Below are 72,089 nucleotides of genomic sequence, written 5' to 3'. Positions count from 1 at the left end.
CACCGCAACGGAACCAGCCATAGAGCGGCCTATAGCGCGTGCGGTATGTTTGGTGGCTCTTAAGGCTAAATCCGTAGCCTTACGAAGCTCCTTGACCGCTTCAGGGGTCACGCCTTCGCCCTCGTCCATTTCCTTCAGGACGTCCGCTTGGTAGGCCTGAAGAATGGCCATAGTGTGCAGGGTCATGCCTGCCTGTCCAGCCGCCATGTAGGATTTTCCAATGAGAGAGGAAGTAGTCCTACATGCTTTAGAGGGGAGGAGGGGGCGTGACTTCCAAGACGGCGCAGACGACGGAGCAAGATGGTCGGCTAAAGTCTCCTCAATCGCCGGAATAGCCCTGTTCCACAGAACCTACTAGGTTGGTGAAATCAGCAGCTGCCGCATTAGTGAGGCGCGCAGAGAAAGGCTGCTTCCAGGATCTGGAAATCTCGTGATGCAGATCACTGAAAAATGGCAGCTTTCTCCGTTGAGGCCTAGAACTAGGGCCACTGAGAAGCCTCTCGTCGAGTTTTGACGACTGAGATTCGCGGGGCTCTTCGGGCCAATCAATAGCGAGCTTCTCCATAGCGCGCGAAAGTACGTCAACGAGCTCTGCGTAGGCCGCAGTAGGCCGCGCTTCCTGGCCTCTCGGCGGGATAACCTCATCGGCGAGAGTAGGCCCGAAATCCTCGGAGTCGGAAGCCTCGGTAAAAAGTACATCCTCCGACCCGAAAGAAACCGCGTCGCGTGCTCCCGGGCTGGGGCGCAAATAATCGTGCGAAAATTCGACTGGCATGCCTCATGCATGCCGAGGGGAGGGAGGGAGAGAAAGAGCGGGGCTCGTCTGCTCGAACTCCACATCCTCAAGCTCTACATCCGAACCCCAAGTCGCGGATCCTCGAGAGGCCTCGGGAGCGCGACAGGGGGAGATGAATGATTCCCTCTCAAAAACCGCGAGCCGCGATTTGAGGGTTTTGAGCAACAAAATTTTCGCAGAATTTGCATTTAGACGATCCTATGACTGCCTCGCGCGCATGTGGAAAACCCAAACATTTAACACACTTACTGTGAGGGTCGTCGTTAGCGATGTAACGAGCACATGGCGGAGTACAGCATCGGTATTCCATGGCAACTTCACCGTAAGGAGAAACAGAGTTCTGCTTGAACAGTCGCAGAAGCGCCGAGAATAATCCAGAAGTAGGCCTATTTCGAGCTCAGAAAAATCACGAGCGAGGGGCAAACGTGACCGCTTCGTTCTGAAGGCAGAGAAATCTGAGGAGCAGATGGCACGCGCGAATATGTAATGATGCGACGTAAGAGTGTCGGGGCGGAGCCAGATTGCGCGGACGCCATCAGCCAATGAATTGGCGTGATTCTATAGGGCTTCAGACAATCGGCACATTCAGAGAATATCCCACTGCGCTATCTGCAGCATTGAGTGAACCTATGAAAGAGAACAGGAACTATTGTCATGAAATAAAGAGTGTTTTCAGCAGATCTGTTAATATTGATGAGCCTCAGACTATCAACACTCATTCAACAAGCCATTCAGGATCATCAGCAGATCATCTCACTTTATTCTGAGTGTTTGCTGTTAGAAACACATTATTTGAGTCAGGATACATGATAAAAGCCTGTTAAACTGCTCTATTGAAAGACAATACTGTAATTTCTCAAACTATGACATGGATAAAACATCAATAACACAAAACAATGACACTCATCTTCCTCAACCACTACAGATTACAGCAGCATAATGTCCAAATTAATCTAAATATATAGTTTGATCTTATAATAATTATATTAATCACTACACAGTAAATTTGAAATCCAGAAATCAACACCAATGTACTTACCGTAAAACTTCAAATAATAGCCCGGGCTTTTATTTTCCCAAATCGCCGAACTGCACCGGCTTGTATTTGAGACAGGCGTCTATATGAGACAGGCCTTTAATGTAGTGTTGAGACTTCCCCCTGTGCTGCAATATACATTTAGTTTTACATTCATTTACAGAAATCAGCTGGTTGAATGAAAATTGCTGATGTTCCCCGATTTTCAGTTGATATTCTCAATTAATTCACTTAAAGGAGAACTCCGGTCAATTTTAACATTGAGCTCTTTTTTTTTTTTTTTTGTCAATTTGGAGTGCTGTCAATACAGAGAACAACGACAAAAATCGGTGTTGCCTTCACCGTGTTATCCTCTTTTTAAAATTTGCACCCTGTTGACTTCAATGGGGCAATATTTAAACCAGCTTTAAGCCTCTTAACATCCTTGATGTGTCATTACAAGTGCACAGGTCATGTGAGTGATTCCTTCAGAGTGATCACGGGTGACTCTGACTGCAGTAGATGTGAAAGATATAAAAGTGATGTTAATTCAGCCAGCGCACATACCTGTATTTACTTCCTGTTTTCAGTTGAAGTCCAAAGTAGTCGATTGCCGAGTTCACGCGCGTGATCATAGGTAACTAAAACTATGCGTGTGAACTCGACAATCGACTACTTTGGACTTCAACCGAAAACAGGATGTAAATACAGGTATTTACGCTGGCTTAAATAACATCATTTTTATCCATTTTGCCCCATTGAAATCAACAGGGTGCAAATTTTAAAAAGAGGATAACACAGTGTAGGCACACCGATTTTTGTCATTGTTCTCTGTAACAGCACTCCAAATTGACAAAAAAAATTTGCTCAATGTTAAAATTGACCACAGTTCTCCTTTAACGGACGCTCTGAGGTAAAGCGTTCAGACTGCAGACTAAGAAATGATTGTATTTAATTGTACAGTACAATCATAACATAGTACAGACATGATCTTAATTCCATAATATCCTTAAACATAACAATATTGCTGGCCATTGCTGGCCGATGTGCAATACCTCGAGTTGTCATAGGCGCGGCGCTAACTCTCTCTGCCTGCCTTGCTTGCGCTAACAGCTCCGCCCAGATGCGCAGGGCTCTCTTGCGTGCGCAATCTGCTCCATAGAACCGGCTTAAACAGACGATCTGACGGGTTTTAGAAGATTAAATACAACCCGAAACTAAAAAAACAGACCAGGCCTCTATTTGAGACCGGCCTTTATTTATCCAAACCTGTAGCCACACCAGGCGTGTAAAAGAGACAGGCGTCTATTTGGGACTCGGCTATTATTTGAAGTTTTACAGTAATTTCAACACTTCAAATGTGTAAATATGGGAACAACCCTCAAAGTGTTAGTTCGACACTTTCAAGGGTGTTGCCTCTCGCAACACCAACACAGAGTTACAACATGAACACTAAGAGAGTGAAATATGAACACCTATTCTGCATTATCTACTTTAAAGAACTGTAAAATACACTGACAAATCATGTAATCTGAAAAAAAAAAAAAAATTCACTTTGAAATAAACACATCATTTTATATTACTCTTTAAAAACTGTTGTGTTGAGGAAGTGAATCACAGAGGTCTATGGAATAGGATAGTTAAAAGTGTCACTGTGTTGAGGAGTGAAGATTTTAATGTATTGATCTGAGAGGGAGTACATAGTGTGTGTGTGTGTGGGGGGGGGGGTCCTGTGACTGTGCCTGTGGTTGAAAATAAGTGACCTCTGAGATTTTAATGTATTGTTCAGATCTGACAGGGAGTACAGAATAGTGTGTGTGTGTGTGTGTGTGTGTGTGTGTGTGTGTGTGTGTGTGTGTGTGTGGGTGGGTGTGTGTGTGTGTGTGTGTGTGGGATCCTGTGACTGTGGTTGAAAATAAGTGACCCTGGTTGCTTGAAGGGACCGAGAATGTGTGTATGACCTGTGAATGAAGGGATATGAAATGGTGTGTATTAAAAAAAATAACTAAGGGAAAACAATTGTTTCAAGATATTATCCATATAGAATACTGTAGTATAAAAAAGTTAAAATAATAAGACATATATTTAATCAATAAATGTAATAATATATATATTAATAGATGAATACAAGTAAGATTGCACATGCTTAATATATTATATATTATATCTGAAGACGTCTACAATTTGTATCTCGTTATCCCTGAAGACAGAGTGGATAAATGATTCCATTGCAGATCAATAAGTTTGTGTTAAGAGAAAATAACTGATGCAGTGCGCTGAATTTAGCAAGACTGAGTGACCAAGTTTCATAAATATTTTACATAAATCTTAGAATTGTAGTAAATGGGATTTGTTGATTGAGAATAAATAATAAGAGTAATTCCTTGATGTTTGTTGAGGAACATTTTATTCACCTTTCTAGATGATTTTGAACAGCATGCAAATATAGAAGAAAGATTGAAGTCTGATTTTATGATAGGGAACATTATTTAATTGTATTATTCTCAGATCATCAGTTATATCATTTCTGATATAGAAAAACAGAACTAGTTTGCTTTTTCTTGCAACGAAGAACTTGCTTTACTAACATAGAAGTGGGGAACTTCTGTGGTCAACCAGTGAGATTTTTTTTATATAAAATAACTAGTAAAACGATGGTTAAAAAATGGAATGTAGATAAAGAGCTCATAGTAAAAGTTCAATTTGTTTCATGCAGATCTCTGAGTGTTCAAATTGCAGATGGCTTCTGTGACCCTGACGAATGGAAGCAACAAGAGGGCAAAGAGGCGAATGCAGAAAGAAGAAGAGAGAAGCGGGTGAGGGGTTCTCGGCTCCCCTCCTGAAGTTCAAAAAGACTCAGAAATTCTGATTTAATGCTGGAAAAGGTCTTACCTTTCACTTGAGACTTTTCCTGAGGACAAAGAGGAAATTCTGAGATGCAAAACTGTGGCAGGATCGATCAAAAGCCCAAACTAAGAAGAGGCAGAGAAACAACAGAGCCTATTCTCCACTCTGCAACGACCTTTGAGTGACAACAAGGCTGACAAAACATGCAGAGCGACAGAACACACTGATCTAAAAACAGAAGAACAGGTGTGGCTACTTCAATCATCACTCTAGAGACTGCTTCAAATTTGGTTAATTATTATATTAACTTTATTCTTCTTGATTATTCACTCATAGCAATTACTGATATTCTCTGCTAAACTAACCCTCTCTGCTTTAGGAACAAGTCCAGGCCTATAAGAAAAAGAAAATAGTGGGAGCTCAACTCACCAAATAGTTAAAACTGAGGCTGGATTTGATATAGTGAGGGCTATTATTTTCAACAACTATGGGGCTAAAAGCATGATAGAATTATTCTCTGGCAAAGAAAAAAATAGACACAAAATGTCAAAGAATTATTATTTTTGTTTACAAAACAAAGATACTGGTCACTCCCATCTTGTTTTAATAATTTTCTAGAGATAGATTGGAGAAGGAAAAATAACTCCAAATGGTCCAAAATTAGGAAATGATGTCAAAACTGGGATAATGAGATGGAAACGTTATTGGCCATGGATCCAAGATTAGGTAGAGCTCTCACAAAACAAAAAGATTATGAAAAAGTAGAGCAAACAAATGACAAAATGCATTTGAGAAATTACAACTGGCTGCCTTACTCTCAACTGCACCATATAGGCCTATTATTCTGAAATACTTAATCTAATTGAGTTAGAAAAAAGAAAAAGAAAGAAGGGTTAATAACAACAGTCTTTAACTAAACATTAAGATCACTGACACTTCTGAATAGTGTTTGCGTAGCTGTGTTGTGATGTTGTTTGTCTGGTTTGGTTTTGTTTTATGTCTGTCATCCTGCTGATCCTACGATGTGTTCCCTTGTCTTTTAAGCACCGCCTTTTCTTTTCTAACCAATCCTGATGTGCATTTTGAAACCCAGCGCTCTTCAGGAGCACGCCGAAAACGACTGATACTCTGGATTGATGTTTTCAGGCAATATTACTATAAAATGCAGGATATTAAGACTTGGATTATAACTGCATTATTTGCTAACGGACATCACAGGTATGTTTTCCGTTATTGTTAATGAACAGTTTTCTGAAGTAATATTACAGTGGTCAGAATGCTATAGATTTTGCACGAGATAATTTACATCCATGTTTTAATGTTGTCATATGGAAGCTTGTTTCCACCAGAGAATAAAACATTTTAAAAGAGAATTGCTACTTTTTATCTCACAATTGCGAGTTTACATCTCGCAATTCTGACTTTATTTCTCAGAATTGCGAGATATTAATTTAGAATTCTGACTTTATAAGACGCAATTGCAACTTTATTTTACGCAATTCTGACTTTATAACACACAATTGTGACTTTATTTCACACAATTGCAACTTTATTTTACGCAATTCTGACTTTATATCTTGCTATTCTGAGAATCAATGTGTGCCCGTGGGTTGTGTTCACATGCAAGGGGCCTTTTGATGATGATTCTCTTGGGATTCAGAGAGCGCCGAGAGAGACTCTGTACCCATGTGTTGCTCTATATATCTGTCTGAGTTGACTTGTATAAGTTCGAGGGTCGATTTCTACACCCTTTCATCTGCTTTTCATTAAGTGAACATCCTCATGTGCATTTCTCTAGGGAGTACAGGGGGATATTATCGTTCCTGCTTTCTGAGGAGTGAAATGTCTTATCAGCCTGCTCTGGTGGACTGCTCTTCTGATAATGAGCTCAGGCCTTCTTCAGCCTTGAAGAGAACTGTTGTTCGTCAGTGTTGTGTGTGTGCGTTTGATATTTGTTGCAGGTTTTGAACTCTGTGATATACAACATTTAGACGTCTTTCTCGGACCCTGCAAGGTCACCACAGACTTAAATCTTGGAATTGGGCGACAACTATTCTGATTAACGACGATATACCCACTTATCTATCAAAAATGAATTATTGTTTAGACTTAATGTTCTCTCAGCCAATCAGAAGAGGAGGAGGGAACCTTAAGTGTCACTAGGCTGACAGCGGTGCAAGAGTCGGTGGAAGAAGGGAGTGAACAAAAGGGGTGTTGTGTGAGACGTGTGTGTGTGTGTGGATTGTAAGAAAAAAAGGATTGCTGGTTGGGGGAGGCAGAGCGGAGAGAGAGTAAAGGAATGCAAAGGGAACTAGCGTATAGGGCAGTAGGGCCTGATGATAAATTTTTTAGCAATGAGATAAGAGCCTCGTCACCAGAACCAGGCCGTGGGCTGAAAAACAAATAAATCGAGCCATGGCCCGAAAACCAAGTGACTCAGGTGAGAAATTTGCTGAGGCGCTAACTACTTTCTGTAAAGAATTTAGTCCCACCATACAGGAGCTCAGGCCACTGTTATCTGTGAGTCTGGGAGCGAGCGACTGGCATAAAGTGAGTGGCAGAGAGCCAACACCGAACATCAAGCGGACACATATGGACTGGGATCATGACGAGAAAGAGAGGCATTTTGTACCGCCATTATTACAATTCCTACAGAGTTGACATGCCATTCTCAATGGGTTCTTTTTCTGGATGACCATCACTCTGTCCACATCAATCCACAGACATTATTCATCCGTGCTGATGCACAACACTCGTAAAGATAATTAAACAAATAACTGCAATTGCAGATTTCAAACAGAGACGGAGACAAAGAGTAAAAACGTACAGACTGCGGTTAATGAAGCACCTAGAATACATTTAGTGCGCAAAAACAAAACAAAATTACTTTATTCATCAATTTCTTCTCTTCCCTGTCATTCTCCAATGCTGTTTAAGTTGTTCTACGTCAGAACGCAGACTCAGCATTCGTTGTGCTGCTCACATGACCAGCGTCGGCCAATGCGTGTGATCCTGACGCAGAACTGGCCAATAACGAGGCAGCTTTCTGACGTAGATCCCCGAAACACTGCACTGTGTACAACAACACGTGTTGGAGAAGTGTGTGCAGAGCAGAGGTGCAGTAAATGAAGATATAAACAAACCCAAGAATTTATGATTTCTGTGCTTTTCACATTCAATCTAATTAAAGCAGCACTCAGTAGCTTTGGGATTTCTTCGCTGTATTCTCGCTTTTTGCTCGCAGGTTTCTCTCTAGAGCTCCCCCTACAGCTTCGGAATAGATATTTGACAACACTGTTGTAAAAACTCGTTGGTGATTCTCAGACACCAGAGGCTAGTAGATCAACAACATCAAAGCAGATGGGGGACATTCTTTAAAACGTCTTCTTCATTCGGGTTCGGACAGCGTGAGGGAGCGCAATAATGACAGAATTTGAGCAGATTTCTTTTGCCGTAAAGCAATTGTTTACATCGCGAGACCTGATCTCACGCGATACTTCCTGACGCGGCGGCCGCCGGCCCAAAGTTGCAAGTGCGGATTTTCCGCTCACGGGCACCAGGGGGGTGCGAAACGACCACCATTCAACCCGAAATAAGTAATATAACCATTCCAATGACTCCGAAGCTGTTCAGTTAAGGTAAAAAAGTTACTTAGTTCACCTTTAAATCAAACTAATTGCTACATTTTATTAAATGCTGCATAAACTAGTTTTAGAGCTCTGTACAGGTCATTATACAAAAATATCTGTAGTGTTTTAATTGTAAAGTTAGTTTACATATTTATATAAACAATAACCATTGGGGAACGTTCTATAGTTGGTAACTATTTCTATGTTAATATTAAAAATGCCTATGTTGTTAAAAATAACTATCCTGCAACCTTCTGGGAACATTATATTATTGTTGCAAAAAAATAAAAAGAGCATTCCTAGAACATTATTATTTAGTTCCCAAAACAATAAAAAGACAGGAACCAAAAACTAACGTTAGGGGAACGTTCTGTGTTTGCTGGGAAGCCCCTGAAACAAACGTAATACTTGGCTTTCAGAACTGAAAATTATAAGAAGAATCAGCAGAAAATAAAACTGGACAAAAACAACAAGCTGTTGATAAAATTATAATGAGTTTAATCAATCATAACTTGAAGTACAATTTTTTTATATAAAAATTAAAACTAATAAGACAGATCTCTGAAAAACAATGAATGAGTTCAAATTAATATCACATTCACGTCTCTGTTGAAAGTGTTACGGCCTCTTCTTCAGCTCCTGAACATGAAAGTGAAACCCGAGTTAAACTCTTCCCGCATTGATCACATGTAAAGTTTCTCTCCGCTGCGGATCCTCATGAGATTCTTCAGACTTGATTTACATTTACACACATTTTTCCTTTCTTGTTCGCGTCCATCAGGTCTAAAAGAAACATTAAATCAAGTGAGATTTCAAATCAGAGACAAACGTGAAATGAAAAGTGAAGCTCAAAGTCAAGATCACTGATGAGTTCAATAGTCATTTTAATCCCATCAAATCTGGTCAACAACGGCTGTGCACGATTATGATCTATTTGAATGTCATGAAGATGATTTGTGTTATAAATCACTAGTTTGGTCATGAAACAATGTAAATCTGGTGAGCATCAGCATGTTCTTCATCATGAAGAATGAATGAGGAATCAAGAATAAACACCAACCTCTTTGTTCTTCAGTGTCATGATGTTTCATTCTGCAGGTTCTGGATCACTGGATCTCTCCGTCCTCTCCTTCCAGATGCTTTCTGGCAGTTCTGCTAATAACAAACAATTTTCATTTCTAACAATCATGATGAGAGGAATAATTAATATTTTAGACACTGAACTAAGTACTAAGGCTAATCACATGTTGAAAAATATAGTGACCGTGATCATGTAATTTAAGATTATCAGGTTTTGTCGAAGCCACAACAACACAACAAACAAAACTAACATAAATCAACTAGTGCTGAAACGACAAGCCAAGGTTTCCTAAACATGAAAATGATTTATATTCAGCGCTTCAAATAAACTTAAGCATAAAGTTTAACACGTCGTTCAGATGCATGTGTTGTTTACTCTGATGTGGTGTTCCCTTTGTGTAACTTATTAACCTTTATTTAACCAGGCAAATCACTGAAGAACAAGCTCTTATTTTCACCAACAGCTTGACAGAAATAAAATCATACATTACAAACCTCACACATACACATTCATTTAAAACATTTACAAGCTGTGATAAAAACACTCCCTAGTAGTTTATTAAATGCAGAGATTGAAATAAATGATTGTAATTTCAATGACTTTTGAGGCACATTCTTATATTTAATGGTTATATCTTTATCAGTAAATGTAAGAAAGTCATGTGTGTATTTCCATTGTTTTCCTTCAATGCTTGTCCCGAGAGCGAGTGAGTCTCTGTTCAACTTTACAGAACGAGCTCCAGGACCTCAAGTTGATGAAGAGCAATAATTCTGACTAAAATATACATTGGTTTATTCTACATTAATCTACATTGTTCATAGAAGATTAACATGAAGGATTTAAAACCTACATTTAACGTCTATGAAAACAGAAACTGTAGCTAATGTGTCATATAAACAGAGATGAGTTCTAAAACATTATCAATAATTCTAATAACATGCCAGATGAGATGGACTTGGTAATTGCGATGATGTATTCATTGTTTTGTTTACTTTTCTGACAATGTATATATACATTCTCACACACACACATCCACAGGTTTAACAGCAACAGACAGTATTTTTATTGAATTTGGCAAATTGAGAGCACTTATTTGAAGGGGTGAGACCTAGCACCGACACTCATCTCTTGTGGTATGTCCAGTAAAGTACGCACAGGTCCTTTAGTTGTCTTGTCCTTCACAAAAAGCCTGTTAGCTACTTCACTGAGGTTGGCGAAGACAACATTACTGATGTTGCTGTTGGTCAAGGCCACGGACTCATTTAACTTATCCAAAACGAAATGGCTTCTGAGTAAGAGTCAACTTGCTGCATCGCCTCTTGACCGTCGACTGTGAGTGACGTCACGTCCCAACACGAACACGCCCCATAGCAAAATCCCACCCTTGACACTGATTGACAGGTTTCCGTGAAAGGCATCGGAAATGGAAATACTAAGGGAATTGCGATTTCATTTGAGTTTTGGCTGGCTACATACGCAACGCTGAGAAAGTGAAAAAGCAGACGTGGTGATTGATATTGCTATTTAAATATGACAGGGTCAAGACTCGTTAGATATGGGAAACACAGTTGCAAACGGACTTTGCATTTCCATTTTAAATTTGGCAGTCACTGTGCGTTCGCTTAAACGAAAATGCAAACGGTAATGCGCGATTTGCATTTGCGTTTGGATTATGTTACATTTTATGCGTCTACAATTTGAAAACGCAATTGCAAAAACAATTTGCAATTTCTTTTGAATAATGTTCGGAATATCATTCCATAGTCCTGTGCTCACCACACACCGGCTAAAGGTGGAGAGGGGAGATTTGGCTATAGAGTGATGTGTGTTGTAGCGACAATGACTTTGTTTAGGGAATTACTAACTCAAATGAGGGGTAATATTCATAAGATGATGAATATATATATCGCATGTATACACAAATTAAATTATCCCAAATAGGGAATAGGCTAAACCTCACCTTATATGAATAATTAACACGATTGCTCGTAGTAACTATTCATAAATGGTCGGTAAAATCATATCAATTGTCAGGGCAAGTTTTCATGTAATTCAAATTCAGTTATCATCTGTCCGTCCAGCGAACTTTATCAAGTAGAGCTTTGTAGCTAAAACCATTATTTCCAGGGACTTCAAGTTATGGAAAAATGAGACAGATTCAACCCAAAGGATTATGGAGTTTATTAAAACAAACTAAGGATTACATAGACTACTTAAATCACGCAGGAGTAAATATGGATAGCAAAACGAACAACACAAAATGATTGCAATACGAAATATTGGAGACAGACAGAGAGAGAGAGAGAGAGTAGGGATGTCCCGATCAGAATTACGGCATTGGTATCGTGCCGATACTAGCCCAGAACGCTAGATCGGATATCGGAGGGGAGAAAAAAAATTATCCGATACCCATGATCGATACCTATTAGGGGTGGAACGGTATATGTATTCGTATTGAACGTACGTTCTGTACGTGCGTCACGGTTCGGTGCACGGGTTCTTTAGGAACACCTAATCTGTAGCCCCGCCTTAGCCTTAGCGTCTATTTCGCTTCAAACGCTCGCTTTTATCATTATACGCGCGCGGTGCATCCTATTCGCTTTGGATGCAAGAATGGATTCAAACTGTTCAAGCATCGAACTAGATGCGATAGACGCGAAGTTGACGCTCTATTCACGTTTGGTGTGAACGCAGCAAAATGAACAGGCTGCGATGTCGAGATTGCAATGCTGGAAATGCTGTTAATTTGATCTGAAATATAGCAAATTCATTTTAAATTCATTCAGGTACAATTACCAAACATATCTCATATCTTGAATAAAGGGCGGCAGTCTTTCATTATCAACTATTGCTGTGGACTATATACTGGAGAAGTATTTGTTCTCCATTTGAGTGAGATGTTTTAATGTGGCTGATTGAGCAAAGTGCTTCCATATATTTTATTATTAGTAGTATTAGTTCAAGAATAAAATAAAAATATCGGATTGATATCGGTATCAGCAAATAGCCAAAGCTGCGGCATCGGTATCGTATTGGAAGTGAAAAAGTGGTATCGGGACATCCCTAAGAGAGAGAGAGAGAGAGAGAATGTTCTTCTAAGGCCCAAACAGTTCATACAGTTGCTTCAAATGAGACCCAAAGGCTTTTAAAGAGTTCTAGACAACCTTAAAACAGCATTTTCTTTTCAGATTGCGATATTAAGACTGTACTTGCTTTGATATGGCCCCTTTCGTGCGGCTGGTCTGAAATGATGCGTAGGCCGTGTGTCCGAAGTTTCTTCCGGGCCGAGGTAGATGATGCGATAACTCAGCGGCAGCACGTACGAAAAATGATTAGTCTTAAATTTGTTTCGTTCATGAATACACTGAACGAAGGACAAAGTATCAAACTGAGGTAGATAAAAGAAAAAGACTTGAAATAAAACGAAATTAGAAAACAAAAGAAAACCTCCGGTTGGAGTTTGTAGTGAAGAAGTGGACCTCTCTCTGGCGAAGAACTGCCCAGTTGCCCCGTGTTTTGAAGGAGCTAAAATCACGCCCTTTTACATGCCTGAACAAATCGTTTGGGAGGACATGTGGCGGTAAAACTTCTTTTGTTCGTGAAGTACATGCCCTTTGGGACGATGTACAGAGGAGACAGACTTATTCCTAATACACTTATAAACTGGTATTGATAACAGAATGCATTATTTTGTACTTTGTGTTAAGGTATTCGACATCGTCGGGTTTTCCTGATCAAAACAATACCATGAACGGTAATTCTGTGAGCTAGTGACAAAAGATACATGATTCTTCATGATTAAACGCATATCAAGTTTGATTACATACCATAAGGCTTATAGTTATAGCAATTTGTCGTATGGGGACCGTGATACACAACAAGAAATACATTTCATACATTTACAAGGACAAATTGACCACAAGTGGTCATGGAGGAGAGTGTCTCTGTCTGTGTGTGTGTGTGTGTGTGTGTGTGTGTTTGTGCGCGGAGTCATTCAGAGTTCAAACCGTGTGTTGAACTTTTGCTCTCCCCCCCCCTCAGGGGAGTTAGTATGTGTATTCGTGTCTCTTGAATTGATGAGATTAACATCAGGGTACATGGTGAGCATCTGGTTAAACAATTGTTGACTTCTTGTTAGGTGTTATGCCATTGTAGCCTGGTAATACCAGACTCTGCTACTTCGCTTTGCTTCGTAGAGAGAGTCTGGAAGGGCATAATTGAAAAGTGTTTTCTTTACTGCCTGGGGGCGCTAGTCTGAAGCTTAAAATCATTGGTTACCCGTAAGCCAATCACATAACGTTTGGTTATGGCGTGTGTTATGCGCATGCTCAGCCGCATCTAACTTCCACTGTAAACACATGTATGATGCGAAAACAAAACCATTGAGCGAAATACCGGAGTGAACATGGCCGTGAACGACTTTTGCAGATTATGTGAAGTAAATCTACGCATCCACGGTACAATCAGCGTCTATACGTCACGGCTCTCAGCCCGCCCTCTGTTCGTTGATTGGCCCGGCTGTTTTCAGGCCGGAGGAAAACTGAGTGATAGGTCGCTATCTCAGACTGAGTACAGAAGCGAAATGAAATAGAGCGGAAGTACGAAGTCTGACGAAGTCAGGCTAATGCCATTGGGGACCCCGAGGAGATCCAAAGAGTGTCTCAGCCAGAGAGGCGCCTTTGCTGGTCACATGCCTCAGTCGAGCAGTCCAAAAGGACGCTTCTTTGTTTACCCAGGACCAAAAGCGCTGTGTTTGTGAATCAGAATCCAGTAATTTAATCAAGTGGCAGACACCATTAGCTTTGTGTCCTAGTCCAAGAAGAAAAGAGATGTTTTTGCAAATTAGGATCCAGTAATTTAATCAAATGGCAGAGCTGACCATCTGCTTTGTGCTACAGTGTCTAACTTACACAGAATATACTTTGTTGCTCAGCACATGAAAATAAACTACTTCTGTGATCTCAGACTGTGTTTAAGCGGTTTATCCACTGAATGGATCTTCATGTGTCGCTTCAGGTGAGTTTTAACAGAGAAACTCTTTCCACACTGATCACACGTGTGCGGCTTCTCTCCAGTGTGAATCATCTCATGTTTTTTCAGAGTTGATGAGTGACTAAATCTCTTGTCACAGTGTGAACACTTGTAAGGTTTTTCTCCAGTGTGAATTCTCTGGTGCAGTTTTAAACCGTCTGCTGTAGTAAAAGTCTTCTCACACTCAAAGCACATGTACTCTCTCACACCAGTGTGAATTTTCTCATGTCTATGTAAATATTTCAGCAGTGAAAAACTCTTTCCACACACAGAACATGAATGCGGCTTCTCCTTCGTATGAACTGTCAGGTGTGTCTTCAGGTCTGATACACAGATAAATGTTTTGCCGCACTGATCACATGAGAACGGCTTCTCTCCGGTGTGGATCCTCATGTGTTCTTTAAGGTGTGAAGATCGACTGAAATCTTTCCCACATTTATCACAATTAAACGGTTTCTCTCCAGTGTGGATCATCATGTGTAGCTTCAGTGTACTTTTAAGAGCAAAACTCTGTCCACACTGATCACACGTGTGCGGCTTCTCTCCAGTGTGGATCCTTTCATGTGCTTTCAGACGTGATGATCGACACAATCTCTTGTCACAGTGTGAACACTTGTAAGGTTTTTCTCCAGTGTGAATTCTCTGGTGCAGTTTTAAACAGTTCGCTGAAATAAAAGTCTTCTCACACTCAAAGCACATGTACTCTTTCACACCAGTGTGAGTTTTCTCATGTCTATGTAAATATTTCAGCAGTGAAAAACTCTTTCCACACACAGAACATGAATGCGGCTTCTCCTTCGTATGAACTGCCAGGTGTGACTTCAGGTTTAATGCAAAGACAAATGTTTTGCCGCAGTGATCACATGAGAACGGCTTCTCTCCGGTGTGAATCCTCATGTGTTCTTTAAGGTTTGAAGATCGACTAAAATCTTTCCCACATTGATCACACTTAAACAGCTTCTCTCCAGTGTGAACTCTCATGTGTAGCTTCAGTGTACTTTTAAAAGCAAAACTCTGTCCACACTGATCACACGTGTGCGGGTTCTCTCTGCTGTGGATCCTCTCATGTGCTTTCAGATGTGATGATCGACTGAATCTCTTGTCACAGTGTGAACACATGTAAGGTTTTTCTCCAGTGTGAATTCTCTGGTGCAGTTTTAAACCGTCTGCTGTAGTAAAAGTCTTCTCACACTCAAAGCACATGTACTCTCTCACACCAGTGTGAATTTTCTCATGTCTATGTAAATGTTGCAGCAGTGAAAAACTCTTTCCACACACAGAACATGAATGCGGCTTCTCCTTCGTATGAACTGTCAGGTGTGACTTCAGGTTTGATACACAGATAAATGTTTTGCCGCATTGATCACATGAGAACGGCTTCTCTCCGGTATGGATCCTCATGTGAACATCAAGACTATGTTTGCGTGTGAAACTCTTTCCACACTGAGTGCAGGTGAAAGATTTCTTGGCTCTTCTTTTCATTAAAAATGTCTTTTTAGTCTTTGAGCGACTCAGAGGTTTTTCTCCAGGTTGGACATGATGTTCCTCCTCCACTTCACTCAGTTCTTCACTCTCCTCCTTCACTTCACTCAGTTCTTCTCTCTCCTCCTCCACTTCACTCAGTTCTTCTCTCTCCTCCTCCACTTCACTCAGTTCTTCACTCTCCTCACTCTCTTCCATCGGGTCTGACATGAAAGAAAAATGTATTAAAGGAGAACTCCGGTCAATTTTAACATTGAGCTCATTTTTTTGTACATTTGGAGTGCTGTCGACAAAAATCGGTGTTGCCTACACCGAGTTATTCTATTTTTAAAATTTGCACCCTGTTGACTTCAATGGGGCAAGTTTTAAACCTGCTTTTAGCCTCTTAACATCCTTGATGTGTCATTACAAGTGCACAGAAAATGTGAGTGATTCCTTCAGAGTGAACACGAGTGAATCTGACTGCAGTAGATGTGAAAGATATGTATAAAAACGATGTTATTTAAGCCAGCGCAAATACCTGTTTACATCCTGTTTTCGGTGGAAGTCCAAAGTAGTCGATTGTCGAGTTCACGCATATTGGTTTAGTTACCTATGATCACGCGCGTGAACTCAGCAATCGACTACTTCGGATTTCACCCGAAAACAGGATGTAAACACAGGTATTTGCGCTGGCTTAAATAACATCGTTTTTATACATATCTTTCACATCTACTGCAGTCAGATTCACTCGTGTTCACTCAGAAGGAATCACTCACATTTTCTGTGCACTTGTAATGACACATCAAGGATGTTAAGAGGCTAAAAGCAGGTTTAGTACTTGCCCCATTGAAGTCAACAGGGTGCAAATTTTAAAAATAGAATAACTCGGTATAGGCAACACCGATTGTTGTCGTTGTTCTCTGTATTGACAGCACTCCAAATGTACAAAAAAATTAGCTCAATGTTAAAATTGACCGGAGTTCTCCTTTAAGTACAATTCAGTACATCAAAATAATACACTGAAAGAAATACAAATTGAAAGTGACATGAAAGTGAGCCCTAAAGTAATAGTAGAAAGTAGACAACTGTTTTAAATATTATGATAATTTGCTGCCTTTTTATAAATTGATTATTTATCAGTTAAAATAGTATTAGCTTGATCTGATGTTGATAATCATTATAAAAATTTCTCAAACCTCCCTTTACTGACCATTTGTTGAAGAAAAACCCAGAACATTGTGTACCATTTCATAGTTAAACTGTTTATCTAAAAGTGATGAAGTGCTTGAATGTTTCTAACATGAATGTTCTTCAGCATCATGAATGAATGAAGAATAAACACCAACCTCTTTGTTCTTCAGGATCTTCAGTGTGTTTCATTCTGCAGGGTTCTGGATCACTCATGTTCTCACTGTCCTCTTTAATAAACTTAGTCTTTGCAGATTTCAGCTCTTCCTGATGCTCGTCTTCACTTGTAGCTGATGGGAATTTACAGCATTTATTGGAGAATTGATGTGGGAGGAGCTTCACTGACCATGTGACTGGTGTGGGAGGAGCTTCATTGATGATGCAATTGATGTGGGAGGAGCTTCACTGATCTGCCCAAAATCTAAAATATATCAGTTACTGAGTTTGTTTTTATACTAACTGACACTTCTATGCAACAAATAAATGGCTATTATGATCATTTGCAGAATGCATTTTTATAAATTGATTATATGTCCTAGACTTTTCCTTCCACTGACTTCCATTCATACGCATGTGAAAGTGGGACACCAGAAACACAAGCTCAAGCGAATAACCCAGTGAGATATAACGATCCATTCATTATTTCTATTGCTAATCCTAACATTATTCTGTTTCTTCATTAAATTACAGGTATCTAGAAATAAATAAAAGAATATAACTAATTTAAATTCTTCCAAATATAAATAATGGTAAGAAAAACAGTTAAAATCATAAACACAGAAATAAATGTACATATAGTAACCAACAAATCCCCTCAGTCTGCTGACACCAATGAAATGAGCTTTAAGTGTCCATTTACAGGAGATCTGAAGACATCAGCATAATAAATGAGGTGAAAACAGGAACTATTGTCATGAAATAAAGAGTGTTTTCAGCAGATCTGTTAATATTGATGAGCCTTAGACTATCAACACTCATTCAACAAGCCATTCAGGATCATCAGTAGATCATCTCACTTTATTCTGAGTGTTTGCTGTTAGAAACACATTATTTGAGTCAGGATACATGATAAAAGCCTGTAAAACTGCTCTATTGAAAGACAATACGGTAATCTTTCACAATATGACATGGATAAAACATCAATAACACAAAACAATGACACTCATCTTTCTCAACCACTACAGATTACAGCAGCATAATGTCCAAATTAATCTAAATATATAGTTTGATCATATAATAATTACATTAATCACTACACAGTAAATTTGAAATCCGGAAATCAACACCAATGTACTTACCGTAAAACTTCAAATAATAGCCCAGGCTTTTATTTTCCCAAATCGCCGAACTGCACCGGCTTGTATTTGAGACAGGCGTCTATTGCCTCGTTTCCACTGAGCAGTACGGAACGGTACGGGACAGTACGGTACGGTTCGGGTCTGTTAACCATGATCTGGCTAGCGTTTCCACTGCCAACAGTACCCTTACTTGATAGGCGTGGAGTTTCGATCGACGTCATTTTCGCGCGAAGAAGAACATAGTAAACTACAATGGATGACATACAGCAGATCTTGTTCTTGCTCCTCGACATGTTTGTCACAAGAAGACAAGCGCCGACATTAGGCTTTTCTCAATATCAAGTACGCAAAGTTTGTACTTGCCATGTGCGACTCCTACATGGTACAGCGCGTTCTTAAAAGCGTCACTCAGCTCGCTCTGCTACTCCGGTTATCTCTGTTAACTTACTTTGTATGTACATTTTAAGCAACAATAAAACGAAATATGTTATAAAACACCACTCTGCCTCTTTTCGTTTTCATTTAAATAAATTAAACATTATAGGGACACAAATGTGGTTCATGCGCAACGCATATTGATTATTCACTGCACGTTATACGTTATTCTATTTATAACAAAACGAAATTTAAAACACAACCCTAACGTTACCTCTTTTCGTTTAAAAAATAAAATAAAATAAACATATTCCAGGCAATATATGCATTTGTACAAATGTTGCAATAAATGTCAGTGATAATCTTGTAATAAAAATGACAAGAAACCATATTTATTTTTGTAAAATTTCAGTTTTATCAATAATAGATATAAAAGTTTAAGTACAAGAAGCTATACAATAAGAAATAAAGCAAACAATTCAGTCAAATATCCAAATGCAGCGCGCTAGATAGTCTAACATTACAAGTAAAGTTAAACACAAATAATGTTAACTAAACTTAGCCCTCAGCCAAAACGATTGACAGGGAACTCATTATATATTCACGGGACCAAAGATCGCCAGTTAGGTCTACACAAAACGAATTATATCTTGTTTAACCACTACCGTCGGAGTCAGCGACGAACGCCGAGGACTAGCCGAGGAAAGGCTCATCCAGCCGGGAAACATGAGCGCCCGCTGAACGCATGGATCTCACAACCGGGGGAAAAAATAATCATCTTTATAAATAACCACAGATTTGAGCTTTAAACAACTACATTCTCGCCTGAAAAACTCTTAAAATTACATTTCGTGATACAGTAACAGTAGTATTATATTAAACTGTATTAAAAAATGGCGCTTCTTATGTTGTCATTCCTCTTGTAGCACGCGCAAGTGATGATTCTCTGTCAACCAATCAACGTCCTGCAGTGAGTCTAGCTCCACCTTTTAGTACCGTTCCACTGTGCTAGGTACCCCAATGGAAGGGTACCTAAAAAGTGGTACGGTACGGTTCGGCATTTTGGTACCATTCACAACTTTTGATAGTGGAAACGCAAATAAATGCGTACCGTTCCGTACCGTACCGTACCGCTCAGTGGAAACGAGCCATAAATGAGACAGGCCTTAAATTTAGTGTTGAGACTTCACCCTCTGCTGCAATATACATTTAGTTTTACATTAATTTACAGAAATCAGCTGGTTGAATGAAAATTGCTGATGTTATCGGATTTTCAGTGGATATTCTCAATTCATTCACTTAACCCCCTGAGGTCGGCTATCGCGCCGGCGCGATAGGCTCGTTTTTTTCCGTATGAGTGCAAAAAAAAAATAAAGTAAAAATATAAATTTTTATCTTATATGCTTGTGTTGTACATCAGTCTATCCTGTTAAGTGTGTATTATTTTTGTGTACACTCACAATAAAAACAAAGTGTTGTGCTTTTCGCCAAATAAAGAAAAATAAACGTGATGCGAGTTCTGCCTTCTATCTTTCAGTGTAGTCCATTCTGAAACGCGTCCGAAAATGAACAATAACTCAGCGAATACTCAGTCAAACAGGCAAACAGACATACAGGCATGAAGCTTGAATTCTCTTCTCTTAAATGAAGTAATTTATATAAAAAAACAAATATTCTCATCTTGTGAAATCTGTATTAAAAGAGAGCGATTCCAGTCGACCTCATTACAACTGATTCAAATGTAATGTGACTCCGCCTACGGAGAGCGCGCGCTATTCAAACGCAAATGAATGAGGCAATCCGCGCAATCCTGTGAACGCCCCCATATCAGCTCGAGAAACACAAGTTTATTCAGATCATTACTTGTTTACACCGTCTCGCAGCGCTGTGAGGAATAACAATAATGAAAAAAGTACCTCAGAAGTGCGGGTATATCGAGGAGCGAGCTGAGGAATACTGTAAGTTTTTTTTTCTTCTCACGTGAATCGGGTTTCTGTTTTTGATGAATGAACGACAGAGATGCGCGCTGTTTACCACAGCTCGCAAAAAGACAGTTTAAATTTAAATTGCGTTCCTGTGTGAATGAATGATGATGTTTTAGCAAACTGTATTGCCGTACTGAGTTGAGTAAAAATCGACAGAAATATGTTGAAATAAAATGTAGGCTATTTGTATAAGCAACGTTTTAAACTGAAAATTAACATTTATATGCCCTAATATTTCATAAAAACAACGTTACAGTCAGGCGTTTCTGTTTGTGTATGAATGTTTCGGTTTTAGCAAACTGTATTGCTACACTCAGTAAATATCGACTAAAATATGTTGAAATAAAATGTATTTGTATAAGCAACGTATTAAACTGCAAATTAACATTTATATTTCTTATAATAAAAATGAAAGACCTATATTACAGACATATGAAAGACAACATTTCGTTGATTAGTTTTGGATAGATTATACATTTTTAATGTAAAATATCTGCCACCTCAAATAAGCTTTCAAATAAGTTTGCCAATATTTGCTTATGTTAAATATAATATGTTTTGTCAAAGATAAAGTTATCAAATAATCAATCAAATCCTTAACTTTGAAATATGTATGATAAAATGTATACTTTAGTTTTTACAAAGAAAGATTACACTTGAATTGTTGTAATTGTAACCTTTTTAATAAAAAAAATATATTTACAAGGTAGATGTAAACAAACTATTAAAAGGTAAATATAAGCCTTTTCTTTAAATAACTTTTATTGTGTTTTATTATTGACAAATTTGGGGAGAGGAAAAATATTCCAAAACTGAAAATACAGTATGAGAATTAACTGCACAATTACTAGACATGTTTTCCTTGGATATTATAGGCCAAATTGCAAGCCCAATATGTGGAAAAATAAAAAAGAATTGAGATGCTTCCAACTGTTGCTCTTGCATTCTTGTGGCTCAGTGACTCACCTGAATGAATGGCTAATTAAGTATGCGGGCCCCATTGTCTCCTCAGGTGTGAACTACTACATATACATGACCGTTGACGCCCACTCCGCATATGGCCTTTCCAAACAGAAAGTGCTTTGCAAAATTCAAATCAATGTATTGTGTTATGTGAATGATAAGGCAGGGTGATTTTCACTTCATTTTGAAGAAAAAACACTAGGCAATGACATCTTTTAGACAAAAGTCTTATTGGCACATATTTAGAATGTGTTTTATGGCCTTATTTCAGAAACTTTAGTTTTTAGTTTTTTCAATAACCATGCATAAACATTATTCTCTCAAAAATGCAGACATGTACATTCTTGTTGCTCACATTTCATGGTAGCCCTGTTTGTGCTAAATAGTGTGTAATTTTTTTTTTTGCCATTAATATGTTTATAAGCAACTGAAAAAAGCAAAAATGTCAGGGCATGTCAGAACATCTCAAGGACCCCAAAAACACCTTAGACCCCAGAGGGTTAACGGACGCTCTGAGGTAAAGCGTTCAGACTGCATACTAAGAAACGATAGTATTTAATTGTACAACTACAATCATAACATAGTACAGACATGATCTTAATTCCATAATATCCTTAAACATAACAATATTGCTGGCCATAAACTGACAAAATGCGCGTCTGGTGTGCAATACCTCGAGTTGTCATAGACGCGACGCGGCGTTAACTCTCTCTGCCAGCATTGCTTGCGCTAACAGCTCCGCCCAGATGCGCAGGGCTCTCTTGCGTGCGCAATCTGCTCCATAGAACTGGCTTAAACAGACGATCTGACGGGTTTTAGAAGATTAAATACAACCCGAAACTAAAAAACAGACCAGGGGCTCGTTCTTCGTACGTCGCTAACTCAGTTAGCTGGATTTGATTGTTGACGATTTGGCATGATCTTGGATCGTTTGGTTCTTCGAAGCTCATCCTGGACTTGCTGTCATAGCAACAGATGCGCAAGCTCAAACCTGCTCGGGAGCAGGCTTATTTCATGTAAACAGGATTAGATCGCGGCTTCATAAGCGGAGCTGATACGGGAAGTCCAGCGCAGCGCGATAGTGCACTCTCTGAGATGTTTTTTTTTTCTCTCGTGACTCGTGAGATTGTCGTTTACATTATTAAATTGTTGGAAACGCACATTTATTTTCGACTTGTCGGAGTCTGGCTTTAAATACAGCACAAACTGTTTGCATTGCCCTAAGATTATTTGCGAGTGGCTCTTTCCTTTACACTATTGGAGATGCGGAGAACTTGATGGAAAGTGCTGTCTGTCGTGTCATTTGGAGTTTACCTGGCGCTTTTAGGTTTAAAAAACAGTTGTTGTTTTTTTGGCCATTTCCAAGCCACTTAAGACCCAATGTTGTAAAGCAGTTTTTTTTAAAGCAGTTTTTTTTAGGCTATCATCTTTTTTTATGAAGATCATACAATCATGACCATGCCGATTACAGTATGTCACTCAGGCTTCACTAACGTGATTGGTACCATAGACTATAGGCTGCCATCAAGGCCTCAATGAAGGGGATTATGTGAACAGAAAGGGGGATTATGTGAACAGAAAGGGGGATTATGTGAACAGAAAGGGGGTTCACAATGTAAATGTGCAGCCCAGTTACAATTGGGATTCTTAATATTCCAGATTAATAATATTATATCAAATAAAAAAAAGGCAGTTGACTAAAATCTTCCATAATCACAAAAGTGAAAGCAAAATGGCCAGGATCTGTGCATGACTTAAGAATTTTCAGAGATTCACATTCCTGCACATTATTTGAAAGTGGTAAGGAAAGTTCCACAATTAAATATAAAGCTCACTGTATTACATACACTTATTGATCCTAACAGAACTGCATTTTTTCATAGGTGATTATGACATGTTCCTGCAGACAGGTGTTTTATGACCCCATTCCCTGACCCAAACCAGTTACAATGCAGCTCTAGCCAGGACAAGGGCACACAATAAAAATGAACTTCAGCTAACTAAAGGGAAGATTTCAGTGTCTGAAAAGTCTGAGGGTTGCACACCCGACAGGGCCTGTGACATTGTTGCATGTGCCATATTACACAACATTGCCAAAAAAAAAAAAAATCATTAAATGTTTAATAAAAGACAAATATGCTTAGTTCTTTGAGTTTTATTTCAAGTGTTCTTTGTAAAGAAAAGCCAGTGGTCTTGCCAGTGCCTGCAACAAGAGATATTAGACACATGCCTCATGCAACAAATAAAAAGGAAAAGTTGGCTATATACTGCCCACCTGTAGGCCCATGTCTCCTCTGTCTGTGCAGACTCTTCTGTAGGCCTTTCTATAGATGTGGAATCCTGCAACTTATATTGCAGCCATAAAGCATACAAGTATAAATGAAGTAAAGTTATTTATGCACTTGCAGGTAGGCTAGTTCCTCCATATGACAGTTATCTGAGAGGGTTTATTCACTGTCCAGTGCAATGGAAACAAATAGACATTACAAAGTCTTATACTTTCTTTCCTTTGGAAAGTAGAAAATGTCCACTTACTGCATATATTTCAGCCACCACTTTCTTGGGAACAGATACAAGTGTTGGTGTGTTATGTAAAAGTGCACAAAAGAGGAAAACACAATGTCATTACAATGAACTACACTCAGGAAAATGTGATCAATATTTTTACATTAACATAAGTTTATCAGTTTTCACTTTCACAAGTCAAAGCAATTCATCATTACTTTTAATGCGGCCTTCATTTAATGCAGCAATATTTGTACAATTATTTTACAGTGTAGGCTACTAAGATCTTTTCTTTTTTTCAGCCTTTTTCTTGGTTGCTTTTATAAACAGACAACCATTTATTTAACAGTGCCTTTTATAGAAGAGAAGAGACTATAATATAACTAAAAATTACCATTAGGCTATGTAGAATATTTTTGTACTTCACTTTTATTTGTTCCCATGTTCTAGTGTGGTGACTCTGACATTACAATGAACAAAGTAGCCTAATTATGCAATTATTAAAATACAAAAAAGGCTAATAAGTGATAAAAACATCTAACATGGCCACTTCTAACAGATTTAAATTGTCTGCTACTCTTTGCCAGCCCTCTCTCCTGGCTTTTGCAGACTTTGTGTTCCCTGGCGTTTTGATTAAACATTAAAATTCCGAATAAACTTCGATTATTAGTTCTTGCTCTGCTGAGGAGAAAAACTGAGCGCGCTCTTTGGCCACGCTGAGCAGCCAATAGCAGCGTTGCTGATCAATGTTTCTACGATCGATACATATCCCCTTTTAAACCAGCGCATGAACGCGCAGTTATCTCAGATAACTCAATCCAGCGATACTAATCATAAACAACAGGTGAGTTCGAAGAACCCAATTAGCCGGATCATGATTAGCACGATGATATCATCCTGGATGTGTCATTTGATCTCGGATGTAATAAGCAACGTACGAAGAACGAGCCCCAGGCCTCTATTTGAGACCGGCCTTTATTGATCCAAACCTGTAGCCACGCCAGGCGTGTAAAAGAGACAGGCGTCTATTTGGGACTCGGCTATTATTTGAAGTTTTACGGTAATTTCAACACTTTAAAAGTGTAAATATGGGAACAACCCTCAAAGTGTTAGTTCGACACTTTCAAGAGTGTTGCCTCTCGCAACACCGAAGACACAGAGTTACAACATGAACACTAAGAGAGTGAAATATGAACACCTAGGCCCCATTTACACTGCATGGTTCAAGTGACCCAATTCCGATTTTTTCCTCTCATGTGGCACAGATATGACCAGTGAACGTGTAAGCAGGAAAAAAACGCATGGATTTTCTCAGATCGGATTCAGGCCTCATTCATATGTGGTAATAAATCGGATATGAATCGGATACGTGCATTTGCGTCAGCCATGTAAGCAGACAAATCGGATATTCCCCAGTAAATGCGAGTCGTACGTCATTAAAAAAAGGACCTCAACTCAGGTGGACACCACCAACTGCGATCACATGACTTATTAATGGTGCGATGGAGGACGAAGGCTCAACACAGTGGAGTATTTTTTTCCTCCGCCTTACGAGAGCAATGTTTTGCTGATTTTTGAAAATAGTGCGGAAAGCAAAACACTGAATAATTAGAGATGCGTGGATGAGCTCCAACGTCACCCGAATCCGCAGCCAAAAACAAATCATCCATCCACACCAATATTTTTCTCTGATTTAAGTATCCGTACCCGATGGTCAAATTATGTATTCGTATGTGTTGTTACGAGTGAGGATAGATGATCGTCACCTTCAACAGCGGACTCGACGGTTGATGCGCGCATCTAATATGAATGAGCGCTGCTTTTAAATGAACATTTCTTTAAACAAAATTTATTTGACAGAATTTAATTTTCTTAATGGCATAAACAGGCTTTACTCCATTTAAAACTTAAACTGGAATGGAACATACTCATATTTTAGAGAATGTAGTTAATATTTTCGTTAATAATGATTTATCATATCCACTCGCGACCCACCCAAAATTAATCAGAATGTTATTTTTATTAGCCTAATGAACCCGCCCGATCCGCGGATATGATCGCAGAGCCCCCGCGGATATGACCGCGATCCGCGCATCACTATAATAATTTTGTCTGCTTCTGCATCTATTGCATATCGAGCTGTTTTACTTCATTTTCCGGGCCAGAACGTCTACATGTGGTTGTTTTGGCAGTGTATAGTGTAAATGCAAATATCGGATACGGGTCACTTTTACAGATGATGTAAGCGGGACGTCATAAAAATCGGATATAGTCAGCAAATCGGAATTGGGCATCAAGACCTGCAGTGTAAATGCAGCCCTATTCTGCATTACCTACTTTAAAGAACTGTAAAATACACTGACAAATCATGTAATCTGAAAAAAAAACGAATTCACTTTGAAATAAACACATCACTTTATATTACTCTTAAAAACTTTATTTCAAAACAATCCAGAAATTTAAATTGTTGGCTAACCTTAGTCTGGGATCATAAAAGTGTTTTTCTCAATTAAAATAATAACATTTTATATGCGCAGAAACTGAAAATGATCAGATAAAGAGCACCACAAAGCACTATTGTTCCAAGAGTAAAACACTATTCATATTTATTATTATGACCGCCGCTAGCGTAGCTAGCGAATGCGGTCATATAGGGATTGTCAATTATTTTTTTTTTATTTTTTTTTTTGTCATCTACTGAATTTTTCGTCAACGATACCAGGGACACAGAAACACCGGGGAACATGAAATTTGGTGGGCATGTAGCCCCACTAGACTTTTACGGAAAAATTTTGTTTGGTCCCCGGGGGCCACTCCCCCCCCGCGCTGGGCCCCCCCAAACCCAAAAAATTCAGTTTTTCCTAAATAACTACCTGAACCGTGGCTCCGAGGATGAAGAAATGTTTATGGTATGTTGGTCTTAAGGGCCCACATCAACCTAGCCCATAATCACTCATTTGTGATTTGCGCCCCTCCCATAAAAAATGAAAATGCAATATTATTCTGCTTTGATCACTTCTATCTTCAGTTGAGATGTTCAGAACTGCACCATATTTCATGTGTATGATTAACTTGACATCCTCTGGGGGTATGCTAAGTTTCGTAGAATTTCATCCATGGGGGGGGTATAAAATAAATTAATTTATGTGCACATTTAGTGACTGTACACTCATCGGCCTGTAGATGGTGCTGTTGAGCGAAGGGTTGCTGGTTTAGGATGATAAAAGTGCTGACCACGACACTTGAGAATGATCACCGACACCTGTCATCATCCAATCACAGCTTTTTTTAATCACTGTTTTGAGACAAATCATTGTTTGATTTGCGAACATCCTCTGCCGTCTGGTCGCTTCCGCTTCAAGCTGGACTCGTCTCGCACTAACGGTAATTTCCTTTCACTGTCCACGTTTTCATTTCGGCTAATCAATTTTGGCGAATGCAAACAACGTGATTATTGTTCATGAGTCTAACATCCAGCCACGCAAGAAAACATGTTATCTACCTGAGGGAATAATATGCTCAAAAAACATTTCTGATTATTATTAATGTTTTAAAGCTTTTAGAAAGTACATAGAAAGCTTTTGTAACATCTTAACTGTCACTTTTGATTAATGTAATGCATCCTTGCTGAATAAAAGTGACAACCACACGCACAGACACATACAAATCCAAATACACGCATACATACACGCACAGACACACACACACACACACACACACACACACACACATACACAAACAGACATGCACATACTACTACTTTTTTTTAGGTATATACATAAACACGCAATACAGCCAAATTGCTCCACGTCATTTCTTTTTGTGGAAAGCCAGTGCAGGCCTGAGTGGCGGTCATATTTTGTACCGCCATGCGGTAGCCTACATCTAGTTGATTTAATGTCTCACGTGGCTCATCATCAAAGGCTCAATGTAAAACATTTAGCAGTATCTTTTCCTCTAATAAAGCATTTCAATGCATTTAAAATTAGTTTAATATTATATATCTATTAAAATTGCAGCTTAATAACAGATTTTTAAATCATTTTAATCAAACACTGGTGAAACAACCAAATATGTATGTAATGGTGAATTGATAGGACTGTAACTGTAACTGTAGCTAGTTGAGAATAGGTGACCACTGGTGCATCGGTAAGAGTGCAATCCAATACTCTTATTCTCTTCAATGGATTTATTGACAGCCAGCAGATGATTATCTGTCTTCGTGAGTGTACAGTAGCTATGCAGCTGACATGATGCAATAAGTAAAGCTAATAAATGCTAATTAGTACAACTTTCCCTTCAAGTAACTTTAGCTGCTTATATCAAATAACCAAATAATATACCAGATAGCACACATTAGCTAATAACAACAATGTCAGGTCAGGTGATTACACACATAAACACACTAGTAGTGTAACACTATACTAGGTATTAGCATAATGCTAGCGAACTTTATGCTAACATACTGCATTTCAACTGAGTATCCCAGAATAGACAACACTCATAAAAAACCTAAGGCACTAAAATACATGTAAACATTAAGAGCAGGGTACTCACATGTCTCTGTACGCACATGCACAGATAACGACACAGACGTCAACTATGCACTTCAGAAATATCTACGATGTGATGCCCGTGGTCACTCACTCTCACTACTAGCTAAGTTACTAACTCCTAACTCAAAACGAAACCTATCAGTCAGAGCAAACAGATGTCCTCTCGGTGACCCCAAAACGAACGCGCTAATTGGCTGATCCCCGAACATAAATAGGAAGTCCTTTTTTACAATGTCTATGGTATGGCGAAAAATCAATGCCAATAATCACCGAGCATACAACTGATGCTAGCGCGCGCGGTGAATGACTTCCGCGAGAGGATAACAGATCTAAACGGGAACTCGCGAGCTCATTCAAACCCTGCGCGCGCGCATGACATCAGGCTTGTTTGAGATGAGCAAAATCTGCGCAGAATCGATCACCGGTGATCAGCGCGAGATGCATGCCGGTTAGAAATGTGTCCGAGTGCGGTCCGCCTTGCTCTGATGTCATGCTGACGTATGTCAAAAATCTCTCGCGAGCGCAAGGCACACCTGTCGGATTCTGCAGTCGAGCGCAGTTGCTCTCCACCGACTGCGCTGATCAAAAGCATGATGGGAAACGACTTACTGACGACACAGCTTGATGTTCATTGGTTTAAACAACCGTGATGTATTGTTCTCTTTTAACATGTTTGATTTTAAAACTCTGATATCATGTTTTATGTATGTGTGAATATTCCCAAACTATCTAACAGTGCGATCTCTATGGATTATGCAATGTATTTTTTATAAGAAGAAAAGAAAAAAAAACACACGTCTGTATTAAAGAAAAAAAGACTGATAAACATGTATTTGGAATGGAATTCAATAAGTAGGCTACTTTGGGTGTCTTGTTCATTATATTTATTTTCATATAAAAGCAACAGAAAACTTAAATTCCATCCAGTTTATTAGCAACACTGTGCACGAGCGTAAATCCCGCGATATCCGTCTTTGATCTCACAGCTGTCAGATCCACTGCGAGAAGAGAGATCTGTCCGGCTTGCCTGCGCTTTTTTCACTCCTCCCCTCACTGCAGCCGCCTACTCTCGCCTACATTTCAGGCGAGGCAAGGCGCATCTCAAACAAGCCTATCATCTCAGCACGCAATACAAGCCCTCTCGCGCGCGCATGATCATTCCCCCACGCGCTCGCGCTTTATCTGCTCTCGCCTGCTGCTTTTGCTCGCTCGAACACTTTTATTTTTGGCAGTCTTGTTCATTATATTTATTTTCATATAAAAGCAACAGAACTTCTTAAATTCCATTCAGTTTATTAGCAACACTGTGCACGAGCGTGAATCCCGCGATATCCGTCTTTGATCTCGCAGGTGTCAGATCCACTACGAGAAGAGAGAACTGTCCGGCTTGCCTGCGCTTCTTTCACTCCTCCTCTCACTGCAGCCGCCTACTCTCGCTTACATTTCAGGCGAGGCGAGGCGCATCTCAAACAAGCCTATTGATTAAGGCTGAATTCTGTCATTGAATTGTATGATTTTAAGCTTGTTTTTGTATGTTTTTTTTTTTAGGAAGACGAGCTAAAGGGTCAGGCCCTGTCACGGTTAAACATTCCAGAAAATAATGAAAATGTTTTAAATCCAAAACATGTCTAAAAAGGTTATTGAAATTCCTTGCTTGCATGTTAACAGTTTTTATGCTAGCATGCTAGCAGGCTGAGTAATGGCAGTTTAAAATGGCCAACCGTCAGGCCCTGTCACATTCCTGTGTGACACGGCCTTACAAATTAATGTTATTGTTCTTTTTTATTACCTTTATTGCATATGTTATGTATTTAATGCATGCAATAGTAAAATGAAGGCCAAGGTGCTTGATTTTTATACAACTGTGGCCATGGAAGCGATTTAAACACCTGAATTCAATTATTTGGAGGGCTGTCCCAATACTTTTGGCAATATTATGTATGTCCTTGGCTGAATTTTACCATAGTCTAATATTACATTAACATTACAATTATAATAATCATTTAAAAAAGAAATGCCAATCAAAACTTAAATAAAGAACACAAAACATAACTTTTTCTGCATCATCAAAATCCATAAAGTCAGTCCTGTCACACAGGAAATATGACAAAAGTGTACTATTTGAGGGAATATTAATTACTTAATCTCTTTAACTGTGTAGATGAAGGTGGGGGTATATATCCACTACTATGTTTTTATAAAAATCTCCTATTTAAAGGTAGTTATTTTACAACTATATGAGTGCCTGGTGGGTATTCTGTGATTTTGTGCTCTACAGTTGACCTAAAAGTTACTTATATTTCTTAAAGGAATTATAAAACCATGTTAGATACAATCAGGGACATGTGATCAATAAGAAAATGCTAGAAAATGTATCAAAGAAATTCATTAGGAAACCATTCTAACATATACAAATTTGTCTGTGACAGGGTCTGACATTTTAGGGGTGAAATGCATATAAAAATGTATTTTATTTAATCATAAAAACATGCTGAGATGGCATGATATGTGTTTCTCATAGTTTAACATGTCCTCCATACGTTCAGATTTAAGAAAAATATATTTTTTCACCCAAGATTTTTTAAAGTGGAAATGTACGTTTCTGGTAGAATGTCCCGTATATTGTCAGTGGAGTTACTATAGAGTCTGTGGTGTTACTAGGAAAGACAGTAACACCGCGGGCAAATGAGCCCCTAAATCCAGACTTTTCTAAAAATGGAGGCTGCCATCATGATGATTTCAGGATCAGGGGACATTTTGGTATGTATTTATAAAAATGTTGATTAAAATATTTAAAATCTGCAAGTTATCAACATAACACAGACACTAATAAAGTGTGACAGATGAAATTGTCAAACGTCATTTTTTCTAACGGCAGCTGCAGTGACACGATGATGACTTTACCCAGGGCCGGAGTGGGGCCACTTTTCAGCCCGGGAGTTTCAGGCCCAAGACCGGCCCACTTTTTCCATGGTGGAATTCCAAATTAGCACTTTTTCCAATTTGGATAAATGAAGCAACAGTTCAGCTCTTACTATTGTGTAGTTTGTATTAATACATGGTTCAACAAATAATGTAGGAAGGTTAAATAATAATTCACTTAGACTTTATAAGAAGCAATTGCGACTTTATTTCACATAATTCTGACTTTATATCTTGCAATTCTGACTTTATAACACGCAATTGCGAGAATTGCAAGATATAAAGTCAGAATTGCGTGTAAACTCGCAATTGTGAGATAAAAAGTCGCAATTATCTTTTAAAATGTTTTATTCTGTGGCGGAAACAAAGCTTCCATACCTCCTGGCCTCTTCCTCCCATCCATCCTCCCTGACGCGTACCGTTACGGTAGGGCCGGCCCAGCTATCGGTAGGCGCCGGCGGTTCCGCGGCCGCGGTAGTCTACAGGCCTGTTCACACCAGGACGAAGATATTCGGCGACGTTTAACGCCTCGTGACTAAACAAAGGGCGCCAATGTGAGTGTGCACACCGGCGCGAAAAACGGCACGCGTAAAAGCGTCATTTTTTAAAAAACACCTCGGGTTCGTTTTTTTGGTTTGACGCGCCGCTTCAAAAACTATCCGACCAATGAGATTGGCGCTTTTGTTCACGTGTCTGAAGTTACAGTAAAACACAACTTGGGGGCGCTCAAACACAAAAGAGGAGGGGAGAACTCCCTCACTTGGTACAACCCATGCAGAGGCTGTGCGCTGCGGTTCCAGAATGCGGAACGTGTGTAGCCTACTGTAACTAACGTGACAAATGTGAAAAATTTTTTTTAAAAATCCTCGACCGGCCCAAAAGTGAAGCGGCCCACCGGGAATTCTCCCGATTCTCCCGATTACCCACCCCAGGCCTGACTTTACCAATCGCCGATTGGCTCTTATTTAGAAGACGGGGCTCATTCCGCCATATTGAATGTTGCACTTTTCCCCATTCAAAACAATCCGAGTGGCACTTCCTGTGTTATTCTATAGTCTTTGGTAAAGCATTAGCTGGTGAAGCATTATAAAGTAAAGCGATGTCATCTGTTGCATCTGGACCAATCAGACACACAAATTACTCATTATATTTAACTCAATCTCCCAACAAAGGTATATGAAACTTGTTGTGGCAAAAATTATATTAAATTCTCAATTCTCACTGCGTAAGACGACACTCTGATTTGAATTGTCTTTTAAAAGTATTTATTCTTGCAAGAATTGGACCTAGTCATCATCGCACGGTCGGGCTGCGAGATGAGTGAGACAAAGAGGAAGAGTTGGCTGGCAGTTTCATAGTGTATCACCCACTTGTTTAGACAAGAGGAGCAAAAGGAACTTTATGGCTACCCTCCCGAGGCCAGGGGTCTTCTCACCTCTGTAGCCAGAGGTCGCTTCCCAATCATCTTCTGAGTGTCTCTTCCAGATGTATAAACAGAAAACAAGGTTCCCGTACAGATAAGGAACCCATATGGCATTCATTTGCTAAATCTAAAAATGTTCCACCACAAACTGCATCCCAAATGAAGCTTACACAGTGGCAGGACCAGGTGTTCTGTTAATTCTCGTTGAGGAGGAGAAATAAACCCCTTTTAATTCTATATATACCCACTTGGAAAATGTATAAACGTATTCATTCTCTCTTTTGCTTTACTGTTTCAGACTTGTATAACCAGAATCACACGTGTGGCATGTTTGGTCTCTATAAAGGGTAATGTACGACAAGGTTTCTCAATCTTCATCTTGTTCTATGTATTTTGTGTATTTCTTTTACTCATCTGTCATATTGATCTGGATTATTCTCTCTGTGGGGTTCGAGAGGTTAGATAGAGTTCTGTCAGCAGAGTTATATCAAGCCCAAGTTGAGCCCGAACGATGAAACAAGAGTTAAAAATAAAGAAGAAAAAAAAGGGAAACCATAAAGGAGGGGTCTTTCTGCAGAGGTGCACTCGGCTTTGTTTGTGAAATAAAGTCTAATATTTATGGTATCAAAGATCTCTGAAGTCATTTCCCTGAAAAGAAAGAATTAAACCACAACAAATGGCGATGAGGATGGGATTTGGCTTAGGAGCTGAATGAGCCACGAAGGGATCGCTGGTGACTGACACAGACAACAGTGGGCTGCTGTACTTTGAGGTGAGCAGTTGTTGCTTTTGAATAAGGTGTGTGTTAGTCACCAGTGGCCCGGATGTGGTAAGAAAAGCTTCTCCAGATTCAAAGAACTTAAAAAGTGCAGATCTTTGATTTCATAAATAATTGCATGCATTGTCTTTGTAGAGGTCAAGTAGTTGGTTATAGCATGGAGAGCTCCCGATAGTGTTTACCAATGCTTACATAATTCTATGTGGTTTATTTGAGATACTGGTAGCCTATCGCTGATTTAGCGCTAAGAGTTTTGACGTACGTACGTAAGAATCTGTGTTTGCTTATCAAGAGGGCCTTGAGGATGATGAGCAAAGCATGCACACAGAGGATTTATAAGGATATAAGTTAAGTTGTGTTTACTTGTCAAGAGGGCCTGGAAGGATGACAAGCGTATTGATAAAGATATCAATTATTGATCTGTGTTTTCTTGTAAGTGGGCCTGGAAGGATACAAGAATAGCATATATACAGAAGAAGCTAGGTCTTATTTCACTCTGTTGTGTTGAGGAAGTGAATCGCAGAGGTCTATGGAATAGGATAGTTAAATGTGTCACTGTGTTGAGGAGTGAATATTTTAATGTATTGTTCAGATCTGACAAGGGAGTACATAGTGTGTGTGTGTGTGGGGGGGGGGGGGGGGGGGGGGGGGGGAGTGACCTCTGACCCTGGTTGCTTGAAGGGACCGATAATGTGTGAATGAAGGGATATGAAATGGTGTGTATTAAAAAAATTAACTAAGGGAAAACAATTGTTTCAAGATATTAACTAGAATACTGTAGTATAAAAAAGTTAAAATAATAAGACATATATTTAATCAATAAATGTAATAATATATATTAATAGATGAATACAAATAAGATTGCACATGCTTAATATATTATATATTATATCTGAAGACGTCTAAAATTTGTATCTCGTATCCCAGAAGACAGAGTGGAAAAATTATTCCATTGCAGATCAATAAGTTTGTGTTAAGAGAAAATAACTGATGCAGTGCGCTGAATTTAGCAAGACTGAGTGACCAAGTTTCATAAATATTTTACATAAATCTTAGAATTGTAGTAAATGGGATTTGTTGATTGAGAATAAATAATAAGAGTAATTCCTTGATGTTTGTTGAGGAACATTTTATTCACCATTCTAGATTATTTTGAACAGCATGCAAATATAGAAGAAAGATTGAAGTCTGATTTTATGATAGGGAAAATTATTTAATTGTATTATTCTCAGATCATCAGAGTTATATTATTGCTGATATAGAAAAACAGAACTTGTTTGCTTTTTCCTGCAACGAAGAACTTGCTTTACTAAAATAGAAGTGGGGAACTTCTGTGGTCAACCAGTGAGATTATTTATATAAAATAACTAGTAAAACGATGGTTAAAAATTGGAATGTAGATAAAGAGCTAATAGCTTAATTGTAAAAGTTCAATTTGATTCATGCAGATCTCTGAGTGTTCAAATGTCAGATGGCTTCTGTGACCCTGACGAATGGAAGCAACAAGAGGGCAAAGAGGCGAATGCAGAAAGAAGAAGAGAGAAGCGGGTGAGGGGTTCTCGGCTCCCCTCCTGAAGTTCAAAAAGACTCAGAAATTCTGATTTAATGCTGGAAAAGGTCTCACCTTTCACTTGAGACTTTTCCTGAGGACAAAGAGGAAATTCTGAGATGTGGCAGGATCGATCAAAAGCCCAAACTAAGAAGAGGCAGAGAAACAACAGAGCCTGTTCTCCACTCTGCAACGACCTTTGAGTGACAACAAGGCTGACAAAACATGCAGAGCGACAGAACACACTGATCTAAAAACAGAAGAACAGGTGTGGCTACTTCAATCATCACTTAATGAGACTGCTTCAAATTTGGTCAATTATTATATTAACTTTATTCTTCTTGATTATTCACTCATAGCAATTACTTATATTCTCTGCTAAACTAACCCTCTCTGCTTTAGGTACAAGTCCAGGCCTATAAGAAAAAGAAAATAGTGGGAGCTCAACTCACCAAATAGTTCAAACTGAGGCTGGGTTTGATATAGTGAGGGCTATTATTTTCAACAACTATGGGGCTAAAAGCATGATAGAATTATTATCTGGCAAAGAAAAAAATAGACACAAAATGTCAAAGAATTATTATTTTTGTTTACAAAACAAAGATACTGGTCACTCCCATCTTGTTTTAATAATTTTCTAGAGATAGATTGGAGAAGGAAAAATAACTCCAAATGGTTCACAATTAGGAAATCAAAAATGATGTCAAAACTGGGATAATGAGATGGAAACGTTATTGGCCATGGATCCAAGATTAGGTAGAGCTCTCACAAAACAAAAAGATTATGAAAAAGTAGAGCAAACAAATGACAAAATGCATTTGAGAAATTACAATTGGCTGCCTTACTCTCAACTGCACCATGCTTAGGCCTATTATTCTGAAATACTTAATCTAATTGAGTTAGAAAAAAGAAAAAGAAAGAAGGGTTAATAACAACGGTCTTTAACTAAACATTAAGATCACTGACACTTCTGAATAGTGTTTGCGTAGCTGTGTTGTGATGTTGTTTGTCTGGTTTGGTTTTGTTTTATGTCTGTCATCCTGCTGATCCTACGATGTGTTCCCTTGTCTTATGTGTCATATTCTGATTGGTTTATTGCCTTGATTGATCATAGGTGTCCCTTGTCTAGTCATTAGTCTTGTGTGCATTTAAGCCCTCATGTTAGGCTTGTTACTTTGTCAAGTATTGTTTCACTGTAACTGCTGTTGGTAAGCCATCTCCATGTTCTTGTTTTAAGTGCCATCCCACGCCATGCCTTTGTTTTATGTTTGATCTAGTTTTGAATAAATACTGCACTTGGGTTCTTCAACCTGGCCTACAGTGGACTCTGTTACAGGAAGCCCCTGAAGCAAACACAATACTTGGCTATCAGAACCAAAAATAATGAAATTATTACTAGTTCAAGAGGAATAAGCAGAAAATAAAAATTGGACCTAACAATAAGCTGTTGATAATGATAACGAGTTTAATCAATTATCTCAAACAATGAAGAACGAGTTTGTTTCTCTTAAGTGTTATGGCCTCTTCTTCAGCTCCCTGAACACAAAAGCTTTTTCCCGGTGTAATTCTTCTGGTGCTCTTCTTCAGCATGAGAAGGCAGAAGTGATTTTAAAACGAAGGCCCGAGTGAAACTCTTCCCGCATTGATCACATTTAAGGTTTTACTCCGCTGTGGATCTTCATGTGATTCTTCAGCCTTGATTTACATTTCAAACTTCGTTGACGTCCATCAGATCTAAAAGAAACATTAAATCATGTGAGATTTCAAATGAGAGACAAATGTGAAATGAAAAGTGAAGCTCAAAGTCAAGATCACTGATGAGTTTGACAGTCATTTTAATCTCATCAAATCTGGTCAACAGCTGCTGTACACGATTATGATCTATTTTAATGTCATGAAGATGTTTGTGTTATAAAACACTAGTTTGGTCATGAAACAATGTAAATCTGGTGAGCATCAGTGTGCTGTCTTTAAAGTTAAGTGAATGGGTTAAATAAGTTGCTGTGTGCTGCCCTCTACTGGTCAAAGTTAATAATTCAGTGAAGCACTCTCTTCAGTAGAAATCTGTCAGGCAAGAAAGTCAGTGCTGGATTCATGTTGCTGAATTTATTTCTGATACGCTTCTGCCTTGGAGACTATGTGCCTTTTTACAAAACAAAACAACAAGAGGAAACAACTTCAGTAAAATACAAGAAAAGTCAAGACTTGTGTGTTTATTGGACTTTTGAATGTTCACTGGCTGTCTAGCTTTGCCCAAGAGATTGCATTGCAAGGGCAGCACAGTAAAAAGGCACCATCACAGCGGGCTCTAGCTCAAGAAAACATTACTCAGCAAACATGAGTCTACGCTCAGGAGGACATTATCAAAAGAAAGACACTACTATGCAGCAAAACGAAGCTAGTGGAGAACAACAATCAGAGGCTGCAGATCAAACAACCAAAAAGCATGGGCCTCCTGAACAATTTGATGCTAAGTCACAGTTATCAAGAACAGCCTCCAGAGCCTCTCGGCGATCATCATCAACAACTTCTTCAGCCACAAAAGCCTATGCCAAAGCAAAGGCTGCCCAGGCTCAACTAGTTTACGCCAAAAAAGAAGCTGACATGATGAAACAAAGAGCAGACATGGAAGCAAGCATGCTAAAGCAAAAGGCTGACTACGACGCTAGTCTCCATCTTCTCCAGTGCCAAAGAGCTGCTGCTGCAGCTGAAGCTGAAGCTACAGCCTATGAGGAAGCAGAAGTTGAAAGAGAAGAACTCTGCTATAACGAAGACGGGCCTCTCAGTTCAGTCCAACGCACTACTGAGTACGTCCAACAGCAGTCTAAGTTGGCCTTTCGGGAGCTGCCTGCAAAGTACGTAGCTGTGGAGTCACATGATAGAAAAATAAATAAATTGGAAACGCCTGAGGATAAATCGGCGAGTTACCAGGGTATCCAAAACAACACACAGCCAGTTTACAAAGACATAAAAGAAGAGGTATCAATCAACCCTCATAGTACTCCGAAGTACTCAGCCATTCCTGAAAATAAATACTTACCCGAGCCCCAAGGTGCACAAGACTTTGCAAAATATCTTTTCCGAAGGGAAATGGTGACTGCTGGTCTTCTTCAATTTGACGACAAACCTGAAAATTATTGGTCATGGAAATCCTCCTTTCTAAGTGCTACCAAAGATTTGAACCTCTCAGCCAGGGAAGAATTGGACCTATTGACAAAGTGGCTAGGAGCTGAATCGTCAGAACAGGTCAAGAGAATTCGAGCAGTTCATGTCCTAAATCCCGCTGCAGGAGTCAACTTGGTTTGGCAGCGTCTCAAAGAGTGTTATGGGACACCAGAAGTCATTGAAGACGCACTACTCAAAAAGATTGAACATTTTCCGAGGCTGACAAACAGAGATAATGTTAAGCTGAGAGAGCTGGGTGACATTCTCCTTGAATTGGAGTGTGCTAAGGAAGACGGTGCTCTACCAGGCCTCTCGTATTTGGATACAGCTCGTGGGGTAAAACAAATAGTGGAAAAGCTCCCGTATAACCTCCAAGAAAAGTGGACAAGCCTTGGAAGCAAATTCAAGGAGGACAACAGAGTAGCTTTTCCTCCTTTCTCTGTCTTCTCCAAGTTTGTCCGACAACAGGCAAGATAAAAAACGATCCCAGTTTCACTATATCCACCTCCAGCAGTCATGCCTTTTCCAGAACAGAAAAGCCTCTGAAATACAATAATAAACCCACGGTGACTGTACACAAAACAGACATCCCTTCAGAACTGTCAGGCATCCAAACCAGTCCTGTTTTAAAGAAATTGGATGAACCAGACCGTCTGTGTCCAATACACAAGAAGCCCCACCCACTGAAAAAATGTAAGCTTTTTAGAGACAAACCCCTAGACCAGCGCAAATCATACCTCAGGGAGAATCGCATCTGCTATAGATGTTGTGGATCTACTCAACATATGGCAAAGGACTGCAAGACGACTGTCAAGTGCTTCGAGTGCAACAGTGACAAACACATTGCGGCCCTGCATCCAGGTCCTCCTCCCATAACCACACAGAGTGCTATGGGTGACAAAGACGACAGCGGGGAGCACATTGAAAGCTCATCTTCTTCAGTCACCTCCAAGTGCACAGAGATTTGTGGAAACGCAGATAGCTCACACTCATGTTCCAAAATCTGCTTGGTGAAAGTATATCCTGCAGGAAAAAAAGAGAAGGCAATTAAGATGTATGCAGTGCTAGATGAGCAAAGTAACAAGTCCCTAGCCAAGACAGAGTTTTTTAACCTCTTCGAGGTCAACGCCAGCTCCACCCCATACACGCTGAAAACCTGTTCTGGAAAATCAGAGACTTCAGGTAGGAGAGCTGCTAATTTCATCATTGAGTCCATGGATGGGAAACTACAGCTTCCCTTACCCACCTTAATAGAGTGTGACATGGTGCCTGATGATAGGACAGAAATTCCGTCCCCAGAAATTGCTCACCATCACCCCCACCTTCAGCCAGTTGCTTCCAAGATTCAGCCTGTAGACCATGACGCTCCTATCCTCTTGCTCTTAGGAAGAGACATCCTTAGGGTGCACAAGGTGCGTGAGCAAATCAACGGGCCCCACAACGCGTCATATGCCCAGCGGCTAGACCTTGGCTGGGTCATTGTGGGAGAAGTGTGCTTGGGAACAGTTCACAAACCATCAGAGGTCAACGTCTACAAAGCCAACATACTGCACAATGGTCGCACATCCTTTCTGAGGCCATGTCCTAACCGCATCCACGTGAAGGAAGACTACAGTGGCATGACACAGCATCACGGTCCAACCTTCCCTACATGTGAAAAGGACACAAATCTCATTATGAGTGCAGACAACCTAGGATGTTCAGTGTTTGACAGGTCAAAGGATGATGACAAGCCTGCACTATCTATAGACGACAAAGCTTTCCTGGCCATCATGGATACAGAGGTCTATCAAAATAAAGGAAACAGCTGGGTGGCACCTTTACCATTCCGCTTTCCAAGACGGCGCCTTCCAAGCAACAGGGAGCAAGCTTTGAAACCGCTTTGCTCACTACGAAGAATGCTAGAGAAAAAAAACAAAAATGAAAGATCACTATATCAAGTTCATGCAGACCATGTTAGATAATGATCAAGCTGAGACTGCTCCACCTTTAGACAAAGATAAAGAGCACTGGTACCTGCCGACATTTGGTGTATATCACCCGCAAAAGCCAGACCAGATACGGGTTGTGTTCGATTCAAGCGCTGAATGTGATGGTACATCTCTTAATGACGTGCTGCTCAGTGGACCAGACTTGAACAATACTCTGTTGGGAGTTCTTATGCGGTTCCGAAGAGAACCAATAGCCCTAACAGCAGATGTACAACAAATGTTTTATTGCTTTGTTGTCCAAGAAGAACACAGAGACTATCTTCGGTATCTCTGGTATGAGGACAACGACACCAGCAAGAATGTGGTAGAGTACAGGATGAAGGTCCATGTTTTTGGAATCAGCCCTTCACCTGCTGTAGCTATCTACTGCATGAGACGAGCAGCTCAAACAGGGGAAAAAGAACATGGGTTAGATGCAAGACAGTTTGTTGAGAGACAGTTTTATGTTGACGATGGTCTCACCTCAGTTGCCACACCTGAAGAGGCAATAGATCTCCTCACACGAACCAGAGAGATGTTAGCAGAATCCAACCTGCGACTGCACAAAGTGGCATCAAACAGTAACCAGGTAATGGAAGCCTTCCCAGCAGAGGACCGTGCCAAGGATCTAAAGGATCTGGATCTTGGAGTGGATCCTCTTCCGCTTCAAAGGAGCCTGGGGCTCTCCTGGAACTTGAAAACAGACAGCTTTACATACCTGGTGTCCTGTGAAGAGAAGCCATTTACACGGAGAGGCGTGTTGTCAACGGTCAACAGTTTGTATGACCCTTTGGGCTTCGTAGCTCCCATAACAATGCAAGGGAAAGCTTTAGTCCGAGATTTGTCATCTGAGCAGAGTGAGTGGGATGCTCCTCTACCCCCTAAAAAGGAGGCAGAATGGAACCTGTGGAAGAACTCATTAAAGGCTCTTGAAGACCTGCACATACAGAGGTGCTACATTCCAGTCTCGCTGTCTGCAACACAGAGTACAGAACTGTGTATATTCTCAGACGCTTCTACAGTAGCTATAGGAGCTGTGGCCTACTTGAGAGCAGTCGACACTGACAGACAATTCCATGTTGGATTTGTCATGGGAAAGTCGAAATTGGCTCCTCGCCCTGCCCACACCATTCCACGACTTGAGCTCTGTGCAGCTGTGTTGGCTGTGGAACTATACGAGCTGATCAGGGATGAAATTGACATTGAGGTAGAAGCTGTGAAGTTTTTCACTGATAGCAAGATTGTGCTTGGCTATATCCACAACTCTACAAGAAGGTTTTATATGTACGTCTCCAACCGAGTAACTAGGATTCGGAGATCCACACGCCCTGAACAGTGGCACTATGTACAGACAGACTTGAACCCAGCAGACCATGCAACCAGGTCTCTACCAGCAGCCCAACTCCAACTCAGCAACTGGTTTTCAGGACCAGCCTTCCTGTATTGTGACAAAGCAGCAGAGTCTCCTGAATCTAATTTATTCACCCTCATTGAGCCTCAAGCTGATGAGATTCGTCCTGAGGTTATGACTCTGACAACAAGGGCATCAGAGTCCCAGTTGAGCTCACAACACTTTGAACGATGCTCAAGCTGGAGAACACTCCATCAAACCATAGCCAGACTCATTCATGTTGCTGCATCCTTCAAAGGAAAGACAGACAAGGCAGATAGGAAGGGATGGAAGTGTTTTAAGGAAATGTCCAGCATAAGGGAGCTTTCACAAGCCAAAGCTGTGATTACTAGATCTGTCCAGCGCGACGTCTTCAAGGAGGAAGTGAAATGTCTTAATGACAGACAGACATACTCCAAGCAAAACACACTCAAGAAGCTCAATCCAGTGTTAGATAAAGATGGTCTACTTTGTGTCGGAGGTCGCCTTTCTTCTGCAGATCTATCGAAAGAAGAAAAGCATCCACTGATCATCCGCCATTCCCATCATATTGCCACTCTACTTGTGAGACACTTTCATGAACAAGTAGCTCACCAAGGTGACGTCACATTACAGAAGGAGCAATTCGAGCAGCTGGATACTGGATAATTGGGGGTAAGCGTCTTGTGTCTTCTGTTATCCACAAATGTGTTACCTGCCGCAAACTACGAGGGAGTTTGGAGGACCAGAAGATGGCAGATCTGCCTGCAGATAGACTCACCCCTGAACCTCCGTTCACCAGTGTTGGCCTTGATGTTTTTGGGCCATGGACTATCATGACACGTCGCACAAGAGGAGGAAGTGCGGAAAGCAAACGCTGGGCTGTGCTCTTTGCATGCATGTCAACCAGAGCTGTGCATATTGAGCTTATTAAAACCATGTCAACTGACAGTTTTATCAATGCTCTAAGGAGGTTTTTCTCTATTCGTGGTCCAGCAAAACTTCTGCGGTCTGATAGAGGGACTAACTTTGTGGGAGCTTGTAAGGAGTTGGATATGAACACAGATGACACAGCAGTAAGGAAGTACCTCCAGGAGAAAGGATGCTCCTGGGTTTTTAATCCCCCACACGCTTCTCACATGGGAGGCTCATGGGAGAGACTTATCGGAGTTGCCAGGCGCATTCTAGATGCAATGCTGCTTCAGACAAAAACAACCCGTCTAACACATGAAGTCCTGAGCAATTTCATGGCTGAGGTGATGGCGATTATAAATGCAAGACCCCTTGTGTCTGTATCCACCGACCCAGATATGCCTGCAGTACTCACCCCAGCTATGCTTCTTACTCAGAAGACAAGTGCTATTGAAGCTCCCTATGGAAACCTTGGTATTGCTCAGTTGCATGCAAAGCAGTGAAAGCAAGTCCAGTGTCTTGCTGACACTTTTTGGAAGAGATGGAAAGGAGAATATCTATCTACTCTGCAGAGCCGCCGGAAGTGGACAAAAGACAAGCCGAATGTCAAAGAAGGAGATGTTGTCTTGTTAAAGGGTCATGAAACCCCCCTCTTTCAGCTCAAGTCTAGCTCATAATCTTTTTGAAAAATGCAACTTAAATGGGCGTGGTGGCTGTGAGAAGAAGGGAGGGGAGTGGGTGTGGTCAAAGCCAGTGGCCAATGCATATCGACCGTCACTGTCAGTGGTAAAACGTGAGGAAATGCTAGATTTTTTATAGCTGGCAAAGTTAAAGTCTAATGAAATACACTGACACCTTATTTTTGTCCTTAAAAAGTAACTGAATGCCCTGCTACACATAGCCTACTACAGTAATCATTCTATTTAAAACATACATGTACATGCATATCGGCCATTATAAAATATATATTTGTTTATATACACTAACACTATAAATGCATATATTTGAAAATAATAAATTTTCCGCTTAAAAAAAAAAAAAAAAAAAACGTTCCGTAAATAGCCTAGACTACGCGCCCCCTAAACCCACTAAAGATGGACAATGAATGTGACATAAATTTGCACAAACTAAGCATGCGTTGATGTATTATCGAAATATCTACATTTTAATAACGAGTGATTATTTAACAAAAGGCAAGTAAAAACGGTCAGGGTTACATTTAGACACAAACACACACACACACACACACACACACACACACACACACACCTCTGAAGCGATAGAAAAGTCCTCGGGACCGCATCACTAGCAAGACGAAACCTGCATTGGTGTACAAGGCTGAAGTCCACCATTCTCCAGTTGAATGGTTGCTACACACACATAGTTTAGATGTGCCCGTGGTTGATGGCCGGCCAACCAACCGCCCGCAGTCAGAGTCCAGCCCTGGCAGCATCGCGGGGAAAGATGCACTGGAACTTTTGCACCATGAAAACAAACGCATCTACTACGCGATATCACAGTTTGACATGTCTGTCTTTGGAAAGATCCACGTGGTATCATCATGATTAATTCAGTGAAGTGTCTTCTCATTGGATATGAAGGCTCAGCCTCATTAATAATTATGAGAGAACGATGAGTCATCACCGGACGATCCGTACAGAAAAACGTCACATCCTGTGACGTGGACTCGATGAAGATTTCAAACCCGGAAGACGAAAATAGCCGATACAAACTCAAATTTAACCATTTATATCCTATTATTAAATTTTACAGATTATAACATTGTCTTCTATGGTGTTCAACACACCTACCTCTGTTAAAATCTCAGAAAAATTGGTTTAGGGTTTCATGACCCTTTAAAAGACAGCCAGGCTCACAGAAATGAATGGCCAATGGGACTAGTAGTCAAGGTTTTGCCAAGCAGTGACAATAGGGTCCGCAAGGTAGAGGTCAGGACTGTGAAGGACGGGACAGCTAAGGTGTTTCTAAGGCCCGTCTCAGAAATGGTAGTCCTTCTTTCAGAGACTTTGTGAAAGTACTCTTAAGTATGTTGCTGTCAAAAGACGTTCTCCCTCATTTAGTAGGTCTGTAGTGATATAATGTTGTTATATCAAGCGGGGAGTGTGCTGTCTTTAAAGTTAAGTGAATGGGTTAAATAAGTTGCTGTGTGCTGCCCTCTACTGGTCAAAGTTAATAATTCAGTGAAGCACTCTCTTCAGTAGAAATCTGTCAGGCAAGAAAGTCAGTGCTGGATTCATGTTGCTGAATTTATTTCTGATGCGCTTCTGCCTTGGAGACTATGTGCCTTTTTACAAAACAAAACAACAAGAGGAAACAACTTCAGTAAAATACAAGAAAAGTCAAGACTTGTGTGTTTATTGGAGGACTTTTGAATGTTCACTGGCTGTCTAGCTTTGCCCAAGAGATCGCATTGCAAGGGCAGCACAATCAGCATGTTCTTCATCATGAAGAATGAATGAGGAATCAAGAATAAACACCAACCTCTTTGTTCTTTAGTATCATTGTTTCATTCTGCAGGTTCTGGATCACTGGCGATCTCTCTGTCCTCTCTTTCCAAATGCTTTCTGGCAGTTCTGCTAAAAACAAACAAGTTTCATTTCTTACCGACATGATGCGAGAGGAATAATCAATATTTCAAGTACTAAGGCTAATCACATGTTATAAAAAATAGTGACCATGATCATGTAACCTAACCGTGTTGTTCAATAAAACCCAAATTATGACTTACTTTGATACTTTATTTGAACCAATTATTGCTTGTTATTATAAATTTGTATTTTAATGGCTGTTGTTTCACTTGGATGTATCTTTATTACCACATTTATGTTTGATTACTCGATTTATCGGTGGAATAATTGGTAAAATACTCAATTACTAAAATAATCGATAGCTGCAGCCCTACTTTACTTTTGCTTTAAAAAAGGATTTCATAGAAATTTGAATTTCATTTGGCGTTTCACTACTGAAGTCCTCTGTTTATTTATTTCATCTAGCTGTGCTGAAGAAATCTGTGCTGTGATATCTCAGACTTATTATTGTTATTACTAATATTTACTGTTATTTTATTTTTTATTTTATGTTTCTATACAAATTTTTACTAATTTAGTCAATATATTAATCAATACAAAAAATAGTCGTTAGTGGCAGCCCTAGAAAAAAACTATTGTGGAGTGGAAACGGCTTACAAGTCAATAATCAATGCTTGTCCCGAGAGCGAGCGAGTCTCTGTTCAACTTTACAGAACGAGCTCCAGGACCTCAAGTTGATGAAGAGCAATAATTCTGACTAAAATACACATTGGTTTATTCTACATTAATCTACATTGTTCATAGAAGATTAACATGAAGGATGCGATAACATGCGATGATGTTTTCATTGTTTTGTTTACTTTTCTGACAATGTATATAACAAATATTTATGTGTTATACTTGAGAGTAAAGAGAATGGAATATTCACAGGAATATATATATATATATATATATATATATATATATATATATATATATATATATATATATATATATATATATATATTAGGGGTGTGCAAAGCAGCCGGTATTTGTATCTGTATTTGTATTTGTTGAGTGGGGAAAAGTATTTGTATTTGTATTTGTATTCGAGTCAAATTCAAAATAGGTGTAAAAAATCCTTTTTTTTTTTTTTTTTTGTGTGTTACACTTCTAATTTACGTTATAGTGTAAGTATTCTTTAATTATATCCATTATAATAATTATGGATATGCAATATTGGTTGATGTTTTTCCATAAATCCAGCAATGAACATGTAACAAGGAACGTCATTGAAAAGAAAATAACATAACAGCCATTACCAACGTTAACGTTACTGTGTCAACAGCCTATTGTCTAAATTACAGAGCTAACACTAGTGTTGTCGGTACCAAAATTTCAGTACCAATACCAGTGAAAATCCACGGTTCTCGGTACCAATTTCGGTACCAAAGCTTAATTTAGATTATATTTACATATATTAAAGTGTATATCACGGTTACAAAGATGGAAACTGTAGTATTAAAAACACTTTACAATAAGATTCAATTTGTTAGATAACATTAGATAAAATAACCTAACAATAAACAATATACTGTCGCAATTATTCTCCTTGGGGTTAATTTAAAAATACATTTTTAAAATCAAAAGATAACATTATTTATGTTAACATTATTTAATGCACAATGACTGAAGTGAACAAACATGACCAATAGAGTGTTTGTATTAAATAACATTCACAAACATTAATTAATGTTGTAAAAATATATTGTTCACTCAATGTGTTGAAGTTAGATAACGCTAATGAATGGTATCTTATTGTAGTGTTACCAAACAGGAGATAAAACGCGTTTTATTTGACTTGACTGTACTTTTATTTAATCCAAAACTGCATTCATATTTAATTTTAAAAGAGCTTTTTAAACCTGCTAAGAGTTATCCAGCCAAGAATAAGCCTAGAACAGCTTTCTACTTCCTGCTCAGCTACTGTTTGGACGCTCTTGCTTACTGCTCCGCGCTTTGCTCTATCGCTTTTACATTTTATCTCCTATTTTTTTAAATATTTTATTTCCTTTATTTTATTTCCTTTTATCAACTAATTTTAACTTAAGCAAATCATCACAGTGCTCATACGACAAAGTTTGGATTACTATTTACCCGACCAGCTTACATTCCGGGAAAGGAAAACACAACTGCCTACAAGGATAAGAGAAAATGCCTCTTCTGGAATCTACTTGCTGCACTAACTGCCACAGACTTTTACAAAGGATTGCAGTTCTTGAAACAAAGTTACTAACGGGACCACCAAACCAGACGGAGCACACAACAGAGCTTCATCATGGACACCCTCAGCATACCGGTGAGTCACATGAAACTAGTGCTCCTCGACAGGTAGAGAAACAAGCCGATCGACTTACTAATCGATGGCACAAACAGGGAGCGAGACCCAAAGGCACTCGAGACATCAGATTGTCACAAGCAACACATATTGCCGCAGTAGCCTCCTCTACCCCAGATACAGCTCTGACAAGGATTGCAAACACTGGTCTCCTACCACCGCCTATACATCTTGAGAACAGATTTGAAGTGCTAATGAATGTAAATGAGGAATCCCCAAATGTGATGAATGTGATCAAACACAGCCTGAATGGGCCAGTAGCTAACACTGATGCTAACTGGCGCTCAAGGTCGAGCAGACAGCGGCACTCAGCTCAGAGCGCAGCCGAGCCCAGGACTCTGATAGTGGGTGACTCCATAATCAGAAACATTAGCAGCAGGGATACAACTACGTGCTGCCTTCCACAAGTAACAACTTCTGATGTAAACAGGGAACTTCAGAACATTCTGATGAAACATAAGACTGCAAATCGACTCATCATTCATGTGGGGAAGAATGATATTCATAAAGAGCAGTCAGAACTCCTTAAGAAGGATTTCAATGAACTTTTTGAAACACTTAAAAAACTGAAAGTCCAAACATTCATCAGTGGACCTCTTCCAGCAAGAGGAACAAACAGGTTTTCAGGGTTGCTTGGGCTTAATACATGGCTGCAAAAAACCTGCAATATAAAAGCAGTGAACTTCATTGACAATTTCAATCTTTTCTGGAGTCAGAGACAACTGTTTCATCGGGATGGCCATCACCCAAACAAACTTGGTTCAAGAGTGTTAAAGGACAATATCTACTTCTCCCTCAATCATCCTTCTGCAGTGTGTGCCAATCCACTCAATCTGAACGGCACACACACACCTGGACACAGTATGAATGACCACGGGACTTCACTTCAGCAGCAAAATGGATGATAACACCACTCCGCCACAACAACCTATGCTCACGGACACAATCTCAGCTGAGCCCTGCCCACAGAGCTCACCACAGACAGACATATCAGAACTGCTTGAAGATTCACCACCCAAGGACGACTTCCTGGAAAACAGCCAGGGAAGCCAGGACAGCATATCACAACCTCCGATAACACCAGAGCAACAGCCCCTTTCACCAGACACTCTCTCCCTCTCGCCAACACTCCTGTGCTTCTCACAGAAAATGGAAGAACTGGTGTATGCTGGAACCAGACTACCCCACTCTTTTGCTGCAAGCCCCCAGATACCAACCAAAAAAAGACAGGCACCGCTACCACCAAAGCCTGCGGGCCCAGCTCGCCCTCCCCCTCCTGTGAGAGCTCTTCGGCCTCTGCCACAACGCCAGGGCCCACACCCTCCTCCATCTGCTCGAGGTGAACCAAAAACAACTGATACCAGCTCTCAGTGATATGTGTCGGGTCCCCGTTTTGATAACAGTAACTTTCACAAATGTTTACAAAACAAACGGGAACCCAGTGTGCCTGTATCTTTCTCTATTGATGTTTTATTACAAGATAGAAAGTCTAAGGCCTTCAATAGCCGTACAGCAAACCTAACTAATCTGGTGCCTATTACACGTCAAACTAATATTGATGTCAGGAAAAGTAAGTCTGTTAAGTTATCACTCTTTAACATTCGCTCACTTAAAAATAAATCACTTCTAGTCAACGACTTAATAACCACAAACAACCTGGATTTTATGCTTCTGAATGAAACCTGGCTAGAAGACAGCTGCAGTGCAACAGTCCTCAATGAAGCAGCCCCTCCTAACTTTACTTGTATGAGTGTCTGCAGAGCTGTTAAGAGAGGTGGGGGTCTAGCTGCTCTTTTTAAAGATATCTATCAATGTAAGAAAATATCATTTGGGAATTACTTGTCTTTCGAATATCTGGGTTAAAAGGTGCTCCACGCACTTTACTTATCATTATTTACAGGCCTCCAAAATACTCTCCAGCCTTTGCTGAGGATTTTACAGAACTATTATCAACAATTACATCAGAGTTTGACTGTTTTGCCATTGCTGGAGATTTTAACATCCACATCAATAGTGCAGAAAACAACATGGCTAAAGAAATCAAAAGTGTTTTAAAAACTTTTGACCTGACTCAGCATGTACATGGACCCACACACAATCGTGGACACACTCTAGATTTACTCATCAGTAAGGGTCTAAACATTTCATTGAATGATATTAAGGATGTCGCACTGTCTGATCATTTCTGTATTTTCTTTGATATATTGATCTCTCCTGCCACTGAAGCTAGATCTGTGTCTGTCAAGAAGAGATGCTTAAATGAGAACACTAGTGTACTATTTATGAAGGCTATATCTTTAACACCAAGCATATCTGCAGACTCTGTTGATTTTCTCCTTGATTCTTTTAACTCAAAAGTTAAAAGTGTAATTGATGATATTGCTCCTGTTAAAGTCAGGAAGAAGAATGGCAGACAAAAAGCACCTTGGAGAAACTCAACAGCAGTGCAAAATATGAAAAGACAATGTAGAAAAGCAGAGCGCATGTGGCAGAAGACAAAACTTGTAGTCCATTATAACATCTACAAAGACAGCATCCATGCTTTTAATAGGGAACTAGGCAAAGCTAGACAGACTTTCTTCTCAAATATTATAAACAGTAATTTAAACAACACACGCAGTCTTTTTGCTACTGTAGAGAGACTGACAAACCCCCCAAGCCAGATTCCCAGTGAAATGCTCTCAGACAGCAAGTGCAGTGAGTTTGCTTCTTTCTCTCTGAGAAAATCAATAATATCAGAGAGGTGATCAGCACATCCTTGAGTTGCCCTAGGGTCAGACAGATCAAACTGCCTGAGAAAGTAGTTACTATGTCTGATTTCAAAGAAATTGATGGCAAAATTTTGGAAGAAACCGTACAGCACCTTAAAACATCAACCTGCGCTCTTGACACACTTCCCACATCATTTTTCAAAAGTGTGTTGAACAGTTTTCAGTTGGATGTGTCAAAACTTTCTTCAGTTAAACAAAGACAAAACTGAAGTCATTGCATTTGGAAACAAAGATGAAGTTCTCAAGGTGAACGCATACCTTCACTCTAGGGGTCAAACAACTAAAAATCAAGTCAGGAATCTTGGTGTGACACTAGAGTCAGACCTTAGTTTCAGTAGTCATGTCAAAGCAATAACTAAATCAGCATACTATCATCTGAAAAATATTGCAAGAATTAGATGCTTTGTTTCCACACAAGAAACTTGTGCATGCTTTCATCACCAGCAGGGTGGATTATTGTAATGGACTCATCACAGGCCTTCCCAAAAAGACCATAAGACAGTTGCAGCTCATACAGAACGCTGCCGCCAGGATTCTGAGCAGAACTAGAAAATATGAACATATCACACCAGTCCTCAGGTCTTTACACTGGCTCCCAGTTAAATTTAGGATTGATTTTAAAGTATTATTACTGGTATATAAATCATTCAATGGCCTAGGACCTCAATAGATTGCAGATATGCTCACTGAATATAAACCCAACAGATCACTCAGATCACTAGGATCATATCAGCTAGAAATACCAAGGGTTCACTCTAAGCATGGCGAGTCTGCTTTTAGCTATTATGCCAGCCGCAGCTGGAACCAGCTTCCAGAGGAGATCAGACGTGCTCCTACTGTAGTCACATTCAAATCCAGACTCAAAACACTTCTGTTTAGCTATGCATTTACTGAATGAGCACTGTGCCAATGCTCGTCCAACTATCTGTACTGTATTTTATTTTTTATTTTTCTAAACTGTTTTAATTATTCTTATTTCTTTTTATTATTTTAATTTCTTCTATTTAAAGCACTTTGAATTGCCATTGTGTATGAAATGTGCTATATAAATAAACTTGCCTTGCCTTTTCTGATGGACTGATATTAATAACATGATGACGGCTTTTTATTTCATTTCTCATCTCCATAAATATATCTAAAGCTAATGCAAGGGCTAGAAATCAATTAATTCTTTGCTGATACTTCCTCGTCATCATGGAGAGCGCAGTTCGCACCGCGTCACATAGGCGCGCCTGGAAAAACGAGCAAAACCTTGGGAGAACCCAGGCTCAGTCGGGGGCCAGTTCTCCTCTGGCGTTTATGAACTAGAGGCCGGATTGTAGTTTGAACTGTAAGATTAAAAATATTATATGAATGCCTGGCCGAAAAGATGCGTCTTTAATCTAGTTTTAAACTGGGAGAGCGAGTCTGAGCAACGAACAGTATCAGGAAGGCTATTCCAGAGTTTTGGAGCTAAATGTGAAAATGCTCTCCCTCCTTTGGTGGATCTGGATATCCTAGGTATGACCAAAAGCCTTGAATTAGTGATCTTAAAGAGCGCGATGGATTATAGGGCGATAGAAGATCGGTTAAATAGACTGGAGCTAAGCCGTTTAGGGCTTTATAAGTCAGTAGCAATACCTTGTAATTAATACGGAGCTTTATAGGTAACCAATGTAGTGATGATAAAATTGGTGTTATATGGTCAAATTTTCTTGATCTAGTAAGAACTCTAGCGGCGGCATTTTGGACTAACTGTAGCTTGTTTATAGAGGATGCAGGACAACCAGCTAATAAAGCATTACAGTAATCTAGTCTCGAGGTCATGAACGCATGAACTAACTTTTCTGCATCAGAAACAGATAGCATGTTACGTAGCTTAGCAATGTTTCTAAGGTGGAAAAAGGCTGTTTTTGTAACATATGAAATATGATTTTCAAAAGACAGGTTACAGTCGAGTATAACACCCAGGTCTTTTACTGTAGAGAATGAAGTAACAGGACATCCTACTATGTTAAAGTTGTATTGTAAGAGGTTTTGTGGGCGGTTTTTTGAACCGATAAGTATTACCTCTGTCTTGTCTGGATTTAATAAAAGAAAATTGCGCGTCATCCTTTTATATCTTTAACACACTCTGTCAATTTGGATAATTTAGCGTTTTCATCCGGCCGTGATGAAATATATATTTGAGTGTCATTAGCATAACAATGGAAACTAATTCCATGTTTCCTTATAATATTTCCAAGTGGCAGCATATATATTGAGAATAATAGAGGCCTAACACAGATCCTTGCGGCACTCCATAGTTTACTGGAGTTATGATCGATTTTTCTCCATTTAAATAGACGAAATGGTATCGGTCAGATAGGTATGATCTGAACCAGCTTAATGCTTGTCCTTGAACACCAGTATAATTTTGTAGTCGATCTAAGAGTATTGTGTGATCCATAGTATCGAACGCAGCACTAAGATCAAGTAAAACTAGTATTGAGATACAGCCTTGGTCAGAAGCTAAAAGTAAATCATTAGTGATTTTAACGAGTGCAGTTTCAGTGCTATGATGCGGCCTGAACCCAGACTGAAACTTTTCATAGATGTCATTTTCTTGCAAGAAAGAGCCCAGTTGAGCGGACACAACTTTTTCTAGTATTTTAGACATAAATGGAAGATTTGAAATGGGTCTATAATTTGGCTATAGGGTGATGTGTGTCTAACTTACACAGAAGAGACTTTGTTGCTCAGCACATGAAAATAAACTACTTACTGTGATCTCAGACTGAGGTGATGTGGTTTCTCCACTGCATGGATCTTCATGTGTCGCTTCAGGTGAGTTTGAAAAGAGAAACTCTTTCCACACTGATCACACGTATGCGGCTTCTCTCCAGTGTGGATCATCTCATGTGTTTTCAGACTTCTTGACTGACTGAATCTCTTGTCACAGTGTGAACACTTGTAAGGTTTTTCTCCAGTGTGAATTCTCTGGTGCAGTTTTAAATGTTGAGCTGTAGTAAAAGTCTTCTCACACTCAAAGCACATGTACTCTCTCACACCAGTGTGAATTTTCTCATGTCTATGTAAATGTTGCCGTAGTGAAAAACTCTTTCCACACACAGAACATGAATGCGGCTTCTCCTTTGTATGAACTGTCACGTGTTTCTTCAGCTCTGATGCACAGACAAATGTTTTGCCACACTGATCACATGAGAACGGTTTCTCTCCGGTGTGGATCCTCATGTGTAATTTATGGTATGAAGATCGTCTGAAATCTTTCCCACACTGATCACACTTAAACGGTTTCTCTCCAGTGTGGATCATCATGTGTAGCTTCAGTGGACTTTTAAAAGCAAAACTCTGTCCACACTGATCACACGTATGCGGTTTTTCTCCAGTGTGGTTCATCTCATGTGTTTTCCGAAGTGATGAACGACTGAATCTCTTGTCACAGTGTGAACACTTGTAAGGTTTCTCTCCAGTGTGAATTCTCTGGTGCAGTTTTAAACTGTTCGCTTCAGTAAAAGTCTTCCCACACTCAAAGCACATGTACTCTCTCACACCAGTGTGAATTTTCTCATGTGCATGTAAAGTTTGACGCCATGAAAAACTCTTTCCACACACAGAACATGAATGCGGCTTCTCCTTCGTATGAACTGTCAGGTGTGACTTCAGCTCTGATGCCCTAAGAAATGTTTTGCCGCATTGATCACATGAGAACGGCTTCTCTCCGGTGTGGATCCTCATGTGTCCTTTAAGGTGTGAGGATTGAATGAAATCTTTCCCACATTTATCACAATTAAACGGCTTCTCTCCAGTGTGGATTCTCATGTGAACATCAAGATGATATGTGTCTGAGAAACTCTTTCCACACTGATCACACGAGAACGGCTTCTCTCCAGTGTGAATTCTCAAGTGGCGCTCAAGACCATCTTTGCGTGCGAAACTCTTTCCACACTGAGTGCAGGTGAAAGATTTCTTGGCTCTTCTTTTCTTTAAAAATGTCTTTTTAGTCTTTGAGCGACTCAGAGGTTTTCCTCCAGGTTTGACATGATGTTCCTCCTCCACATCCCTCAGTTCTTCACTCTCCTCACTCTCTTCCATCAGGTCTGACATGAAAGAAAAATGTATTAAATAAAATTCACTACATCAAAATAATTCATTGAAAGAAATATAATTTGAAAGGGCATGAAAGTGAGCCCTAAAGTAATAGTAGAAAGTAGACAACTGTTTTAAATATTATGATAATTTGATTATTTATCAGTTAAAGTAGTATGTTGATAATCAATATAAAAAATTCTCAAACCTCCCTTTACTGACCATTTGTTGAAGAAAAACCCAGAACATTCTGTACCATTTCATAGTTAAACTGTTTATCTAAAAGTGATGAAGTGCTTGAATGTTTCTAACATGAATGAATGTAGGGGTGGGCAATATATATTTTTAAACACGATATGGATTTTGACATATATATCGATATATTGTTTGCATTAAATTCTGATTTCGCCAATTTGTTTGTTTGCCTTCTCTGTGCTGTGCCCGCCTCCGCCTCCTTCGCGTGTTGTCTCATTCAACCAAGTCCCCCGAGGCCGGTCAGGCACATCAATCTTCCCCAAATTTATTTGCCAAAATTAGTAATTATATGCAGGTTTATTAAAAATAGTGCATATGTATTATTTATTCCTTTATTTTACAGTTAAATTATTATTTTTGGATACAGGGATTTAGTTTTTTTTAATGTCGCAGAAGCACTTTGTTCCATGAACTGCCTACCTATTTGCACTTCAATAAAAAAAGACTGTGGTATTTGGCATATTTGTTTTTGCAGTAGTTATTGGGGGGTTATTTTTCCTGTAAAGATATCGAGATATATATCGTATATCGAGATATATTTTTTGCTCCATATCGCCCAGCCCTAAATGAATGAATGAAGAATAAACACTAACCTCTTTGTTCTTCAGGATCTTCAGTGTGTTTCATTCTACAGGGTTCTGGATCACTCATGTTCTCACTGTCCTCTTTAATAAACTCAGTCTTTGCAGATTTCAGCTCTTCCTGATGCTCTGATGCTCGTCTTCACTTGTAGCTGATGGGAATTTACAGCATTTATTGGAGAATTGCTGTGGGAGGAGCATCACTGATGATGTAATAGTAGTGGGAGGAGCTTCACTGATGATGAATTGTAGTGGGAGGAGTTGATCTGCCAAAATCAAAAATATATAAGTTACAGAGTTTGTTTTATGTTCATGGACTACAGAATATAATAATGTCAATTTTCCCAAATATAAATAATGGTAAGAAAAACAGTTGAAAGCATAAACTGTGGTGGCAAACAATTTTATATTACCGAATAAGAGACAATCATGTATCAAATGACCGCGAGAGGAGTGCATCCTTCCTTCATTATTGTCCTGACTCACCCCAAGGTTATTTCTCTTGGCTAAATGAAGATATGTCTCAGTTATAACAAACACATTGTTACATTATTTATCAAACATGCATAAGGGTTAATAACTGTTCACTGTTATATTCATGTAGCAGAGAATCATGGGACTTCACATGCAATCCCTGTGCATTTTATTACCATCATGTTTTCTAAGTTTCTAGGAATATAAGAAAATGTAAACACATAGAACATATACAATTTCTACCACAACAGAAATAAACATAGGCAACATATAGTAACCATCAAATACCCTCAGTCTGTTGACACCAATGAAATGAGCTTTAAGTGTCAATTTACAGGAGATCTGAAGACATCAGCATAATAAATGAGGTGAAAACAGGAACTATTGTCATGAAATAAAGAGTGTTTTCAGCAGATCTGTTAATATTGATGAGACTCAGACTATCAACACTCATTCAACAAGCCATTCAGGATCATCAGCAGATCATCTCTCTTTATTCTGAGTGTTTGCTGTTAGAAACATTATTTGAGTCAGGATACATGATAAAAGCCTGTTAAACTGCTCCATTGAAAGACAATACTGTAATTTCTCAAACTATGACATGGATAAAACATCAATAACACATACAATGACACTCATCTTCCTCAACCACTACAGATTACAGCAGCATAATGTCCAAATTAATCTAAATATATAGTTTGATCTTATAATAATTACATTAATCACTACACGGTAAATTTGAAATCCGGAAATCAACACCAATGTACTTACCGTAAAACTTCAAATAATAGACCGGGCTTTTATTTTCCCAAATCGCCGAACTGCACCGGCTTGTATTTGAGACCGGCGTCTATATGAGACAGGCCTTTAATTTAGTGTTGAGACTTCCCCCTGTGCTGCAATATACATTTAGTTTTACATTCATTACAGAAATCAGCTGGTTGAATGAAAATTGCTGATGTTATCAGATTTTCAGTTGATATTCTCAATTCATTCACTTAACAGACGCTCTGAGGTAAAGCGTTCAGACTGCAGACTAAGAAACGATAGTATTTAATTGTACAGTACAATCATAACATAGTACAGACATGATCTTAATTCCATAATATCCTTAAACATAACAATATTGCTGGCCATTAACTGACAAAATGCGCGTCCGGTGTGCAATACCTCGAGTTGTCATAGACGCGGCGCGGCGCTAACTCTCTCCTGCCTTGCTTGTGCTAAACAGCTCCGCCCAGATGCGCAATCTGCTCCATAGAACCGGCTTAAACAGACGATCTGACGGGTTTTAGAAGATTAAATACAACCCGAAACTAAAAAACAGACCAGGCCTCTATTTGAGACCGGCCTTTATTTATCCAAACCTGTAGCCACACCAGGCGTGTAAAAGAGACAGGCGTCTATTTGGGACTCAGCTATTATTTGAAGTTTTACAGTAATTTCAACACTTTAAAAGTGTAAATATGGGAACAACCCTCAAAGTGTTAGTTCGACACTTTCAAGAGTGTTGCCTCTCGCAACACCGACACAGAGTTACAACATGAACACTAAGAGAGTGAAATATGAACACCTATTCTGCATTACCTACTTTAAAGAACTGTAAAATACACTGACAAATCATGTAATCTGAAAAAAAAAAAAAAAATTCACTTTGAAATAAACACATCATTTTATATTACTCTTTAAAAACTTTATTTCAAAACAATTCAGAAATTTAAATTGTAGGCTAACCTTAGTCTGGGATCATAAAAGTGGTTTTCTCAATTAAAATAATAACATTTTATATGCGCAGAAACTGAAAATGATCAGATAAAGATCACCACAAAGCACTATAGTTCCAAGAGTAAAACACTATTCATATTTATTAGTATTGATTTAATGTCTCACGTGGCTCATCATAGGCTCAATGTAAAACATTTAGCAGTATCTTTTCCTCTAATAAAGCATTTCTATGCATTTAAAATTAGTTCAATATTATATATCTATTAAAATTGCAGCTTAATAACATTTAGATTTTTAAACCATTTTAAATCAAACACTGGTGAAACAACCACTTATGTCTGTAATGGTGACTTGATAGACTGTAACAGCTAGTTGAGTATGTGACCACTGGTGCATCGGTAAGAGTGCAATCGAATACTCTAATGCTCTTCAATTGATTTATTGACAGCCAGCAGATGACTGTCTTCGTGAGTAGGCTATATAGTATGATGCAATAAGTAAAGCTAATAAATGGTAGCCTAATTACTACAACTTTCCCTTCAAGTAACTTTAGCTGCTATATCAAATAACCAAATAATATACCAGATAGCACACATTAGCTAATAACTATACAATGTCAGGTGAGTCCACACATAAACACACTAGTAGTGTAACACTATACTAGGTATTACTTAGGTAAAGTTGGTTTTATATTCGCATATTCGCACATTCGCGGACTTCCGCGTTCAATAACTCGTGAACTAAACGTCGTTGCTACACAAAACACCTATCACATATAACTACAGATTAAACATCAGAAGCTACAACATAATTTTCCTCAAAACGATCTTTCCTTCTCACTGGACAAAATACATTGATCTCTATGCGCAGGCTGCTAAGAAGGGACCATCTGCAAAGTGCAAACCCGAAGGAAAGCTCATTTTAAGAAGAAGATTTAAATATTAAAACAATGTTATTTGTGAAGTAACACTATTCAGCTCACAAGATATTGAACGCAGAACACCGCAAATATATGAAGCAAATATAAAAAGCAATACCCAAGTTGCAGACTTGATCATGTAAGATCAAGTGTGAACATAGTCAAGTTTAAAAAAAAAAATATATAGTTTCAGGTTTGATATTTACTGTGTATTCACCTAGACTGCTTTAGTGTACTTTTGTGTAGGCTATTGTACATACAGTACGCAAAAATGTTTTATGTAAAAGTTACAATTATTCACCAAAGAGATTTTTTCATGTTCCAAAGGTTGTAGTATGTTCCTACTGACCAGACTGACTTAATACAGGTGGAATTTTCACAGTATCTCCCTTACTGTACGTTCAGTATACAAATATTAATTTTAAAAAAATTACAGTAATTCCCCAAAAGTATTTTTCCTGTTCCAAAGCCTGTAGTGCTTTCTTATTGACTTACACTATCCCACACTGACTTACTACAGATGAAATTTTGACAATACCTCCCTTACTGTACGTACTGAAAGGTTGGGGTCAGAATCCCCTGTTTCTTCAATTAAATTATATATATCCTTTTGAATGATTACTTTATTCTTATTAAAAATTCAACAATCAAGTAGTATCCTAATCATTTCTGTATTTATTTTCTTTTAGGTGCATTCCAGTGTGTGCCCTTGGGTTGTGTTCACATGCAAGGGGCCTTTTGATGATAATTGTCTTGGGACTCCTGGAAACTCCATCTGCATACATTCAGTGTATTACAGCCCATTGGTCAAACACAAATTCTTGAACTGTCATTATTTCTGGAAGACCCCTTAGGACTTTCACATATAAAACTCTTCGTCTCTTTGTCCTCTTTTTCTGGACCTTTCCATCATGGCTGTATCTTCTGTATCTAGTCTGCAACACATAGACGATAATGATGGCATTTTTCTCCTTTCTTTTGCAAAGCTCTTTCTAATACATTTTCAATTCCTCTCTACTCTGCCACCATCATCTGCTAAATGCTTACAACCTTCAGTGTGGTATGCTTTTCTTTAAAAAACATTTTCATAATAAAAATATTTATGAAACAAGTTACAGTGTTTTCCTTAATAAATCAGCTTCATAATAAAATCTTTATAAAACAAGTTCAGGTGTTTTTCTTAATAAACTATTTTCTCAATATATGGTTACAATGATTATTAATACAAGTGTTTTACACACTGTAAAAGAAAAGTTGACTAAACTTAAAATTGTAAGGCAACTTGATGCACAGATTTTTTGAGTTGACTCAACTAATAGAGTTTACTCAACTGGAGATGTTATAATCGAGTCAACTCAACTATAGAGATGTTTTAGTTGAGTCAACTCAAAAAATCTGCAGTAAGTTGCCTTATAATTTTAAGTTAAGTCAACTTTTCTTTTTTTACAGTGCAGTAAACACTTTCTTAATAAATTGTTTAACAACTACTTATGGTAACTTTCATTATAAAACCACTTTTTTATTAGTTACAATTGTGGTTTACTATAACCCATAAATACTTCATATACAACAAGCCATGATTACAATAGAATAATTGCATATTTCACAACAATATCCACATATCTTCATCTATATATCTGTCTTAGTTGACTTGTATAAGTTTGAGGGTCAATTTATACATAATTTCACCTTATTTTCATCAAGTGAACATCTCATGTGTATTTCTTTAGGGAGTGGAGTAAAGAGGCATATTATCGTTCCTGCTTTCCTGGAGTGAAATGTTTTATCAGCCTGTTTAGGTGGACTGCTCTTCTGATAATGAGCTCAGGCCTTCTTCAGCCTCAAAGAGAACTGTTGTTTGTTAGGCAGTGTTGTGTGTGTGTGTGTGTGTGTGTGTGTGTGTGTGTGTGTGTGTGTGTGTGTGTGTGTGTGTGTGTGTGTGTGTGTGTGTGTGTGCATTTTTTATTCTTTGCAGGTTCAGAACTTTGTGATATACAACATTCTTGGACCCTGGAAGAAGGTCACCACGGACTTAAATCTCGGAAATGGACGACAAATATTCTGATTAATGGCGATATACCAACTTATCTATCAAAAATGTATTATTGTTTAGACTTTATGTTCTCTTAACCAATCAGAAGTAAACGATTATGTAATGCATGACCTTGAAAAAGGTATAATTGTGTGAGATTTGTTTGTAAGGTAGAGTTGGCTTGCGGCCTTCTCGTGACTTTGACGCTGGCTCTACCAATTTAACTGCAAACTATTCTTCAGTAAAATTTTACTTATTTGATTGAATTTCACGACTCCTGGTCTTCTTTCATCATATCTGTTCCTGGGTCTTACAACTGTACCCCCCCCCCCCCCACACACACACACACCAAACAGTACAATAATCAAATCATTTTTTCCTGTTCCAAAGGCTGTAGTGCTTTCCTAGTGACCACACTGACTTACTCCAGGTGGAATTTGGACAATAACTCCCTTGCTGTACAATTATCAAATATATCTATGTAATAAACATTACATGTGTTTATTACATATGTTTATGTAATAAACTGTAATTCACCTATAGTGTGTTTTTATATTTATATTCAATGGTTGTAGTACTTTCCTAGTGATCAGACTGACTTACTACAGGTGGAATGTTGACAATAACTCCCTTACTGTACGTACAATAAACGAATACGTTTCCAAAAAAATTACTGTAATTCCCCTAAACTATTTTTTCCTGTTTCAAAGGCTGTAGTGCTTTCCTTGTGACCTGACTGACTTACTCCAGGTGAAATTTGGACAATAACTCCCTTACTGTACGTACAATAAACGAATACGTTTCCAAAAAAATTACTGTAATTCCCCTAAACTATTTTTTCCTGTTTCAAAGGCTGTAGTGCTTTCCTAGTGACCACACTGACTTACTCTAGGTGGAATTTGGACAATAACTCCCTTACTGTACGTACAAAAAACTAATACGTTTCCAAAAAAAATGCTGTAATTCCCCTAAACTATTTTTTCCTGTTTCAAAGGCTGTAGTGCTTTCCTAGTGACCTGACTGACTTACTCCAGGTGAAATTTGGACAATAACTCCCTTACTGTACGTACAAAAAACTAATACGTTTCCAAAAAAATTACTGTAATTCCCCTAAACTATTTTTTCCTGTTTCAAAGGCTGTAGTGCTTTCCTAGTGATCAGACTGACTTACTCCAGGTGGAATTTGGACAATAACTCCCTTACTGTACGTACAAAAAACTAATACGTTTCCAAAAAAATTACTGTAATTCCCCTAAACTATTTTTTCCTGTTTCAAAGGCTGTAGTGCTTTCCTAGTGATCAGACTGACTTACTCCAGGTGGAATTTGGACAATAACTCCCTTACTGTACGTACAAAAAACTAATACGTTTCCAAAAAAATTACTGTAATTACCCTAAACTATTTTTTCCTGTTTCAAAGGCTGTAGTGCTTTCCTAGTGACCACACTGACTTACTCCAGGTGAAATTTGGACAATAACTCCCTTACTGTACGTACAAAAAACTAATACGTTTCCAAAAAAATTACTGTAATTCCCCTAAACTATTTTTTCCTGTTTCAAAGGCTGTAGTGCTTTCCTAGTGATCAGACTGACTTACTCCAGGTGGAATTTGGACAATAACTCCCTTACTGTACGTACAAAAAACTAATACGTTTCCAAAAAAATTACTGTAATTCCCCTAAACTATTTTTTCCTGTTTCAAAGGCTGTAGTGCTTTCCTAGTGATCAGACTGACTTACTCCAGGTGGAATTTGGACAATAACTCTCTTACTGTACGTACAAAAAACTAATACGTTTCCAAAAAAATTACTGTAATTACCCTAAACTATTTTTTTCCTGTTTCAAAGGCTGTAGTGCTTTCCTAGTGACCACACTGACTTACTCCAGGTAGAATTTGGACAATAACTCCCTTACTGTACGTACAAAAAACTAATACGTTTCCAAAAAAATTACTGTAATTCCCCTAAACTATTTTTTCCGGTTTCAAAGGCTGTAGTGCTTTCCTAGTGACCCGACTGACTTACTCCAGGTGAAATTTGGACAATAACTCCCTTACTGTACGTACAATAAACAAATAAGTTTAAGAAAAAATTACAGTAATTCCCCTAAAGTATTTTTTCCTGTTCCAAAGGCTGTAGTGCTTTCCTAGTGATCAGACTGACTTACTACAGGTGGAATTGTGACAATACCTCCTTTACTGTACGTACAATAAACAAATACATATAAGAAAAAATTACAGTAATTCCCCTAAAGTATTTTTTCCTGTTCCAAAGGCTGTAGTGCTTTCCTAGTGATCAGACTGACTTACTACAGGTGGAATTTTGACAATACCTCCTTTACTGTACGTACAATAAACAAATACATATAAGAAAAAATTACAGTAATTCCCCTAAAGTATTTTTTCCTGTTCCAAAGGTTTTAGTGTTTTCCTACAGACCAGGCTGACTTACTACAGGTGAAATTTTGACAAAAAGTCCCTTACTGTACATACAGTTGACAAATATGTTTTTTTTAATTACTGTAATTCACCCTAAGTATTTTTTGTGTTCCAAAGGGGGTAGTGCTTTCCTAGTGACCACACCGACTTACTACAGGTGAAATTTTGACAATACCTCCTTTACTGTACAATTATCAAATATTTTTATGTAATAAACATTATTACATGCGTTTATTACATATGCTTATGTAATAAACTGTAATTCACCTATAGTGTTTTATATATATATATATATTCCAAAGATTGTAGTGCTTTCCTAGTGACCACACTGACTTACTCCAGGTGAAATTTTGACAATACCTAATAATACTGTTTTACATAATAATATATATAATAACTGTAATTCACTAAAGGGTTTTTTGTTTGTTTAAGGTTGTAGTACATTAATAGGGGCTACATTAATATTAACAGTAGTGACTGAACCTGTATGCATTGGTGCAGCAAATCTGACAGATAACGAACAGCAAGATCATGGAGGCATTCAAGATACTGTACAGTGCACTGTTTTATTTCTATTATCTTTCTAATTGTTCCACTGAGATTATACATAAAAGTTGTAATTAATTCCTTGTGGTTAGAGTAAAATTTCAATATCACCTCTTTAAAATTTTGCTGTTGTTGATCCTCTCTTGGTTTAAGTTGTTCTTATATTATCATAAACCCTTTAACTGATTGTTTTGTCAAGTACTTTTTACTTTACTATATTTTCTTTTAGTGAAGTGACGTAAAAGTTTAAGTAAAACAAATGTGTGTGTTTGAATACAATTTTTTCAAATGTTTCCAGTCAGGACTACTTTGGGTAAACACTAATATTTAAGCAATTGAACATTTTATTTAATATTTATTCATTGCATTATGTAATTGGTTAAAACACATAACTATAACTGTTAGTGGTTTGTTACATAATTAATCCTTGTCATGTTTACCAACGTGAACAGTGCCAAAGATGGTACCCAATGTATGCTGCATTGGACTATCACCAGACAAGCTACCTGAAAAAAGTTGCCCAAAGGTTGTGCTTACTGTGTACCTTAAACAGTGGAACATCAAAAGAATATCTGCTGAAACTTCTGCTTTATTGTCCTTGTTTCAATATGGATTACCAATGTATATCTGTATTTTGGGACTTACAGTTAAAGACCCAAGGACCAGATATGATTTATTAAGACCAGGAGTTAGAAGTGCACTCAATTTAAGACAAGAGTCAGAATTATAATAAATTAAAGGAAATTTTACTGAAGAATGTTTGCAGTTTCATCAGGCAGAAGTCAAGAATCAGAACCAGTGATCAAAAGTAGGCCGCTTCCCCTTACATTTACAAAAATCACAGCAATTATACCCTTCACCAAGGTCTAAGCTTTGTCATTGCTTCAGGTTGAATGATTCTGATTGGCTAATAAATAATCACACATTTTCTACACATAGATAGACTGAAGCATATCTCCATCAATTATGCGGCTGACATTCGGACCCTGAATTTAGGCATGTTGTGACCTTCCACACTTGTATTGATTGTAATGAATAGTAATTGGACCAATGTTTGAGTCTCCAGTCTAGGACCAACTCTATAGCGCCACCACCAGTTAAAAAAATCAACATTAAAAGGATTATAGCTTTTGAACTCTTTGATCTAGATGTGAATGTAAATAGATGTAAAATGAAACTTAGTACACCTGATTCCACTCATTATGGTGATCACAATCAATATCTTACATTAAGACTCTGCCCATTACAGTAGTGGCCATTTTGAAAAGTACAGTGTTAATTTTTTTGTGCTACTCCTCATTCAAATTTTGTTCAATTTTTACAAAAAATTCACAAGAAGTGACAAGCCACACAGAAGTGACTGAACAGATTTTTTATTTTTGCTATCGTTCCTGATATACATTTCTCCAAATTTGACCTGTATTTGTTGCCTTATGGTAGTTAGCTTAGCATACTAATTGGTTAGCATGCTAACCTGATGCCATTCTTTCTAATGTGGCTCTTCAGCTATCAGGATAACCATAAACTACATTAGCATTAAGCTAACTTAACTTGCTAACTTAACTAATCTGGTTAACATGCCTTTGTGTGCTCATTCTTACACTTAAGCCTCTCCTTGGCAGCTTGGTAAGACAGCGTCATCTGAGTGGTGCAAGCTGCTAAACCACGTGCCACGAGCCCTGAACCATTCCGGTTGTGGGTTTGAATCCTGTGTGGCTCATTCCCAGACCGCAAAAGGTATTGTGGCCTTAAGTGGTGTAAAAGTTGCTTCTGTTCTAGACATGGTGTCTATATGTGAGCGAACTCAATAAATACAACATGCAGTGAATTTATATAAAAATTATTCATTTTGAATTGCTTCTCACTTGAACTACTGGACCTTCTTCATCTTGCCAAAAACGCAACTTCCCAGTGGCGCAATGATATGAGTGACAGGTATCTGACCCAGAGATAATGGGTTCGAGCCCAGCGTGGGATGATTTAAAAAAAAATTGCGTGTAATGTTGTGTCATGTCGATTCCTTTATTATTCAACGTTGTACTAATCTTTCTTCCTTTTGGATTAATATATATATATATATCTTCTTCATTATATGTTCATTCTCATCTGAACTTCTGTTCATTATGAGTTCATTTTCACCTATACTTCTAAACCAGCTCTTTTTTCTTCAATTTCTGCTGTTTTTACTATTACTGCTCTTACTTCTGCTTCAGGGGCTTGGCCCCGTATCGCTGCTTGCAGCTATATTTCCACTTGTTCCTTAACATGTAACCAAGAATACTAACACACACAGACACAGTTTCTTCAAGATTGGATTTGGTGAGGAGGAGAGTCTTCTCAAAACATTAATATAACATGTTATTTATCTTAAGGAGAGGATACTTTAAATCTAACTGTAAAGTAAAGACTTTAACTAAGAAATGGTCTCTCAACTATAGGTTTCAATGACTCCTGAGACCATTGCTATCAGGGTAGCCTAGAAAAGCAGATGGATGTAGTGACACCTGTTAAAGAAGTCCATATTTCATCTCTGGAAGCCAGGCTAAATGAGCAAGCACTGTTACTGCATTCCGGGCATGGGCCAGACCCTTACGTTACACCTCAGATATCAAATACAGACTTATATTTAAATGATACATGAAATAACATTTTCGATAATCACACTGATAATTTATATAACAAAGTAAAATCTCATAAGCCTAGAGAAGTCATTCAACTCATTTGATATGTAGAAGGAAAACTATTGATACCTTGATTATAATCACTCATTAGATATACATTGAAGCAGCAGTGTGTTCCAGAATCCACTTCTTCAGGACTTCATAACAAAAACGTAACTTGAATAATTACAATAAGGGCGTTGCTTATTTATAACATTGAAAATATTATTAACCTAAAATATGTGCTATTTTTAATCAATGAAAGAATTGTGTTGTACAAGGAACAGCAGTTCTAATACATACTTTTACCTAATACATTTATCAAAGTTAATTGAGTAGAGCGATCACTGGGAACATACTATAACCTTTGGAACATGAAAAAAGGAGAAATTACAGTAACTTTTTAATAATAATATGTTTGTACTATACTTACAGTAAGGTATTGGCAGTATTTAACATGTATGTAGTAAGTCAGTCTGATCACTATGAAAGCACTACAACCTTTGGAATATCTAAAAAACACTATAGGTGAATTACTGTAATTTATTTTTAATTAATATTTGTATACTGAACGTACAGTAAGGGAGGTATTGTCAAAATTTCACCTATAGTAAGTCAGTGTGGTCACTAGGAAAGCACTACAGCCTTTGGAATAGGAAAAAATACTTTACTTGAATTACCTTAATTTTTTCTTGAACTTATTTGTTTATTGTACGTACAGTAAAGGAGGTATTGTCAAAAGTCCACCTGTAGTAAGTCAGTGTGGTCACTAGGAAAGCACTACAGCCTTTGGAACAGGAAAAAATACTTTAGGGGAATTACTGTAATTTTTTCTTATATGTATTTGTTTATTGTACGTGCAGTAAAGGAGGTATTGTCAAAATTCCACCTGTAGTAAGTCAGTCTGATCACTAGGGAAGCACTACAGCCTTTGGAACAGGAAAAAAATCCTTTAGGGGAATTACTGTAATTTTTTCTTAAACTTATTTGTTTATTGTACGTACAGTAAAGGAGGTTTTGTCAAAATTCCACCTGGAGTAAGTCAGTCTGGTCACAAGGAAAGCACTACGGCCTTTGGAACATGAAAAAATACTTTAGGGGAATTACTGTAATTTTTTTGGAAACGTATTCGTTTATTGTACGTACAGTAAGGGAGTTATTGTCCAAATTTCACCTGGAGTAAGTCAGTGTGGTCAGTAGGAAAGCACTACAGCCTTTGAAACAGGAAAAAATAGTTTAGGGGAATTACAGTATTTTTTTCTTGGACTTATTTGTTTATTGTACGTACAGTAAGGGAGTTATTGTCCAAATTTCACCTGGAGTAAGTCAGTCAGGTCACTAGGAAAGCACTACAGCCTTTGAAACAGGAAAAAATAGTTTAGGGGAATTACAGTATTTTTTTCTTGGACTTATTTGTTTATTGTACGTACAGTAAGGGAGTTATTGTCCAAATTTCACCTGGAGTAAGTCAGTCAGGTCACTAGGAAAGCACTACAGCCTTTGTAACAGGAAAAAATAGTTTAGGGGAATTACAGTATTTTTTTCTTGGACTTATTTGTTTATTGTACGTACAGTAAGGGAGTTATTGTCCAAATTTCACCTGGAGTAAGTCAGTCAGGTCACTAGAAAAGCACTACAGCCTTTGAAACAGGAAAAAATATTTTAGGGGAATTACAGTATTTTTTTCTTGGACTTATTTGTTTATTGTACGTACAGTAAGGGAGTTATTGTCCAAATTTCACCTGGAGTAAGTCAGTGTGGTCACTAGGAAAGCACTACAGCCTTTGAAACAGGAAAAAATAGTTTAGGGGAATTACAGTAATTTTTTTGGAAACGTATCATTTTATTGTACGTACAGTAAGGGAGTTATTGTCCAAATTTCACCTGGAGTAAGTCAGTCAGGTCACTAGGAAAGCACTACAGCCTTTGAAACAGGAAAAAATAGTTTAGGGGAATTACAGTATTTTTTTTGGAAACGTATTAGTTCATTGAACGTACAGTAAGGGAGTTATTGTCCAAATTTCACCTGGAGTAAGTCAGTCAGGTCACTAGAAAAGCACTACAGCCTTTGAAACAGGAAAAAATAGTTTAGGGGAATTACAGTCATTTTTTTGGAAACGTATTTGTTTATTGTACGTACAGTAAGGGAGTTATTGTCCAAATTTCACCTGGAGTAAGTCAGTCAGGTCACTAGGAAAGCACTACAGCCTTTGGAACAGGAAAAATACTTTAGGGGAATTACTGTAATTTTTTCTTAAATGTATTTGTTTATTGTACGTACAGTAAAAGAGGTATTGTCAAAATTTCACCTGTAGTATGTCAGTCTGATCACTAGGAAAGCACTACAGCCTTTGGAACAGGAAAAAATACTTTAGGGGAATTACTGTAAGTTTTTCTTAAACTTATTTGTTTATTGTACGTACAGTAAAGGAGGTATTGTCAAAATTTCACCTGTAGTAAGTCAGTGTGGTCACTAGGAAAGCACTACAGCCTTTGGAACAGGAAAAAATACTTTAGGTGAATTACTGTAATTTTTTCTTAAACTTATTTGTTTATTGTACGTACAGTAAAGGAGGTATTGTCAAAATTTCACCTGTAGAAAGTCAGTCTGGTCATTAGGAAAGCACTACAGCCTTTGGAACAGGAAAAAATACTTTAGGGGAATTACTGTAATTTTTTCTTTAACGTATTTGTTTATTGTACGTGCAGTAAAGGAGGTATTGTCAAAATTCCACCTGTAGTAAGTCAGTCTGATCACTAGGAAAGCACTACAGCCTTTGGAACAGTAAAAAATACTTGAGGGGAATTACTGTAATTTTTTCTTAAATGTATTTGTTTATTGTACGTACAGTAAAAGAGGTATTGTCAAAATTCCACCTGTAGTAAGTCAGTCTGATCACTAGGAAAGCACTACAGCCTTTGGAACATGAAAAAATACTTTTGGGGAATTACTGTAAGTTTTTCTTAAACTTATTTGTTTATTGTACGTACAGTAAAGGAGATATTGTCAAAATTCCACCTGTAGTAAGTCAGAGTGGTCACTAGGAAAGCACTACAGCCTTTGGAACAGGAAAAAATACTTTAGGTGAATTACTGTAATTTTTTCTTAAACTTATTTGTTTATTGTACGTACAGTAAAGGAGGTATTGTCAAAATTTCACCTGTAGAAAGTCAGTCTGGTCATTAGGAAAGCACTACAGCCTTTGGAACATGAACAAATACTTTAGGTGAATTACAGTAATTTTTTCATAAACTTATTTGATAATTGTACGTACAGTAAGGGAGTTATAGTCAAAATTTCACCTGTAGTAAGTCAGTCTGGTCTGTAGGAAAGTACTACAACCTTTGGGATATATATAAAAAACACTATAGGTGATTTACAGTTTATTTCATAAACATGTAATAAACATATGTAATAATATGCTCATTACATAAACATATTTGATAATTGTACACTGTTGTCAAAATTTCACCTGTAGTAAGTCAGTCTGGTCACTAGGAAAGCACTACACCCTTTGGAACACGAAAAAATACTTAGGGTGAATTACAGTAATTAAAAAAAAACATATTTGTCAACTGTATGTACAGTAAGGGACTTTTTGTCAAAATTTCACCTGTAGTAAGTCAGTGTGGTAACTAGGAACATGCTACAACCTTCGGATAGTAAAAAATCCCTTTGGTGAATTAATGTAATTTTATTCAAAAAATATTTATGTACATTATGTAAAGTGAGGCAGGTTTCCTAAATACAATCATTATAATGCATTTTTTATTGTTGCTAAAGTACAATCAATAGCATTAGAACACATAATGTGAGAGAGATTTGCTGGTACATCTGTACTTTGCAAAAATGTAGTTGTCTGTTTGCACACAATGGAAAAAAATAGACCTTTTTAGACGGTCCCTAATCTTCTTTACCACACACATTGAATGTTCAGTGAACAGTCGCAACTTTGTATGCCATTAAAACAATATTTGCCCGTTTTGATTGATTGAGAGTGTTGTAGTTCACTATCTTTGTCCTAAAGATCATGTAGCTGCTTTTATTTAGCAAAAATGTGCTTTATTGCGCTTGTTATTGAGACGTGAAAGTGCGAATGTGCGAATATAAAACCAACTTTACCTAAGTCTAGGTATTAGCATAATGCTAGCGAACTTTATGCTAACATACTGCATTTCAGCTGAGTATCCCAGAATAGACAACACTCATAAACAAGTAATAAAAACTCGGTGAGTGTTTTAGCGCAATTTTCTCACCTCATGGGATCACAACACTAAGAGATAGTAAATCTTTTCCTGGATTTTTTTTGTGCGTTCCCGAGATTAGACCTTCCTTAACATAATGCCGAAAACCCGAAGTCTCTAGGTGGTCTGGTTGAGGAGTAGATAGAAGTGCAAGATTGGTGCGCACAGACGCACAGAACAGAAATCATGAGTTAACAATCGCAATTTGTCCGGTGGAAAATTGCGCTAAAAACCTAAGGCACCAAAATACACATATGTAAACATTAAGACCAGGGTAGGCTACTCACATGTCTCTGAACGCACATGCACAGATAACGACAACTATGCACTTCAGAAATATCTACGATGTGCTGCCCGTGGTCACTCACTCTCACTACTAACTCAAAACGAAACCTATCAGTCAGCGCAAACAGATGTCCTCTCGGTGACCCCAAAACGATAGCGCTGATTGGCTGATCCCCGAACATAAATAGCAAGTCCTTCTTTACAATGTCTATGGTGTTAACAATATTTGAAGTCAAATTTTGGTTCGTTCTAAAATGAGCAGACACTGAAACACTGCCTTTCAGCAGCAGAACTCTTGCCATACAAGAGAGATGACTATGGATGTCCTATGTGTTTTATTAAAAATACAACATTTCTGGACTGGTTGTATTGTCAGTGGAGTTACTATAGAGTCTGTGGTGTTACTAGGAAAGACAGTAACACCGCAGACAAATGAGCCTAAATCCAGACTTTTCTAAAAAAGGAGGCTGCCATCATGATGATTTCAGGATCAGGGGACATTTTGGTATGTATTTATAAAAATGTTGATTAAAATATTTAAAATCTGCAAGTTATCAACATAACACAGACACTAATAAAGTGTGACAGATGAAATTGTCAAACGTCATTTTTTCTAACGGCAGCTGCAGTGACACGATGATGGATTAATAGCCTATGTATTTAATTTAGTCAGGACTAAAATACTACCCAGTGTTATTTTACATTTGATTACTTTGTTCAGTCTCTGTAGTATTTCTGAATACTAGTTTTAGACAGTGTTGGGGAAGCTACTCTGAAACTGTAGTTTGACAAGCTACAAGCTACTTGTAAGTTAAAGTAGTTAAACTAGTCAAGCTGCTCTTTTGGAAAAGTAGTTAGCTACACTACAAGTTACTATCAAAAAGTAGCTAGCTACATTGAAACTACTTTTGATTTTTTTTGAACAACGTATATTATAAATAACTGAATAAGTGTCTGAGGAATGTTTTAAGTAAAATATTTAGTGTTTAAAACAAAATTGTACATTTATTAGTAAAATTAGTAAATTGCTTGGAAGGGAGACCCACCGTCGACAGCAAAAATGTAATAAAAAAAATGTAATTAAATATAATGCATTTTTTTATCATAATAACAAATGTGTTTAATGATATATGTAAAAAATATAATAAATATGTAATATAGTAGGCCTACACATAATTAGCAAAATAACGTTAGCCTACTCTCTCTCTAGCTCTTTTTTTCCAGCCAAAATAACGTGCTATATAGCATATCATGGTCATTAAATGGCTTTCCTGAGGTAAATGTTATGTGACATAATTGTTCTCCAGCAGTAATATTCACCTTTGAGCGGTTGAAAAACACTGA

The 72,089-nt window shown here is 38.4% G+C and overlaps 1 protein-coding gene across 2 annotated transcripts; it reads right to left on the bottom strand.

Annotated features, from left to right (window-relative positions):
• Positions 1 to 34,976: 34,976 nt before the first annotated feature.
• LOC308687539 (uncharacterized protein) lies at positions 34,977 to 70,858 on the bottom strand. 2 transcript variants are annotated; one of them, XM_081360138.1, is made up of 6 exons: positions 70,748 to 70,855; positions 55,836 to 55,928; positions 55,435 to 55,688; positions 53,262 to 54,597; positions 45,324 to 45,418; positions 36,855 to 37,139 (listed from the first exon to the last, which is right to left on the bottom strand). In XM_081360138.1, the coding sequence occupies exons 3-5, from the start codon at positions 55,490 to 55,492 to the stop codon at positions 45,349 to 45,351; spliced, it is 1,464 nt and encodes a 487-aa protein (XP_081216264.1). In that variant the 5' UTR covers positions 55,493 to 55,688; positions 55,836 to 55,928; positions 70,748 to 70,855; the 3' UTR covers positions 36,855 to 37,139; positions 45,324 to 45,348. The 2 variants fall into 2 exon arrangements, with proteins under 2 accessions (XP_081216263.1, XP_081216264.1); XM_081360137.1 differs by lacking the exon at positions 55,836 to 55,928 and having other exon boundaries at positions 34,977 to 37,139; positions 70,748 to 70,858.
• Positions 70,859 to 72,089: the final 1,231 nt, after the last annotated feature.

Source organism: Scardinius erythrophthalmus (assembly GCF_964197995.2).
Source record: "Scardinius erythrophthalmus genome assembly, chromosome: 1".
Classification (NCBI taxonomy): Eukaryota; Metazoa; Chordata; class Actinopteri; order Cypriniformes; family Leuciscidae; genus Scardinius; species Scardinius erythrophthalmus.
This window is presented reverse-complemented; position numbering and strand designations above follow the sequence as displayed.

What these genes read in the sequence shown, in the direction of transcription:
- LOC308687539 (XM_081360137.1), bottom strand. Translation starts at nt 55,492, where the DNA reads ATGAGTGATCCAGAACCCTGTAGAATGAAACACACTGAAGATCCTGAA. An exon ending in AGATCCTGAAGAACAAAGAG is followed by an intron (nt 54,598 to 55,434) that starts GTTAGTGTTTAT and finishes CTTTCATGTCAG; the next exon opens with ACCTGATGGAAGAGAGTGAG. An exon ending in CACCTCAGTCTGAGATCACA is followed by an intron (nt 45,419 to 53,261) that starts GTAAGTAGTTTA and finishes GTTTGTTTTTAG; the next exon opens with CAGAACTGCCAGAAAGCATT.